This window comes from Rattus rattus, chromosome 9 (assembly GCF_011064425.1).
Source record: "Rattus rattus isolate New Zealand chromosome 9, Rrattus_CSIRO_v1, whole genome shotgun sequence".
In the NCBI taxonomy this organism is placed as follows: domain Eukaryota; kingdom Metazoa; phylum Chordata; class Mammalia; order Rodentia; family Muridae; genus Rattus; species Rattus rattus.
Window position 1 is genome coordinate 96,348,210 of NC_046162.1, and position 71,746 is coordinate 96,419,955.

Below are 71,746 nucleotides of genomic sequence, written 5' to 3' on the forward strand. Positions count from 1 at the left end.
TACTTCCCCCATTCCCCCCTCTCCTTCTTCTCTGAGCTGGTAGGGGTTTCCCTAAGTATCCCCTTACTCCCACACACAAATTAGCATTCAAGGGCTAGGCCCTTCCTCTCCCACTGAGGCCAGGCAAGGCAGCCCACCTAGAACCTGTCCCATGTACAGGCACATGCCTTTCATCCCAGCACTCAGGAAGCAGAGGCAGGCAGATCTCTGTGAGTTCGAGGCCAGCCTGGTTGAGTTCCGGCACAGCTTGAGCTGCACAGAGAAACCATTTCAAAAAAACAAACGAAAAAATAGTTTGCTTGTGTTTTTTTTTTTTTTTTTTTTTTTTTTTTTCGGAGCTGGGGACTGAACCCAGGGGCCTTGTGTTGCCTAGTCAAGCGATTTACCACTGAGCTAAATCCCCAACTTGCTTGTGTTTTTCAATTGTATTTATACTTCATGCACATTTGAGAACAAGTGCCTGAGAAGGCCCGAGGTGTTAGAGCCCCTGGGGCTGGAGTCGCTGGTGGTTTGTCAGCCACTCAACATGGGTGCTGGGAATGGAACTTGGGTCCTCTGCAAGAGCAGTACTTACTCTCAACTGCCGAGCCATCTCTTCTGCCTGGACTAGGCCATTCTTTTTGTTCTGTTTGTCTGTCTGTTTGTTTTTCAAGATGCGGTTTATCTGTGTAGCCCTGGCTGTCCTATAACTAGCTCTATAGACCAGGCTGGCCTTGAACTATGAGCTTTGCCTGCCCTTTCCTCTGAGTACTGGAATTAAAGACATGCATCACCACACCTGGAAATATCTCTGAGTCTTTAAGAACTGGGAATTAGTCATATTAATATTAGAGACCTAACTACCCACCCATGCTCATTCAAGCAACCGTAGATAAACTCAGTGGGACACACACATACACACACACACACACACACACACACACACACACACACACACATTTCTGGTGTGTCTTCAGTCAGCTACAGTATACTTTTATTTAATAAATAAATAAACAAATAAATAAATATTTAAAAAATTATTTTATGTATGTGAGTACACTGTCACTGTTTTCATATACACCAGAAGAGGGCATCAGATCCCATTATAGATGGCTGTGAGCCACCATGTGGCTGCTGGGAATTGAACCTCTGGAATTCAGGACCTCTGGAAAAGCAGTCAGTGCTCTTAACCATTGACCCATCTCTCCAGCCCTAAAGGTGAACTTTCTTTTTTTTTTTTTTTTTTTTTTTTTTTTTGGTTCTTTTTTTCGAGCTGGGGACTGAACCCAGGGCCTTGCGCTTCCCAGGCAAGCGCTCTACCACTGAGCTAAATCCCCAACCCCTAAAGGTGAACTTTCAATTGGGCTGGCTTACAGTCTCTGAGGTTCAGTCCATTATTGTCCTAGTTTGAGGCCTGGCAGCATGCAGGCAGACGTGGTGCTGGAAGAGGGGCTGAGATTTCTATCTATATCTTGATCTGAAGACATCTAGGAGAGGACTATCCTTCAGGAAGCTAGGAAGAGGGTGATAGACTTTCTCTAACAAGGCCACACCTCCTCTAGTCAGATTATAACTCCTAATAGTGCTACTTCCTGTGAGTTTGAGACTCGTCTGGTCTATAAAGTGAGTTCCAGGAAAGCCAGGACTGTTACACAGGGAAACCCTGTCTTGAAAAACCAGAAAATTTACTGGAGTGCCATACCAATGTGGAGGAAGAGGTGGAAATGGTGAAACAGTTTGTCACTTATGTTTAAAATTTCCTACCCACATGGCTGGGAACATAGTTCAATAGAGCATACACTTCATGTATGTAAGACTTCGCAGCACCAAATAAAAGAGAGAGGGAAAGCACCCGGAAAGGTGGCTCAGTGGTATAGAGAGCTTGTTTCTCTTGCAGAAGCCCTGGGTTCAATTCCCAGCACCTACATACCAGCTCACAAGCATCTGTAACTCCAGTTTTAGGGGATCTGATGCCCTCCTTTGGCCTCACTGGTCGTCAGGCACACAAGTAGTGCACAGATACATATGTAGACAAAACACCTATATACATTTAAAAAAAAAAAAAAGACCAGGGCTGGAGTTCAGTGCTTAAAAGCACGCACTGTTCCTCCTGAGGGTCCGGGTTTGACTCCCAGCATTCACACTAGGCAGCTCAGAGCTGACTCTAACCCCGGTCCAGGAGGTTCTCACACCTTGAACCTTTGTGGGTCTTGCATTCATGTGCACATACCACCCCAAAGCACATAATTAAAATAGTAAAATCAAATACAAGACAAAAAGGCACCCATGCACATAAGATTAAATGACTTTAAAAGTTCATGGGTAAGAAGAAAAAAAAAATAAAAAAAAATAAAAAGTTCATGGGTAAGGTAGAGGAAGGTCAACAAACAACAGAAGATCTGAATAGATACCTACATGGTTGGTGGATGGATAGATGGGTGGAAGAAAATTAGGTAAATAACCAATAAATGGTAAATCTGCTGTCAACAAAAGGCTGTAGAGAAGCCCATCAGATGGCTCACCAGGCAAAGTCATTCGCCTTAAAGCCTGATAACCTGAATTCAATTCCTGAAACATATTTAAGAGTAGAACCAGAGGGGTTGGGGATTTAGCTCAGTGGTAGAGCACTTGCCTAGCAAGCGCAAGGCCCTGGGTTTGGTCCCCAGCTCCGGAAAAAAAGAAAAGAAAAGAAAAAAAAGAGTGGAACCAGAGAATTCTACAGAGCTGTCTTCTGATTTCCACATGTGTGCATGGTATACACATTTACACATGTTCATGTGCACACACACACAACTGTAAAGTTTTTAGATATACTGTTAGGTTATTCATGATTGAATCACTTATAATTATTTTTTTTTCTTTTCTTTTTTTCGGAGCTGGGGACCGAACCCAGGGCCTTGCGCTTGCTAGGCAAGCGCTCTACCACTGAGCTAAATCCCCAACCCCACTTATAATTATTATTATTTTCAAAGATTTATTTGTTTTATGCATGTTTTTTAAAAAAAGATTTATGTTAGTGTGTCTTTATGAGACACTCAACATGGGTGCTAGAAACAGAAGAACTCAGGTTCTCTGGAAGAACAGGAAATATTTTCAACCATCTCTCCAGCCCCATGATTTTTTTTTTTTTTTTCAGAGCTGGGGACCGAACCCAGGGCCTTGCACTTGCTAGGCAAGCGCTCTACCACTGAGCTAAATCCCCACCCCGTGTTTTTTTTTAATGTACAACAGTGGCTTTGATTAAGTTTTACTCCGTTTTACACTAGTGTATGAATATTTTTTTCATTTTTTTTTTAAAAAAGATTTTGTAGTTCTAGATAGGTATGGTGATACACAGTTTTAATCCTAAAACCAGGGAGAGGAGTCAGGTGGATTTCCGTGTGTTAGAACCCAGCCTGGTTTACACAGTTCTAGGCAGTTGCCATGTCCTGCATGGCCTTGTGGAAGGGATAGAGTAACATGGTTCCCGCTCCCAGAACACAGCCAGCAGGGCATGGCCTTGGACTAGTGTTGATGGTTACTGGATGTGAGGATTATTTGTATTTAAAAAATATTTTGGGGTTGGGGATTTAGCTCAGTGGTAGAGCGCTTGCCTAGGAAGTGCAAGGCCCTGGGTTCGGTCCCCAGCTCCGAAAAAAAGAACCAAAAAAAAAAAAAATTTTTTTTTACTTCATATTCCTCCAGGACATATTCTCCCTGCCAAGGTTATCAGGGAACGTTATCCCTGCCAAGGTTAATGACTCCATGATAATCAGTCACAGCAGCAATCTTAGAGGTGAGGGTGTGTCTATGTCCTTAGCAAAAATGATAAACACTAAGACCTTAAGGCTGTGGAAAAGAACTCTGAAAACATGAGTTCAAAAATATGTAATTTCTCAACTATGCAAAATATAAGGATGTAATATATGAATTATATGAGGGGCTTCATGAACCTAAAAGAACAGAGGCAGATGCACTGTAAACCAGCTTGTGACAAAGATACAAAGGCAGGCAGATTTTGGAGTTCAAGGTTAGCCTGGGACAGGTCGAGATCAGGCACAGGCATGGTAGGAATGCTTGTGAGATCCCACCCAGCTAGTTTATTTTCTGTGCTTCCAAGGGCAGGCAAATCTCTGAATTCCTTTGCAATTTGTAAAAAAGATTTATGTATTATGTATACAGCATACTGCCTACATGTACACCTGCATGCCAGAAGAGGGCACCAGATCTCATTATAGGTGGTCATGAGCCATCCTATGGTTGCTGGGAATTGAAGTCAGGATCTCTGGAAGAGTAGACAATGTTCTTAATCTCTGAGCCAACTCTCCAGCCCTCATTTGCAATGTTAAAAAGAAAAATGTGCTTGCTGTCTCTTCAGGGGTTGGGGTCAAGGAATGCTGATTCATAGGATAATCAGGAGGGAACCTGGAGCAAAAGACTAAATTGATATGTAAATATAAGACTGGGCTTTACCCTGCTAGAGTAAGAGGTATCCAAAGAGAGCTGTTTGAAGAGCAACTACAGCTCTTCTAGAATGTTTTCTAGCATCTATCTGGAGAGAACTGCTTTGAGAGGTAATACAGCTCTTTCAGAATTTTTTTCTTTTTCTTTTTTTTTTTTTAAGATTTATTTTATGCATATGAGTACACTGTAGCTGTCTTCAGACACACCAGAAGAGGGCATCAGATCTCATTACACATGGTCCTGAGCCTCCATGTGGTTGCTGGGAATTGAACCTCTGGAAGAGCAGTTAGTGCTCTTAACCACTGAGCCGTCTCTCCAGCCCCTCAGAATTTTTTTCTCCGGTTATTTGATTTTGATCGGAAAACCCAAAAATTACTTTTAGAATTTTTCTAACAGGGTTTCTGACTTAGTCTGAAAATCCAAGAGTTTCTTATAACAGCTTTTCTGACTTTGGTCAGAAAACCCAGGAGCTATCCAAAGAGTTTTTAGAATGCTTTCTAACAAGAGAGAGCTGTCTCTAGTAGAGTTGCCACAAGCAGAGATCTCTCTGGAGAGACATCTCGAGCAGAACACAAGCTGTCAGCTTGGACTGACAATCTGACTTGGAGTCCTTTCTTTCCTATGCTCTCAAACATCCCTTCTTTCAGGAACCCTTCTTTAAGCCAAAGCTGGTCCTTGGCAACCAGTTAGGGCTACATGGTGAGATCTGAGATCAAGTGAGGGAATGAGATTGACTATATTCATTGCCAGATATCATAGCACATATTTGTTATCCCAGCACTGCATGTTTGTCAATTTAATAAGTCAGGAACTTGGGGCTGGAGAGATGGCTCAGTGGTTAAGAGTCCTCCCTGGCTGCTCTTCCAGAAGACCAGGGTTCGATTCCCAGCACCCACATGGCAGTTCACACTCTATAACTCCAGTTCCAGAGCATCTAACACCCTCACACAGACATACATGCAGGCAAAATGCCAATGCACATAAAATAAAATTTTAAAAAATTATTAAAAAAATCAGGAACTTCACGACTTGTGTATTCTCCAGTCACACATGAAATAAGATTATATTTGGAATGTAGCTGATTGGTAGCAGTACAGTATGCAAAGACAGTCTAAGAGTGTTTTTTTTTTTTTTTTTTTTTTCCTTCAGAGCTAGGGATTGAACCCAGGGCCTTGTGCTTGCTAGGCAAGCGCTCTACCACTGAGCTAAATCCCCAAACCCCTAAGAGTGCATTTTAAAGACATTTTTTGTTTTTGTTTGGAGACAAGGTTTCTCTGTGTAGCCTTGGTTCCCTTGAAACTTTGTAGACCAGGCTGGCTTTGGACTCTCAGAGATCCTCTTGCCTCTGCATCTAAAGCACAAAGATTAAAGGCATGGTGCCACCACTACCACATTAGGTCATCTTTAAGAGAGATTTTTTCTATGGGGTTGGGGATTTAGCTCAGTGGTAGAGCGCTTGCCTAGCAAGCGCAAGGCCCTGGGTTCGGTCCCCAGCTCCGAAAAAAAAAGAAAAGAAAAAAAAAGAGAGACATTTTTACTATTTTATTATTTGTATTGTATTTTATTACATTTATTTAGGGGAGGGCCAACACATGTAAGGTCTTTGGAGGTCAGAGGATAACTTTGGGTAGTCAGTTCTCTCCTTCCACCAGGCAAGTTCAGAGATTGAATTTAGGCTAGAGGCGGCATGGTTACCAGCTAAGCCATCTCAGTGGCCTCAAAGCATGTGTTTAGACGGCAGTAGACACCCTCTGAGATGAGCCAGGGATGCTGCCACATCAAAGGACAGCCTCAAGGCCTCTCCTCTTGTGTATAACTCAGATGAATGACTCACTTACTTTTTTTTTTTTTTTTTTTTTTTTGTTCTTTTTTTTTTCGGAGCTGGGGACCGAACCCAGGGCCTTGCGCTTCCCTAGGCAAGCGCTCTACCACTGAGCTAAATCCCCAACCCCTCACTTACTTTTCTAATGTTTAATAACTTTATTAAGAAGTTTAATTGATTGCACATAGACAAAAATGTATATAATTAAATTATTTAGGTTTTTTTATGCATATCGAGGTGTTTTTGCCTGCACGTTCCTGCACCCATGCATGCGGTGGCCATGGAGATAAGAAGGGGACATCGGATCCCCTAGAATTGGAGACAGTTATACACTGCCACGTGGGTGCTGGGATTTTTTTTTTTTTTTTCCGGAGCTGGGGACGCCTGCGCTTCCTAGGCAAGCGCTCTACCACTGAGCTAAATCCCCAACCCGGGTGCTGGGATTTAAACCTCGGTTCCTTTGGAAGATCTGCTAGTGGTCTTAACTGCTACGTGGTCTTTCAAGTCCAAATGTACATAATTTGTGAATAGTAAAAATCTGGTGTGTATTATTAACGGAGGAGGGTGTGTGTGGGGTGTGTGTGTGCAGAACTGATCGTCTTGAGGGAGGACACCTGTACAAGGCATTGTATGTTAGACTCTACCTAGGTAGCTTATATCAAAGTCCTGGTGTCTAGTGAGCTTCCAGCCAGTGTCCTGGGAACTGGGGACAATTTTTCTGTAGGGATTCAAGTGCAAAGACAAGAAATAAAGTGCAGCCAAACACTGAAGATTTAGCAGCATTATTTAGCCCTAACTTTTCTTTCTTTTTTTAAAAATATTTTTTGAGTTGGGTATAGTGGGGTGTTGTGATACACAACTTTACTCGCAAGCAGAGGCAGGCAGGTATCTTTGAGTGTGAAGACAGTCTGATCTACAGAGGCAAGTTCCAGGACAGCCAGGACTACACAGAGAAACTGTCCCAAAAAAAAAGAAAAGGTTTCTGGAGGGGAAACCAGGTAAGGGGAAAGCGTTTGAAATGGTTTTTTTTTTTTTTTTTTTTTTTTAAATCTAATAAAAGGAAAAATAAACCCAACAAAAACAGTAAATAGTTTTGAAATTTTATTAGATGTATTTATTTTATGTGAGCAAGTATGCCATATGTGTACTCTGTCCACAGAAGACAGAAGAGGGCGTTGGATCCCCTGGAATCTGAGTTTCTGATGGTTACGAGCCACTGTACGGACCATGGGAACTGAACTTTGGTCCAAGCCTGATGACCTGGGTTCAACCCCTAGAACACACATGGTAGAATGAAACCGATTCCTATAGGTTGTCCCTGGATCCCTCCCCTCTCCGTATAGAAGTAAATTTTTAAAAAAAGATTAAAGTTTTAAAAATCATGTCTATTGGGGTTGGGGATTTAGCTCAGTGGTAGAGCACTTGCCTAGGAAGCGAAAGGCCCTGGGTTCAGTCCCCAGCTCCGAAAAAAAAAATGTCTATTTTATTGTATTGTATTTATCTTTTTTGAGCTAGGGTATCAGTGTGTAACTCTACCTAGCCTGGAACTCAAAGAGATCTATCTGCGCTTCTGCTTCCCCAGTGCTGGGATTAAATATGCTTGCCCACACCCCGCAAAGATTAATTACACTTCTATACTAACAGCAACGTTTCTTTTTCTTTTCTTTTTTTTTTTTTAAGATTTATTCATTTTATGTGAGCACACTGTTGCTCTCTTCAGAAATACAAAAAGAGGCATCAGATCTCATTACTGATGGTTGTGAACCACCATGTGGTTGCTGAGATTTGAACTCAGGACCTCTGGATTAGCAGTCAGTGCTCACTGAACCATTTTTACAGCCTTTTTTTTTTTTTATTATTTATTTAATTTTATTGTATGTGCATTAGTGTAAGGATGTCAGATCTTATAGAACTGTAATTACAGACAGTTGTGAGCTACTGTGTGGGTGTGGGAACTGAATCCGGGTCCTTTGGAAGATCAGCCAGTGCTCTTAACTGTTAAGCTATCTCTCCAGTCCACAACCTCTTCTTTTTCAAAAACAAGGTCTCTGTACATAGCCCCGGAAGTCCTAGAACTCACTATTTAGATTGGGCTGGTCTTGAACTAACAGAAATCCACCTGTCCCTGCTTCTGGAGAGCTGGGATTAAAAGCGTGTGTCTGGGGCTGGAGAGATGGCTCAGTGGTTAAGAGCACTGACTGTGGGTTGGGATTTAGCTCAGTGATAGGCGCTTGCCTGTCAAGCCGAGGCCCTGGGTTGGTCCCCAGCTCCCAAAAAAAAAGGAAAAGAAAAAAGAAAAAAAGAAAAAAAAAGCACTGACTGCTCTTCCAGAGGTCCTGAGGTCAATTCCCAACAACTACATGGTGGCTCACAACCATCTGTAATGGGATCTGATATCCTCTTCTGGTGTGTCTGAAGACAGCTACAGTGTACTCACATATATAAAATAAATTAATAGATCTCAAAAAAAAAAAGTGTATGTCCTCACACAAGCTGAAGCATTCTTCTGCTTCGGCAAAAACTTGCATGCATGTGGGGCATAAACTCTACACATAAGTAATAATTTTTAAAAAATCAAATATTTATGTACTTTTTTTTCCGGCATTGAAAGTTGAATTCAAGGCCTCATATTCTAGGTAAAGTTCCAGTAAGACAGAGTTTCTCAACATAGCCCTGGCTACTCACTCTGTAGCCCAGGCTGGCCTTAAACTTAGAGATCTGCCTGCTTCCTTCTCCCCCCAAGTGATGGGATTAAAGTTATGCTCCACCATTGCTCAGCTCAATGTTCTTTTTTTTTTTTTTGGCTCTTTTTTTTGGAGCTGGGGACCGCAATGTTCTTGAATGTCAATTACGGCTTTTACCTACCCTTCCGAAACCTGGGAAAATACTAACCTCGCCCAGCTTGCTAACGGCTTTATGTAGAACCCACTTCAATCAAGTATCTGGAAATACTGCCAAAATCTTCCATTGTTGAGACAAACTACATTTGATAAACAATCAAATGGAGTGGGGCTGGAGAGATGACTCAGTGGTTAAGAGCACTGACTGCTTTTCCAGAGGTCTTGAGTTCAAATCTCAGCAACCACATGGTGACTCACAACCATCTGTAATGGGATCTGATGCCCTCTTGTGATGTGTCTGAAAATAGCTACAGTGTACTGATATATAACAAATAAATAAATCGTAACAACAACAACAAAAACAGTTAAAGGGAGGGAGGGAAGCTCTTTTAGGTCAACGTAAGGGAAGACTGGAAGCACTTGCATGAGCCAACGCTGCTCACTCCATGCAAACCAGGAAGCAAAGTGAAGGAGAGGAAAAGCCAGAGGTCCTCCTTCCCCTTTTCAACGGTCACCTCTCAGTGACCTAAATCCACGCTAGTTTTTCTGTCAATTTAACACAAGCTAAAGCGTTTCTGAGGAGGAAACCTCCTCGTTTGAGAAAATCCCTCCATAAGAGCTGGTTGTAGGCAGGGCATTTTTTTTTCTTTCTTTTTGTCGGAGCTGGGGACCGAACCCAGGGCCTTGCGGTTGTTAGGCAAGCGCTCTACCATCGAGCTAAATCCCCAACCACGGCAGGGCATTTTTTAAGTTAGTGATTGATGAGGGACTCCAATCCCACTGTGGATGGGGCCACTCAGGGTAGGTGGCCCTAGATACTTTAAGAAAGCAGTTTTAAGGGCTGGAGAGATGGCTCAGTGGTTAAGAGCACTGACTGCTCTTCCAGTCAGTGCTGAGTTCAATTCCCAGCAACCACATGGTGATTCACAATCATCAGTAATGAGATCTGATGCCCTCTTCTGGTGTGTCTGAAGACAGCTACAGTGTACTTATATATAATAAATTAGTCTTTAAAAAAAGAAAGAAAGCAGTTTTAAAACAAAATAAAGGCTTGGCAGTGGAGGCCCACACCTTTAGCCCCTGAAGTCAGAAGGAAGGGGCAGATGGCTCTCTGAGTTCAAGGCCAGACTGATCTACAGATTTACAGATCGAGTTCCAGGACAGCAAGGGTGACTCAGAAAAACCCTGTTTCAGAAACAAACAAATTGAATGAATGAAATGAATGAATGAAAAGGAAGCAGTCTTCAGTGTGGTGGTGGCACACACCTTTCATTTCAGCAAAGGCAGGCAGATCTCTGTAAGTTCAAGACCAGCCTGGTCTACAGAGTGAGTTCCAAGACAGCCAGAGAAACACAGAGAAACCTTACCTCGAAGAACCCAAACGATCAACCAACCAACCAACCAACCAACCAACCAACCAACCAAACAAGTAGTCTGAGCAAGCCAGGAGGAGCAGGCCAGGAAGCAGTACTCTCTAGGGCCTCTGCATCAGCTCCTGCCAGCAGGTTCCGGCTTAGGCTTCTCTCTGTGGAATGTGATTCAGGATATGTAAGCCCTTTTCTTCTTAAGCTGCTTTGTTCCTGGTGTATCATCACAACAATAGTAACCTTAACTAAGACAACCAAGCTTCCTTTTCCTAGGTTCCACTTCCTAGAGAGTCAACAATCTGTCAGTGGTACCTCATGCTGAAAACCAGTTTTTATAAGCACATAAGCCTCAGTTCCAAACTGAGCCCAAATATTCAAGACCAGTTTGTTTAAAATAGCAAGACCCTTTCTTGGGGGAAGCAGGAAAGGGCAGGGTGGTGGTGGAAGTGGTGGAATAAGGACCATAACATATTTAATCATTTTGTAGCATCAAAAAGTATTTGTTGGGGGCTGGAGAGATGGCTCAGTTGTTAAGAGCACTGACTGCTCTTCCAGAGGTCCTGAGTTCAAATCCCATCAACCACATGGTGGCTCACAACCATCTGTAATGAGATCTTATGCCCTCTTCTGGTATTTTTGAAGATAGCCACAGTGTATTCATATATAATAAATAAATAAATCTTTAAAAAAGGTATTTGTTAGCAACTTTATCTAAACCTACCTCATTAAAACCCATGAATTAGACTTTCAAATGAAAAACAGTTGAGCGGGGTCAAGTAATCTGTCCATGTGAGATACAAAGCAGAAAAGAATTGCATCCCAGGTCTGATAAAAAACTTATCTATGTTGGTATCAGGGAATCAGGGTTTCAGGAACTTAGCTTCCAGGAACTGCAGTCAGAGACAACTATTAGGTAACAACATGGACGCCTAGCACAAAAATGGAGTTTCTTTAGCCATCACAGGTGTATGAATAAGATTATTTTTCTTGCTAAAATGAAACAGTGAATATTACCAGTGATTTGCTTTATTTTGAAATTGCAACTATTGGGGGCTGGAGAGATGACTCAGCGGTTAAGAGCACTGACTGCTTTTCCAGAGGTCCTGAGTTCAATTCCTAGCAACCACATGGTGGCTCACAACCATCTGCAATGGGATCTGATGTCCTCTTCTGGTGTGTCTGAAGACAGCTACAGTGTACTTATAACATAAAAGAATAGGGGTTGGGGATTTAGCTCAGTGGTAGAGCGCTTGCCTAGAAAGCACAAGGCCTTGGGTTCGGTCCCTAGCTCAAAAAAAAAAAAAAAAAAAAAAAAAAAAAAAAAAAAAAAAAACTTTAAATTAAAAAAAAAAAAAAAAAAAAAAAAAAGGGGGGTTGGGGATTTAGCTCAGGGGTAGAGGGCTTGCCTAGCAAGCGAAAGGTGCGGGGTTCGGTCCCCAGCTCCGGAAAAAAAAAAAAAAAAAAGAAAGAAAGAAAGAAAGAAATTGCAACTATCATTAGAGAGTAAAATTCCCAGCTGGAGAGATGGCTCAGTGGTTAAGAGCACTGACTGCGGGGTTGGGGATTTAGCTCAGTGGTAGAGCGCTTGCCTATGAAGCGCAAGGCCGTGGGTTGGTCCCCAGCTCGAAAAAAAAAAAAAAAAAAAAAAAAAAAAAAAACTGCTCTTCCAGAGGTCCTGAGTTCAATTCCCAGCAACCACATGGTGACTCACAACCATATATAATGAGATCTGATGCCCTCTTCTGACATGCAGATATATATATATATGCAGAACACTGTGTATATAATAAATAAATAGATCTTTAAAAAAGAGAGAGTAAATTTCCATTCACATAAAGCTACCTAATACTGTTTCTGATTAAGATTTCCATAAAGTTAGAATAGAATGGATCATTACATTGGAAAACTAGATATTTTCAGTAAAATTTCTTGCTGTTTAGAATTTGTTATAATAAAGTAAAGAGTGAAGCCTCGGAGAAGGAAGAGCAGGAAATATAACCTTAGGACATTAGAGTGGGAAGCCGTTAGAGGCCTTACTGGACATCCTCCTTAACTTAGAGATGAGAAAACTGAAAGTCAAAGCTCAGAGTTAAAAGTTTCTGTATTGGGTTGGGGATTTAGCTCAGTGGTAGAGCGCTTGCCTAGCAAGCGCAAGGCCCTGGGTTCAGTCCCCAGCTGTGAAAAAAAGAAGAAAAAAAAAAAGTTTCTGTATTTCTGAAGTTGAAATGGTACCCAACATAAACAGGTAAAGGCACATGGAAAATAAGGTGTTTGAGTTGTGATTTTCATTTTTTTTTTTTTTTTTTTTAAAGATTTATTCATGGGGCTGGGATTTAGCTCAGTGGTAGAGCGCTTACCTAGGAAGCGCAAGGCCCTGGGTTCGGTCCCCAGCTCAAAAAAAAAAGAACCAAAAAAAAAAAAAAAAAAGATTTATTCATTTATATATATACAAGCACACTGTAGCTGTCTTCAGATACACCAGAAGAGGGCATCAGATCTCTTTACAGATGGTTGTGAGCCACCATGTGGTTGCTGGGAATTGAACTCAGGACCTCTGGAAGAGTAATCAGGTGCTCTTAACCGCTGAGCCATCTCTCCAGCCCAGTGATTTTCATTGTTAATTGTAGTCTTGCAACCCTACTTAACTAATCTCATGAACTGTACAAAGAGAAACAGCAAAATTCCAAAAAAGCACATACTAGTGAGTAAAGAGACAATGTTCACTTATTAGTCAGCAGAGGTGAGCCAGGCCTGGAACACCAGCAGTTAGAGGGTGGGGACAAGGACTAATGGTTTCAGAGACAGCCTCAGCTACAGAGTGAGCCATGGGGTACTGGACTGATCTCCCAGCACTCAGGAGGCAGAGGCAGGTAGAGCCCTGTGAGGTCCAGGCCATCCAAGGTCACAATAATGAGAACCTGTTTTACAATAACAACACACACACACACACACACACAAATCAACAAAAGAAGAAGCTGTTCAGGCTGGAGAGATGGCTCAGCGGTTAAGAGCACTGACTGTGCTTCCAGAGGTTCTGAGTTCAATTCCCAGTAACCACGTGGTGGCTCACAACCATCTGTAATGAGATCTGATGCCTTTTTCTGGTATTTGAAGGTAGTGACAGTGTACCCACATACACGAAATAAATTTAAAAGAAAAAGGAAAAAAAAGAAAGAAAAAGAAAAAAGGAAGGGGGGAGGAAGAGTTAAATCTTTTTCAGAATTGTTTGACATTTTTACTTTTTTTTCAGACAGGGGCTAACTATACAACTCTGGCTTTACTAAAACTCACTGTGAAGACCAAGCTGGCCTCAAATTCACAGAGCTGTGCCTGCCTCTGTGCTGATTGAAGGAAGATAAGCTGCCACACCTGGTTTAACATTTTCATTTTATGACAGTACTTAAAATGTTACTTCTTGGGGTTGGGGATTTAGCTCAGTGGTAGAGCGCTTGCCTAGCAAGCACAAGGCCCTGGGTTTGGTCCTCAGCTCTGGAAAAAAAAAAAATGTTACTTCTTATACTTATGTAGTACTAAATGGCTGAAAGTTGTTTAGGGCCTTTTCAGAAATGATTGAAATTCTGTACAGGGCTTTGAACCCTAGCACCCAAATCAAGGACCTCCGTCAAAATGATCCAATGCCCCACTTTGGGGTCCTTTTAAAAATTTATTTATTTTTTGTTTGTTTGTTTGTTTTTTAAATAACACGACGTTTTAAAAAAAGATTTATTTATTTTATTTATATGAGTACACACTGTCTCTGTCAAGAGACAGGTTCCTGGCATAGCCAATAATCAAGGTACCACAGTGGTGCAGTGCCACAGCCCCTGAGGCAGCCACACCAACTGAGGCAGCCCTAGGACCTGGCTGTCAGTATGCCATAAAACAACACTGGTCTGGAACTCCCATCTGGCCACTCGGAGAGGGGAGCGGCTGCGTGAAGGCTTTGGATGGGGCCTCTGGTCTACTCAGGTAGATGCAGGCCAAATTAGACTCTTGCCTGGTTCCGAGTTGATGAGAAGTGGAGACACTAGTAGTACCTTAGAGTTCTGTCTCCTTTCCACGTGCACTCCAGCTACCCTGCGGTCTCTGTTTGGCCCACAGGCTTTCCCTGCTCTAGGACAGAATTTCCATCTTTGGTCTATGTTGCGATGCACACCTTTAGTCCCAGCACTCAGGAGATAAAGGCAGGCGGATGCTTATGAATCTGCGGCCAGCCTGGTCTACAGAGTGATTTTCAGCAGACTTACATAGTGAGACCTCTGTCTCATAGACAATAAAAAGGACAGAAACTATGTGCATGATTTACGTAGTGTTAGGCATCAACTGCAGGGCTTGGTGAATGCTAAACGAGAACTTTACTAACTGTGTTACAACCCCAGCCCTTGAAATAATTACTGACAGAACAAGATGTTTTTCTTTTTTTGGGGGGTGGAGCGTGGGGGAGGGGGTGGTTTGTAGCCCTGGCTGTCCTGGAATTCACTCGGTAGACCAGCCTGGCCTTGAACTCAGAGGTCAGTCTGCTTCTGCCTTCAAAGGCATGCACCACTACTGTCAGGTGATATTTTTTTCAGTATGTAATATTTGAAAAGATAATATATTTTTTCTTTTTAAAAAAAAAAATTGTGTGGGGCTGGAGAGATGGCTCAGTGGTTAAGAGCACTGACTGCGGGGTTGGGATTTAGCTCAGTGGTAGAGCGCTTGCCTAGGAAGCACAAAGGCCCTGGGTTCGGTCCCAAAAAAAAAAAAAAAAAGAACCAAAAAGGGGTTGGGGGTTTAGCTCAGTGGGAGAGCCGTTGCCTAGGAAGCGCAAGGCCCTGGGTTCGGCCCCCAGCTCCAAAAAAAAAAACAAAAAAAAAAAAAAAAAAAAAAGCACTGACTGCTCTTTCAGAGGTCCTGAGTTCAAATCCCAGCAACCACATGGTGGCTCACAACCATCTGTAATGAGATCTGATGCCCTCTTCTGGTGTGTCTGAAGACAGCTACAGTGTACTTACATAAATAAATAAATAAATAAATAAATAAATAAATAAATAAATAAGTAAATAAATAAATCTTTAAAAAAAAAAATGTGTGGGGTTGGGGGTTTAGCTCAGTGGTAGAACTCTTGCCTAAAAAAAAAAAAAAACAAAAAAAAAAAAAAAAAAAAAAAAAAAATAAAAAAAAAAAAAAAAAAATTGTGTGCCCTATGGGTGTTTTGTGTGTATGTCTGTGTACCACATGTGTGTCTGGTGCCTCAGAGACCATAGGAGGAGACCATAAGATACTCTAGAAGTGGAGTTAGAGTTGTGAGCTCCTAGGTGGGTGTTGGAATGGAATCCCTGGCACTTTATAAGAGACTATTCTCTCAACCAATCACCCACCTCTCCAGTCCCAACATTTTTTTTTTTTTTTGTAATGAGAGCCATCTTAAACCTGACATTTAATGTTTTTGACATTTTGCAAATTGACTTGGAAGTATAACCTCAGGTCATACATGGTGGTCCATGCTTTTCATTATAGCACTAAGAAGGCTGAGACATGATTAGTACAACTTTGAGGACAGCCTGGGGTACATAGTAAGACCCTGTCAAAAAGGATGGGGAAAGGTTGGGGATTTAGCTCAGTGGTAGAGCGCTTGCCTAGGAAGCGCAAGACCCTGGGTTGGTCCCCAGCTCCGAAAAAAAAAAAAAAAAAAAAGTAAAAAGGATGGGGAAAAATACGAAAGCAGAAAAACAAAAACAGGGCTGGAGAGATGGCTCAGGGGATAAAAGCACTGACTGCTCTTCTAGAGGTCCTGAGTTCAATTCCCAGCAACCTCATGTAATGGGATCTGATGCCCTCTTCTGGTGTGTCTGAAGACAGTGACAATGTACTCACATATATAAAATAAATAAATCTGAAACAAAACAAAAACAAACTGACAAACAGCAAAATGACAAAATGGAAGTCACAATATTATCTATAGGCATGACTGCATACAAAAAGTAATGCAGATGGAGATGGAAAAATAAAAACAATAAAATCTATTTAACTTACACATTTTCAAATATTTATTGAACAGTGTTTTTTTAAAAGATTTATTTCCTTATTTAATGCAATGTGAGTACACTGTATTTCAGACAGGGTTTCCTCTAAGTAGACTTGGCTGTTCTGGAACTAGCTCTGTAGACCTTGAATTCATAGAATGATCTACCTGCCTCTACCTCTCAAGCACTGAGATTAAAGCCAAGAATCACTAGTGTCTAACTCTTTCCTTTTTCCTTTTTTTTTTTTTTAAATTATATATAAGTACACTGTAGCTGTCTTCAGACACACCAGAAAAAGGCATCAGATCTCACTGCAGATGGTTGTGAGCCACCATGTGGTTGCTGGGATTTGAACTCAGGACCTCTGGAAAAGCAGTCAGTGCTCTTAACCACTGAGCCATCTCTAGAGCCCTTCTTTGGTTTTTCAAGGCAGGGTTTCTCTGTGTAGTCTCGGCTGTCTGTGAGAGAAGGGAGACTAACATAACATACCTATTGTCAAATAAATTCATAATAAAAATGTTGTATATACCTTCCCAAAACATACTTACTCACCATGAGATATTATTCAGTCAAAAAAGGAAAGACCTTTTTATTCATGTCATGTAATATGAATACATATTAAGGTATTATGGTAGCACACACTTTAAATACCAAAATGTGGGAGGTAGAAGGATCAAAAGTCCAAGGTCATCCTTGACTACAAAGTGAGTTGGAGGTTAGTTTAGGGTAAAAGAGATTGTGACTCAAAAAAAAAAAAAAAAAAGAAGAATCAAAACAACAATAAACGCCAAGCAAACAGAAATGCATAATTGAAACAGGGCTGGAAAGATGATTCAGTGGCTAAGACTACTTGTTGCTCTTGCAGAAGACCCAAGTTTAGTTCCCAGCCCCACATACTGAATCACAACCATTCTTAATGCCACATGTAAGAGACCTAACTAGCTCTTCTGACTTTAGCAGGCACCACGCATACACATGGTGCACATACACACATCATGCCGGCCAAAAACAAAAAACAAAACACAAAAACCCACACATACAAAATACACCTAATTATGTGTACTACCTGTGTGTGGTGCCCTTGGACTTCAGAAGAGGGATTGGATCCCCTGGAACTAGAGTTATGGATGATTATGAGCTGTATGGGAGTATTCAGAATTGAACTCTGGTCCTTGGCAAGAGCAGAACATGCTCTTTTTTTTTTTTTTTTTCCTTTTTTCGGAGCTGGGGACTGAACCCAGGGCCTTGCGCTTGCTAGGCAAGCGCTCTACCACTGAGCCAAATCCCCAACCCCCAGAACATGCTCTTTAACAGTTGATCTAACCCTCCACCCTCAAGGGCTTTACCAGTTAAAAGGCAATGGGGTTTCAAGAGTAATAGGTTCTAGAGGTGCACTAGAGATGGTTGTAGAAGAATGGGAATGCCGTAATACCCCTCAACTATGTACTCAAAATGGTTAAGTGGGAACTGGGTATGATGGTGCCGGCCCGCAATGACAGTATTTTTGAGGGAGAGGAAGGGGCACAGCAACAATTTGTAGTCTGCCTGGGCTACATAGTGAATGGTAACAGGCCAGTCAGCAATACACAGTAAGATCCTGTCTCAAAACCAACCAACCAACCAAACAAACCAAGACAACAAAACAAAATAAATACAAAAGATGGTAAACTTTACATTTAAAATTTCCCTTGTATTACATAGATGTGTATGCATTATATGTATAATTTAAATGAATTATAAAGCAAGCATTCATGTAATAACACATTGGCTGGGTGTGCTGGTGTGTAGGACTTTAATCCATGAGGCAGAAGCAGGGGGAACCTCTTAGTTGGCCAGACACTTCTACGAAGGTAGTTCCAAGTCAATCAGGGTTACATAGATTCTGTTTCAAAACCAGTCCAATCCAAAACACACAAACAAAACTCCCAGTCAACACCCACCCCCAATATACTAAGAGGGTGCCTTGTGTCTGTCCTCATCACAACCTTCTTCCTTCCTTTTTTTTTTTTTTTTCGGAGCTGGGGACCGAACCCAGGGCCTTGCGCTCGCTAGGCAAGCGCTCTACCGCTGAGCTAAATCCCCAACCCCACCTTCTTCCTTCCTATCATAACAGGTTGAATTAACAGCATAAAATGCAAATATGCCTTTAAATTTCAATGTTTTCTTTCAATTTAAAGCAAAAAAAAATGTAAAAAAAACAAAACAAAACAAAACTTAAAGAACTTTTAAAGATTTTCTTTCTCCTTTCCTTCACTTTTGAAAGTCTTATCCTAAAACCTATTTTGGTTTCATAGTTGACCTCACCTGCAGTGTTTAATTAAAAAAACAAAACAACAAAAAACTTCAGTGTAGATTTTTCATTCCTTTCTCTCTCTCTTGCCTTCAACTACAAAGAAACAATGATTTAAGCCCTTTGTGCCCTTTTAGAAAATTACACAGATACCCTATTGTGGAACCCTATAATCCCTCCGTGGAAAGGAAGAGATTAGCATATGAATACAAAGCAAAATGAATCCAGAATACAAAACGATCTATCGAGTTGTGAGGCTCTTGTATTCTTAAAAATGTATTTATTTCCTCTTTTTTTGTATTGCCCCTTTCGTGGTTTAAGGGTTAAGGAAATTGAGACCCCCCCCCGCCTCCCTCCCCCTCGACTACCCGGAAAAGAATTACACACACACACACACACACACCCCAACACATTCTAGGAGGTGCAAAACCAACAGATGGCTCCTAGCGCCAGTAGAATCCTCAGTGGAATCTGCTACACTCGACATCAGCTTGCTCGCTGTGAGGAGTGTAGAAAGTGCTGTTCGCTAACTGCGTGGTGAAGGAGAGAAAGCGATAGAAGAGAGAGCCATAATGCTGACGTTGAAGGCCCGGCCCTGTGAGGTTGCATAGGGTAAGTGGCGTTGGCCAGGCGGCGGTGGCGAAGGGGAAGGGAAGAGGATTTGGGCTAGGGGCGGGGCTTGACGCGCAGCGTGGCTCCTGATTGCTGGAGCGCGGCTGCCAATCTCGCAGATCCGCTCGCTTAACCAGTGCGCTGGCGAGACGCGCTCAGATATACTGAGCGAGCGCGGAGAAGCAGTCTCAGATCCTGACGGTGCAGCAGCCCGCAGCCTCAGCCAGGGAGTCCCAGTCGCTTTCAATGGAGGAGAAGCCCGGCCAGCCACAGCCTCAGCACCATCACAGCCACCACCATCCGCACCATCACCCCCAGCAGCAGCAACAGCAGTCGCACCACCACCACCATTATTATTTCTACAACCACAGCCACAACCACCACCACCACCACCATCACCAGCAGCCTCACCAATACCTGCAGCATGGAGCCGAGGGCAGCCCCAAGGCCCAGCCCAAGCCGCTGAAACATGAGCAGAAACACACCCTCCAGCAGCACCAGGAAACGCCGAAGAAGAAAACAGGTCTGAGAGGGAGGGCGGTGGGGGAAGGGGACTGGGTTGGGGGGAAGGGATGGGGGTGGGGCTAGATGTGAAAAGCGCGGACCCGGTCGGGGTGTGCGTCCCGCCGGGCCGGGGATGCCCCCTTCTATTCTTCCCGGGCGCGGGCCGCGAGGTGGGGATTGCAGCGCCCTCTCCTTCCCTTTAGCATGGGAGAGGCCCAGTCAGGCCAGCGTGACCTTCCTCAGCCCCCGCCCCGGCCGGAGGCAGACCTGTACGGTCGGCCTTGGAAGTCCAGCCTTATTTTTCCCTCTAGTGCGGCCCTGGAGTTGCCTGAATGTGGGGGCCCTAAGAAGGGGTGAAACTCATCTGCCCTAAAAAAAAAAAAAAATCCCTTGAGGTGTCTGTAATCCAGGCCTAGTGAATTCCGGTTCGGGTGGTGTCGCGAGACCCGCTTGCAGGCGGCGAGGAGCGGGGCTGAGGGCTGAGTTGAGGAAGCGTCCTCCCTCACCCGCCACCCCAAGCCCACCTGTGGCCTTGGGGTTTGCTGTCCTGGGGGGGGTAGGCCGGGACCCCATCGTCCCTCGGGTCATTTCTACCCCTAAATGCCCATCTTGGGCTCTGGACCCCGCTGTCTGTCCGCGAGGCTCCTCCAGAGGCCGGCGCCCCTGGCCCGCTCGCCTCGGAGCCGGCGAGGCTGGAATGTTCTCTTCTCCTCGCGGGGCCGCTTCCTGTCCGCCATGTTGGAAGCCGATTCCTGTCACCGACTCCGGCCGGCTGAGGAGCGGAGGGGGAAGGGTGCGGAAGGCCACACGGCACGCTGGCACCGCTGCCCCGGGACCCTGTGCAGCCCTCTTCGGGTCCCCCGCACTGCGGGCGGCCGCCGCCCGCCGCCCCTCCCCCCCGCCCCGCTCCGGGTTGTGTAACCCGGTGGCGGCCGCGCGGCCCCGGGCGGGTCCCTGGGGTGAGGGGCGGGGGCGGTTGGGGTGGGGGAGGGAAGCGGCCACGAGGGGAGCGGCCTGCACCGTGGACCCGCGCGCCGACGGCCGCGTTTCCCGCTCCCGGGTGCGGCGGGAGGCGCGGGCGGCCGGGAGGGAGCGGGCCTCGAAGAGGAGCTAGAGGGGGAAGGAGGCCCGGGCGGCGGCCGCAGCGTTCCGCCGGCCTGCGAGGGGCGAGGGGATTCATTTTGGGTAGAGGCGGTGCCTGAGGCCTGGTGGGGTACACAGCGGGAACCAAGCTCCCGGGTCACGAGTTTCTCTGCCACAGGAATCTCATCTCCTGCCAGGTTCGCTCACGACTCCGCCTCAGAGGCTTTTTCACTTAGGCCTTTTTCTTTATAGCAGCGCATTTCCTACCCAAGGAGGGTGGGGGGGCCCGGCAACCTCTCAAACCTTACTCCATTCGTTTTTCCACTCAACACCTACTAAACTTGTGAGCTGGGTTAGTGACTTTGTAGGAGGGATTAATCAGATGTTCGATTGGATGTACACACGGGCAGTTTTGGGTTCCCTGTTTCTTAACGATGAACTGGAAGGAAGTGACTTGTCCATGCGGTTGTCACTAATCCCTTACCATGGACAAGACCTTTTTGGTTAAAATGAGAGGTGTTTTTGGTGCATTTTAAAGCCGACTTCTATCCCCAAACTGAATGTTATTTAACATATTAAACGTGGAGTCTTGAAATATTTAAAAAATAAGCATCAAAGTTTATATATAAGCACATTAAAGTGCTTTTTTTTTTTAACTGAAAAGGGAATGCTTAGAAAAATGTTAAACTTAGCCTATCATATAATACAAGTAGTTACTGGTGAAAAACTTAGTGTAGACCGTAAGTTATTTGAAGACACCTGGATGGATATCAGATTTTCTTTTATAAGGTGGTAGGGACTGATGATAGAGCAGAAATGTTTAATTGTAAGGATTTACAGCAGCCTAGAAACTTAGGAATTATGTAACTGCATTGGTTTTGGTTTTTCAGAAGGTGAGAAAGTGTCAAGGTTGCCAAATGGAACTGTTCAAAGATTTAGAATTTATCTTTTACAAGGTTTGTGTATTCCCCATCGGATTCCTCACTCCATAGAGATGAAGACCTTGAACCATTCATTGAAGGTGGCCGACCTCAAAATGTCTTAAATTGGGATGAAGAATATTAGTTGGGCTGAGTGGCTTTTCCATGTGTAGTTTGGTCATTTTATACAGTGCTAAGAAATCTAGAAAATGTTAGGTACATAATGTAATGGGTTTTTATGAACCATTACTCCCAAACTTAAGTGAAACTGGTTTTCTGTATCCAGAAGTAAGGGCATAGGAGACCAAACATGTTGAGTAATTGCAATGTCAAATCCAAAAGCTAGATTTATTGGGACTCAAGTTTTACTGAGTCCATTTGAAGTGGAGTTATCATGGCAGCCCCAAATAGTAAAGACACAGGAATTCTTTGCTTTCTGTTATAACTACTATCTTCACATTTTTCTTAAATATCTAAGCTTTAAAAGATGCTTTTTAGACTTTCTGCATACCAAGGCCACAGGGAGACAACTATGTATTTATTCAGAAGTGAGATTTATTTATTTTTGTCATTAACACTTTTTTTTTTTTTTTCTTTTTTTTCGGAGCTGGGGACCGAACCCAGGGCCTTGCGCTTCCTAGGCAAGCGCTCTACCGCTGAGCTAAATCCCCAACCCCGTCATTAACACTTTTAAAAGCTGCCTAGTAGGTTGCATTTTGTAAACTTAGAATTGAACCTAGGACCCTTGGTGTATAGCAGGTAGGAGCTATATACCACTGAGCTACATTTTAATTTGTAATTCTGGTGCCTCATTCTCCTAGGAAGCTGGAATTAATGTGGGCCACCATTTGCTACCTGAGCTTTTTTCCCCCATGATTTATTTCTGGTATTTAAGTTACTAGTAAACAAACTTAGGTAGAATTGTTGCAGTTTACTTAAAATTTTGTGTTGTGGTTCAACTTTTTTGGACTTCAGTTTTTATCATTGCATGTAACATTGCCCACCTTTAGTTTAAATATATAAAATTATGATTAATGAGTCAGAAGAAACAGATATTGCTTAGCTTATTAAATGGTAAAGTAGTTCTCTTGGCTGCCTTTGGTTCAGGCAAATCTATTGGTTTGGGTCTCTCCCCCCTAATTTTTTTTTGTTTGAGACAAAATTGCAGGGGTACATATCACTAGACCTGGCTTAACATTCTGCATTTTTTTTTTTTAAAAAGAAAACATTATCTGCCAAGCAACCAGAGCTTCCAGGGACTAAGCCACTACCTAAAGAATATACATGGACTGACCCTGGACTCTGACCTCATAGGTAGCAATGAATATCCTAGTAAGAGCACCAGTGGAAGGGGAAGCCCTGGGTCCTGCTAAGACTGAACCCCCAGTGAACTAGACAGTTGGGGGGGAGGCGGCAATAGGGGAGGGTGGGGAGGGAACACCCATAAGGAAGGGGAGGGGGGGGGATGTTTGCCCGAAACCGGAAAGGGAATAACACTCGAAATGTATATAAGAAATATTCAAGTTAATAATAAAAAAAAAAAAAAAAAAAAAAAAAAAAAAAAAAACATTATCGAATACAGAACTACATATACTGTTTTTGTCTTATAGTTAGCCTCTCTCTGAGGAAAAAAAAAAAATAACACTTGAGACAGGGTCTTTGCCCTGGCTGGCTTCAAACTCAGATTTTCTTCAGTGCTAGGATCGAAAGCATGTCCCACCACCTCAGCTCCGTGAAATTTTTTTATTTGTGACCTGGAGATAGAGCTTATTGGTAGAAGACCTTCCTAGTATGACAAGATCTTGAGCTCAGCTCAAAGCAACACAGGAAGTTTGATTGATTGGCTATCATAGTTTTTAGAAAATGAAAAATGGTAATACAATGCTGGAAATAAGGAATTTAGTTTTCCTAAGTAAGGGTTGTACCTTGAACTTGATACATGCCATTGTGTATTTCTAATGCAGGACAGTGGCTGTGTACACCTTTACTCCCAGTATTGGGAGGCAGAGGCAGGCAAATCTCAGAGTGAGTTCTAGGATGGCTAGGGCTACACAGAAATCCCATGTCAGAAAGCAAAAGTATTGTCTGTAGTTTGCTTTTGTTCAACTACATTTTCTTATTTTCTGGAAGTTCATACAGAAGAAAATATATTTGTTGTTTGATTGAGGATTTCCCAAAGATCTTAAAACGATTGATAGCTAGTCCCCATTAGTGAGCAGGAAGTTGTGATTGACCCAGTAAATCACTTCTAGTAAGAATTAACTGTAAATTGGGCAGTGGTTGCTCATGCCTTTAGTCCCAGCATTGGGAGGCAGAGGCAGGTGGATCTCTGAGCTCAGTGACAGTGATTTCCAGAACAGTCAGGATTACACAGAAAAACTTGATTTCAAAAAACAGACAAAACCTTAGCTGCATGGAGTGAAGTCTATATTCAAAAACTTGCCTGCTTTGGAATTTTAGTTGCATTTCATTGTAGTTTTGTGAGCGTGAAAGTGTTGCAGGGGGGTAGAAAACTGGGTTGTAGACAGATTTCTAGTTCTGCTACTCTGACCTGGATGTTAACTTTTTCTCTCCTGGTCCTTTAATTCAAATAGACGCCAAAAGTAAGGGAAAGTAAGAGAATGAGTCTTAATAAAAGAGTTAAAAATGTTTTACATATTTTTGTTTCATGTGTTATGGTATACTCTTATGTGGAGTTATATTTGGAAGTCCACAGGCCTTATGGCTTTGTCTGATAGACATTGGCAACTACTCACTCACAGCCCTCAATTTCCTCTTTGGGAGAAGGGAGGGAGGGGCAGTAAGTAGTACTGGGTAGGGATTGAATTCAGTGGTCATGCAAGGGAGGCAAAGGCCAAAGCCTTATTTTTATTTTCCTTTTACAATTGTATCTGAAGTAGCACTGGTTTGTTTAAATAGTGTGTGTTTGGGACAAGGTTCTATCCTTGTCCCACCCACCCAGGGTGGCTTCAAACATGCAACAATCATTTTGCTTCACTTGTTATAACAACCTCATTGCTGTAATACATAAGGTTTGTTCTGTTTAGATAGTTTGGAGTAATATTATGGCTTGCTGCTTGAAAGGTCCTGATCTTTCTAGTTGATTTTGGCTACTGGCCCAGTAGATGGACCTCATGTGAGTTGTGTCCTAGGTCTGCCTCCGACTGGCAATGAACTCTGTGTCATAAAATTTGTAAAATGGGCTGACAAGAGACGAGATACAAACCCTACATACAGCTTACTTGGTATTTGGGGTTCAATAAAGTTGTTCAGTATTGCTGTGATTTAAATGTATGTGTTTTGTTTGTTTTTGTTTTCCTTCTATAGGCTATGGTGAAATAAATGGTAATGCTGGAGAAAGAGAAATATCTTTAAAGAACCTCAGTTCTGATGAAGCTACCAACCCTATTTCCAGGGTCCTCAATGGCAACCAGCAAGTTGTAGACACGAGCCTGAAGCAGACTGTAAAGACCAGCACCTTTGGAAAAGCAGGAATTAAAACCAAGAATTTTATTCAGAAAAACAGTATGGACAAAAAGAATGGGAAGTCTTATGAAAATAAATCTGGAGAGACCCAGGCTGTAGATAAGACCGACACTATAGCAATTCCAAATGGTGTTATAACAAATAATTCAGGCTATATTACTAATGGTTATATGAGCAAAGGAGCAGATAATGATGGGAGTGGATCTGAGAGTGGATATACCACTCCTAAAAAAAGGAAAGCTAGGCGCAACAGTGCCAAGGGTTGTGAAAACCTTAATTTAGTGCAGGACAAAATAATGCAAGAGACTAGTGTCCCAGCATTAAAACAGGGACTTGAAACTTTAAAGCCTGACTACAGTGAACAAAAGGGAACTCGAGTAGATGGTTCGAAGCCTATTTGGAAATACGAAACTGGACCTGGAGGAACAAGTCGTGGAAAACCTGCTATGGGTGACATAATTCGTAAAAGTTCAGATATTAAACCTGGTCTGAGTAGCAAAAAGTTTGATGATCGGCCTAAAGGAAAGCATGCCTCAGCTGCTGCCTCCAAAGAGGACTCGTGGACCTTGTTTAAACCACCCCCAGTTTTTCCAGTGGACAATAGCAGTGCAAAAATAGTTCCTAAAATAAGTTATGCAAGCAAAGTTAAGGAAAACCTCAACAAAACTGTACAGAACTCCTCTGTGTCACCATCTTCATCTTCATCATCATCATCTACTGGGGAAACTCAGACCCAATCCTCAAGTCGGTTATCCCAGGTCCCCATGTCAGCTCTGAAATCTGTTACTTCTGCCAGTTTTTCTAATGGGCCTGTTTTAGCAGGAACTGATGGAAGTGTGTATCCATCTGCGGGTCAGCCACTGCTAACTACTGCTGCTAATACTTTAACACCCATCTCTACTGGGACTGATTCAGTTCTTCAGGACATGAGTCTGAGTTCAGCAGCTGTTGAACAAATTAAGTCTAGCCTTTTTATCTACCCTTCAAATATGCAAACAGTGCTGTTAAGTGCACAAGTAGATCTGCCCTCTCAGACAGATCAGCAAAACCTGGGAGATATATTTCAGAATCAGTGGGGTTTATCGTTTATAAATGAACCCAGTGCTGGCCCAGAGACTGTTATTGGAAAGTCATCAGATCATAAAGTGATGGAAGTGACATTTCAAGGAGAATATCCTGCCACTTTGGTTTCACAGGGTGCTGAAATAATTCCCTCAGGAACTGAGCATCCTGTGTTTCCCAAGGCTTATGAGCTGGAAAAACGGACTAGTCCTCAAGTTCTGGGTAACATTCTAAAACCTGGGACTACTGAGAGTGGAGCCTTATCCTTGGAACCCAGTCATATAGGTGACCTGCAAAAAGCAGACACCAGTAGTCAAGGTGCTTTAGTGTTTCTCTCAAAGGACTACGAAATAGAAAATCAAAATCCTCTGGCCTCTCCTACGAACACTTTGTTAGGCTCCGCCAAAGAACAGAGATACCAGAGAGGCCTAGAAAGGAATGATAGCTGGGGTTCTTTTGACCTGAGGGCTGCTATTGTATATCACACTAAAGGTAACTCTTACTTGTTTCTTTTCAAAGATTCAATGGGCTGATAACTCCTCCCCTCTCTGTGTGTGTGTGTGTGTGTGTGTGTGTGTGTGTGTGTGTGTGTGTGTGTGTGTGTGTGTGTGTGTGTGTGTGTGTGTGTGTGTAGACACACGATATTTGATACTCTATATTGTGAATACCTGGGTAAGAATTAGTATCATCAGTTAATTTGAGATTTTTGGAAATCATATTAAAGGAATTAGAGGAATGTAATTTTCCAACATAAAATGATCAAGAAAGGCATAATTGGTCACATAATTAAATAGAGGGGTTTCATGTTGCTTTAAAGATAATCTTTTTTTTTTTTTTTCTTTTTTCTTTTTTTCGGAGCTGGGGACCGAACCCAGGGCCTTGCGCTTGCTAGGCAAGCCCTCTACCACTGAGCTAAATCCCCAACCCTGATAATCTTATTTTATATAGGGTCTCACAGGTTGTTTTGTTTTTTTTTTTTAATTATTTTTTTTTAATTTTTTATTTATATGAATACACTGTCGCTGTCTTCAGACATACCAGAAAGAGGGCACCGGATCCCATTACAGATGGTTGTGAGCCACCATGTGGTTGCTGGGAATTGAACTCAGAACCTCTGGAGGAGCAGTCAGTGCTCTTACCACTGAGCCATTCTTTCCAGCCCCACAGCTTTTTTTTTTTTTAAGTGATAGAGCCCAAGGTTTTATAAGCCAAATCTGCTTGAAATTCTGATCCTCTACAGGTGCTGCTGGGATTGCCTGTGTATGCCACCAAATTTGGCCACCCTCTCTTGTTTCTTTTTTCTTTTTTTTTTTTAGATTTATTCATTTATTTATATAAGTACACTGTAGCTGTCTTCAGATATACCAGAAGAGGGAATCGGATCTCTTTACAGATGGTTGTGGGCCACCATGTGGTTGCTGGGAATTGAACTCATGACCTCTGGAAGAGCAGTCGGGTGCTCTTAACCACTGAGCCATCTCTCCAGCCCTCTCTTGTTTCTTAAAGTGTATACTCTATTAGCAAAGCATTTCATGGTTTTAATTGCTTATAATGAATTGGGCAGTAGTGTTCCTCCAAGTTTTGTTCCCTAACTACTAAGGCTTGAGCCTTGCTCTTAAATACATGCCAGGCAGGGAATTAAGAACTTTTCTGACATACCATGCAATGGTGGTGCAATCTATCAGCACTTGGGAGGCAGAGGCAGGATTTCTGAGTTGAGGACAATATGGTCTACAGAGAAAGTTGTAGGATAGCTAGGGTTACACAGAGAAAAGCCTGTCTTAAAAAAAAAAATCACAAACCCATAACCCCCACCTAAAGTAATCCTAACTCGACCAACAGAATTTTTTGGGACTTGTAGAGATAGCTTTTAGTAGGCAAAGGCACCAGCTTCCAAGCCTTAGACCTGAGTTGAGTTGAGTTCCAATTCCTGGTTCCCAGAGGTGGTCCTCTGACATTCAATTTGCCATTGCAGATCCCTCACCTGGATAATTAAAGAAAAATGAAAACTTGCTGAATGCATAACTTTGAGGGGAGGAATTCTGTATAAACCTGTCTATCCAGGAACTGAGTTTGTAGACCAAGCTGGCCTAGAACTCAGACCCACCTGCCTCTGCCTATTGAGTGCTGGGATTGAAGGCCATCCTCCACGACACTAAAAGAAAACAATTTTTGTTTGCATCCTTTATGTCATTTCTACTCCTTGGGTATAAACATCTATTGCCTACTGCACATGCTAATTTGTTTTTAGAAACTATGTAGTCTTCCCTATCCTGGAACTACCTGTGCTGACTAGGCTGGCCTTGAACTCAAATACATGTCTATCTCTGCTTTCTTAGTGCTAGGATTAAAGGTGTATGCTACTTTTAAATTAAATACTGGTTTATTTTGGAGTGACTTTTCATCTGTAGGAAAGAGAGCCCATCAGATTATAGGGATGAAGAATTTTTTTTTCTCTAGAATAAACTTGCCTTATAGAATAACAAAGTTGTTTGTGACTTAAGATTTATTTATTATATATAAGTACACTGTAGCTGTCCTCAGACAGACACATCAGAAGAGAGCATCTGACCTCATTACAGACGGTTGTGAGCCACCATGTGCTTGCTGGGATTTGAACTCAGGACCTCTGAAAGAATAGTCCGTGCTTTTAACCACTGCCATCTTCCCAGCCTGACTTTTTTTTTTTTTTTAATTAAAAACTTATTTATTATATACACTGTAGCTGACTTCAGACACACCAGAAGAGGGCATAAGATCTCATTACAGATGGTTGTGAGCCACCACGTGGTTGCTGGGATTTGAACTCAGGACCTCTGGAAGAGCAGTCAGTGCTCTTAACCACTGATCCATCTCTCTAGCCCCCGACTTTCTTTTTTATGTGTTTACATTTTTGGTCTGCTTTTCTGTTCCCACCACACCAGTGCCTGTAGTTACAGATGGCTATGAGCCACCATGCAGGTGCTGGGAACCAAACTTGGAAGATCACAAGTATTCTTAACCACTGACACAAACTTTTGGGTGCTAAGGAGATATTGGGTATTCTGGAGGTGAAATTACAGGCAGTTGCAAACTGTTCAATGTTGATTCTGGGAATCTAATTTGGGTTCCACTGCAAGAGTAGAAGGTGCACCTAACTGCTGAGCCATACTAAGAGGTTAGCCTTTTATAAATTAAAAAAAAGGGGTTGGGGATTTAGCTCAGTGGTAGGGCGCTTGCCTAGGAAGGGCAAGGCCCTGGGTTCGGTCCCCAGCTACAAAAAAAAAAACCAAAAAAAAAAAAAAAAAAGATACTTTCATACACAGTACTGTGACAGTATTTTCACATCACTCTCCTTTGGGGACTCATAATGCTGTGTCCCCAATTCACAACCTCTTTATTATTTTTACTCATATATACTTAGACACACATGAGAATGTAGCATGCTTAAATCTTAAATGTTTAGGGATGGCTGTTTGGGATCGGGGTACTTTCCTAGCAAAGACTTAATTCTTCTCACAGTCCATTAATTTCCTGAAGCACTTCATCTAAGGGTAGGACCTTGGGACTTCTCCCAGTAGTTTGCCTTTCTTGATCTGTAAACTGAAAGACATGTACTTTTATATACATGTACTTTTTATTTATTTTTTATGTATTTTGTTTCCTCCTTTTAAAAAAAAATAGGGAGTTAGGTGTTATGATACACTTTTTTTTTCTTTTTTTCGGAGCTGGGGACCAAACCCAGGGCCTTGATGATACACTCTTAATTCCAGAAAGAAGACTGATTTGAATTCCAGGCCAACTTTGTCAACATAGCCATTTAAGGACAGCTAGGGCTACAAGGTATAACTTGTAGAAGATAGGGGGTGAGAAAGGGGTGGCTGAGGTTGACTTAAGTTTCTTCAAAGTTTTTGTTTAAAAGCATATACTACCATAGCTACTGGTTTTAGGAGTCTTGACAGGTAGATTATTTTGACTCTTCTCCAGGTCTCCTTGGAAATAAAAGTTTAGAGGCTGAAAGTAGAGCAGAAGAGAAATGCTTATTAGGTTCTTAAGGTGTGTTTAATTATATATGCTAAATTCTGTGAGGAGAGTTGGGTGGTTTTGGTGTCATTTTCTGTGTCATCTGCTCTCTAGGGCCTATTACAGAAAATCACAGTGTCTTGTAGTTTGTGATAATTAGGAAGAAGACGTTGAGATGATCTTGTTTCCGAAGGTGGTTAGTTGGTGGCTTTTTGTGTAGATTTTTGTTTCTTAGAGCCAGGGAGATTTCATATTGCTTAGACTAGACCTACAAAAAAATTCCTTTTTTTTATTGCTGGAGTTCATTTTGAGAGTATCTCACTGTTGACCAAGGCTGGTGTCACAGATCCATGTGTCTCTTGTCTCCCAACTCTAGGATTAAAGGATTGTTAAGACCTGAGTCATCATTCTAGCTGATGTTTTTTCTTTCTTAAAAAGGAGTGGGGTCTCTTTCTGTAGCTTTGGCTTTTGTTGTCCTGGTTGGCTTCAGAGATTGGCCTGCCTCTGCCTCCTGAGTGAGGATTGTATGTGACCTTTATATGTGTCACTTCTCCCAGCTTTGTGTTGTTTTTGTTTTCCCCTTGAGAGACAGGGTTTCTTCTCTGTGTAGCCTTAGCTGTCCAGACACCCAAGAGATAACCTCTGCTGAGATTAAAGGTGTGTTCCACAACCTCTTTTTTTTCCTCTTTCTAGTGTAGAAGTGATACAGATAAACTAAATACCATTTTGCATGGTTGCAGTTACTACAATGAATTTAGTAAAGTAGTACATCAATTTGAATTTTGCAATTTTGAGCATTAATAAGTGACCAAACAGGTATTGTTTTGCCTAATAAAACAGAACTGAGCAGCTAATCAGATAATCGTTCATTTTGGTTCCAGGAGGGCAGGTTCTTTGAATTACTACTTGATATTGGTTGGTTCATCAGTGGTTCATTGACTTACTGATTTTTTGTATTTGTATTTGTTTTGAATCAGTATTTTGAAAATAGGGAGTTACAATAGTTGTGAACTGTTTTTTGTGGGATCTGATAACCAAAGTTCACCCCTTTGGAAGAGCAGCAAGTATTAAGTCTTGGTTTTTTTTGTTTTTTTTTTTTGGTTTTTGTTTTTACTTCAAAAGGAGAATCATTTGAGCTTAACTGGACTATCAAGAGTACCTGTTTATATAATTAAGGGTTCTGGTCTTTTCAGTGTTGAGTAGTAATTTACTAAGTTTAAGTTAGGCTTAGAATTGGAAGTTCTGTGCATTTCTTCTAGCTTCAAAAATAGGCCATTCACAATATAATTTAGTAATAGGTAGAAGGGTGTGTCATTTCAGTAGGGAGGGTGCATATTTTAGGTTTTATTGATAACTTACGGAACTGCTGATTTTACTTTTTTTTTTTTTTTAAGTTTTTTTTTTTTCCTTTTTTTTTTTTTACAGGTTTTTAGGTATTTTTCCAAATTTCATTAAATTGTTTTTGGGAGTTAAAAGAAGGTTGTTTTCTTGTGTTGCCGGTTTTTTTTTTTTTTTCCCCTTTACTTTTTTTTTTTTTTTTTTTTTGGAGCTGGGGATGAACCCAGGGCCTTGCGCTCGCTAGGCTAGGCCACCTCTACTGAGCTAAATCCCAACCCCCTGATTTTTTTTTAATATAAGAAGCTCATTGCAATTAAAGATAAAATGACAGATTAAAGCATTAAGGGTCACACAGGATTTATAGTCCAGTTGGCATTTTTCTCTTCATATGTGTATATTGTGCCATGGACTTTGTTCAAGAAATGACTATTAGCCTGGTGTGCTGTGACATAATTTTAGCATTTTAGCAGCCTGATTTACATATCAAGTTCCAGGACAGCTAGAGCCATGTAAAGAGACCCCCTCTCAAAAAAGAATAAAAAGGGGTTGGGGATTTAGCTCAGTGGTAGAGCACTTGCCTAGGAAGGGCAAGGCCCTGGGTTCGGTCCCCAGCTCCGAAAAAAAGAAAAAAAAAAAAAAAGAAAGAAAAAAAATCATTGAATGACTATTAAACTGAAAACCCAGCTTGGTAGGTGTAAGCCTGCAATCCTAGCTTTCAGAGGAGAAGCAAGATCAGGAGTTTAATTAGACTTCAAGAATATTTTCAGGGTTGGGTATTTAGCTCAGTGGTAGAGCGCTTGCCTAGCAAGCACAAGGCCCTGGGTTCGTTCCCCAGCTCCAAAAAAAAGGAAAAAGAAAAGAAAGAATATTTTCAGATATATATATAAGATCTATTGAAGAAGGTAGAAAAATAAGACTTGGTTGGGTATAGAACTTAGTGGTAGAATGTTTGCTTAGTGTGCATGGATAATAAGCTCTTCCATTTCCTCACACCACAAATTTTATCTTTGTGTACCATGATAGAGCAGTGTCAATTAACAAGCGAAGAGTAGGTCCTTTTTCTTTATGCATACTAAAGTAATGATAATGTCTCTTGGAGTTTTGTTTTTGAGACAAGATAGGCTAGCCTAAAGAACCAACTGCTTCTTTTTCATGCATCACAATCCCTGCCCCAGCTCATTTCTCCTTAACTTAAAAAAATTCTGAGGCTTTAGTTACCATGTTTTAATATTACAGTAGAGTTGAATCAACCTGTTTCTTCTCTTCTGGGGATTAAAATCAGGACCATAACCATGTTAGGAAGGTATAGCCTTCATTTCTTTTTAAAACTGGGAATGTGTGTGTTGTATTTCTCCATTCTTCTATATCTGTAATGGACACTTGTTTTACTACTTCTACATTTTAGCTATTATGATACCACCCTGAGCATGGATATAGAAATAGCTTTTCAAGACTGTGTTCCATTCTTATGTTTTTGAGAAATATTGTACTGTTTTTCACAGCAGTTTTACATTGTACTACTAAGAGTACACAAGGGTTTGGATAGCTTCACAACTTGGTAAGCTCAATTTCTGTTTAAAGATTTATTTATTTATTTATTTTATGTATATGAGTACACTTCAGACACACCGGAAGAGGGCATCAGATCTCATTACAGATGGTTGTGAGCCACCATGTGGTTGCTGGGAATTAAACTCAGGACCTCTGGAAGAGCAGTCAGTGCTCTTAACCACTGAGCCATCTCTCCAGCCCTCAGTTTCTGCCCCCGGAGCTGGGGACCGAACCCAGGGCCTTGCGCTTCCTAGGCAAGCGCTCTACCACTGAGCTAAATCCCCAAACCCTCAGTTTCTGTTTAATAGTAGCCACCACATTGGTTATGACAGGTGGGTAGTATCTTATAATTTATACTTTTTAAAAAAATTATCCTTATGTGATAAATTGTTTGCCTACATCTGTATGTCATATGTGTGCCTGGTACTCAATGCAGGCCAGAAGAGACACTGGGAGACTGGAGTTACACAAAGTTCTGAGACACCATATGAGTGCAGGGAATTGAATCTAGGTCCTCTTGAAAAGTAGCCAGTGTTCTTAACTGTGAAGCTATCTTCCCTGTCCAGTTTATTTATACTTTTCTGATGATTGATAATTTAACATCTTTTCATTTGTTTATTAACCATTTGTGTGCCTTTGCAAAAAAAGTCTTAGTATTTGACACTCCAGCCACTACCCCTTTTGGGGACAGCCTACTCATTATTAGCTCTGGCTGTCTTGAAACTCACTATGTAGACTAGGAGATCCATTTGTCTCTGCCTTCAAAACCCCTGGGATTATAAAGGCCTATGTAATGCCTGGCTTTTTGTTTTTTAGTTGTTTAGTGGTTATTTCTATATTCTGGATATGTTTTTAAAGTCAAGTTTGTAAAGGAGATTGGAGTTGCCTATTTGGTCAAAAAGCTAACTTTAAAATTGAGTTGCTCTTGCACTCAAACATTAAAAATGCTAGTATTTTGCAATATTAAAAAATAGACTATGTGTAGTAATTCGGGCCTTTACCAGTATTTTGGAAACAACAGTTTCAGGAGTTCACAGTCTGAGCTTTGTGAAACCTTGCTTCAAAAACCAATGTAGGGTTTTTGAAGTTCTATCTGTGGGACCCACGTGGTAGATGGAGAGGACCTACTCCTGTGGGTCCCTTGCGATCTTTTTGTACAAGTTGCATATATATACCCACATACAAAATAAACAGTGCATTAAGACAACAGTCATAGAAATTTGGGCCTTTTGACACAGGTCTTGGGATCCCAGCTACTGCTGAGGCTGAGTCAAAATAATTCCAAATTTAAGATGAAAAAATTTTGAGGCTAGTCTAAGTAACATGGAATAGAACCAACCATCTGCTCCTCAGAGCATCCACATGTGTCTTAACACCAGTACCAGCATGGATAGGATCTAATGCCTTTTCTGTTTTCCTCAGATACTAGGTACACAGCTATACAAAATAAAAATCTTACAAAAAGGTAAAAAGAGGGAGAACTGGGTATAGATAATAATTCAGCAAAAGAACAGTTGACTTCTGTCATGAGGGGTGAGTATTCAAAGTCCAGTGCCACAAAAAGTTGAGATGAAAGAGTTTACACTCAGTTACAGTAAAAGTGAGATAGCTTTGAAAGGTATCCTTTAGCTAAAATCAGTTAAGAATGACATTTTGACATTTATCATGGAAGGATGAACCTAGTAGGAATAGGTCCCAGGTGTCAGGCTCAGGTCTATAGGCTCAGGCAGCAAGTTTCTGAATTCCCCCACAAGCTGGGGACCCAACCCAGGGCTTCTACCACTGAGCTAAATCCCCAACCCCCTGAATTTTCTTAAAAGTCCAGTGATTAAATATTTTAGTGTATTAGAAATTGCAGTGAAAAATACAATGTTAAAATGATAGCAGTATTAGTGGGTTTAAGATCTGTGTGCCAGCTAGTTTAGAGTGTCTGATTTTTTAATCACCCAAAACCAATGTCTTTTCTGTAGATGGAGAAGCTACTAGTATAAAAATATATTTCAGACAAACTGAGTGCAGTTTATAGCAGGTTATTAGCATAGATAGTTTGGTTCTCTGGTTTTAGTTTTGGCCTTTCGAAAAATTCTCCTCTCTGATACATACACATTTGGTGTAGTTCTAGTTGTTTTCTTCAATTAGAAACTTTGATTTAGAAGGTCTAAAATCTATCCTCAGCTTTATCCACTCCCCCGACACAATTTCTTTACTGCGAAGGAGTATAGCACTAATTTGAAAGTGTAGTTCTTCATTTTCTCTTGAAGTACCTACCGTAGACTAAAGTACTTGGCTTATTTATGAGAGAGAACTACTTATCAGGAAGAAGCTTTTCTTTGTAGAGGCTAAGAATATATTTCAGTTGGTAGAATTACTTAGCACCACATAATCAAAGTATTAGTGATATAGGCATATAACTGCATTTAGGAAGTAGAAGAACTGAATCCTATACATAGAGTATGAGGCCAGCTTGCAATACAAGAGACCTCTTCTTCAAATACCCATAGGTGAAGGAAAAAAGCACAAGCATGTAATACAAGATTCTAAATGTCAGGAGGCTACAAATAAATGGAGAATTTTAGTAGAGATAAGATGATTTCCAGTATAGAAGAATAAATACAACAGCCTGTATTATGGAACATTTAAACTGGATTTTGATGGATGGAATCTTGCTTGTTTGTTTGCAGAAAGGGTCTTGCTATGTTTGTTGCCTTGGTCTTTAGACCAGGCTGGCCTAAAACTCAGAGATCCACCTGCCTGCCTCCTGAGTGCCACCACACCTGATGGTCTTTTAAAAAGTTTTGTTTATGTATATGTATACTTGTGCATATAGGGATCTATGGAGGCCATAAGAGGTATCAGATCCAGTGGAACTAGACTTACAGTTGTGAGCTGCTATGTGGGTGCTGGGAATTGAATTTGGGACCTCTGGAAGAGCAGCCAGTGCCAAGCCATTCAATCCGTCCGTGTTTTTATTTTTTTTTTTAAAGATTTATTCATTTATTATATATAAGTACACTGTAGCTGTCTTCAGACACACCAGAAGAGGGCATTGGATCTCTTTACAGAGATCACAACAGATGGTTGTGAGCCACCATGTGGTTGCTGGGAATTGAACTCAGGACCTCTGGAAGAGTAGTCGGGTGCTCTTAACCACTGAGCCATCTTTTGAGCCCTTGTTTTTATTTTTTAATGTGAATGTGATTGTTGAATTTTGTGTGGATTTGGGAAATTACCAATTCCAGACCAGCAGTTAGTTACATTATAACTCAGACTTGCAAGAACTGGAGCCAGGTCAAAATTAGGCAGACAAAAATGCAGGGCCTGGTATGGTAGTAGGTAGTACAGGCCTGTATGTACTTCAATCTGTTTGAGAGGCTAAGGCAGTGGATTACAAACTCAAGGGTCACCTAGGTAATTCATTCAGAATATGTCTGGATACAAATAAAAGGAGGAATATATATATATATATATCTTGCCTAATATACAAAAGATTCATGTTTAATCCCCAATGCAGAAAAAAGAAAAGAATAAGAACAATGGGGGAAAATACATGTATAGGGACAATAAAAGGCTTTAAAGTAAAGTGGTCAGATTTCTAATGATAAACTATAAAAATTCACTATAATTGTAGAATATGATTATCGGCCTGCTTGATGATAAATGCCTGTAATCCCACCACTTGGGAGATAGGGGCAGAGGTTCAAAGTCGTCTTGTAGTCCAAGCTACATGTCTCAACATCGAATGAGAGAATGGATAGAGAATGGCTTCCATCTAATAGCTATGAACACAGATAAGGCCCACTCAGATTTTGGCTTCTAAATAAATAGTACGCTTGCCATTAAGAGAAAAGAATGAAGACTCCCTAGAGAAATGACTAAGAAGGTGACTGTCTCTTATTCAGAAAAAAGAGCACTGCTCAAAGGATAATGGTTATGCCGAAAGCCACAGGTAGAGAGATGGCTTTTGTAGCATGCAATTGATGGCACCCTTGTCTGAGGTCTTGAAGACCTGCAGGCATACATATAATTAAAAATTAAATAAATTTTGAAAGCAAGCTATGGAGTACTCAACTGTTAAATTCCTGACACTCCAAATTACTTTGTACTTGTTTGATGCATGCAGAAGCAGGAGTTGGAGCCAGTCTGGTCTACAGAGACCAGTAAGTACTGCCAGAGGCTACACAGAGAAACCCTGTCTCAAAAACTAAAGATAAGGGTTGGGGATTTAGCTCAGTGGTAGAGCGCTTGCTAGGGCCCTGGGTTCGGTCGCCAGCTCGGGGTGGGGGGGGGGGGGATGAAAAAGTTAAAAGAGAGGGAGAAAGAGGGGGAGAGAAGGAACAGATGAATATCCTAGTGAAATAGACTTTTCTGGGCTGTAGAGATGGCTTTATCAGTTAATAGCACTGACTGCTCTTCCAGAGGTTCAGTTCTCTGCAACCTCATGGTGCCTCACAACCATCTATAATGGAATCCAAATGCCCTCTTCTGGAGTGAGTTAAAAAGTACTCAAATACATTAAATAGTTAAGTAAATCTTTTTTAAAATGACAGCTCATTGTTGACTTAGAACCATGTTCAGCTAGATGAATTAATATGGCACTAATTTGTAGGTAGTAGGCTTTATTTTTCTGGTAACTAAGTAGAAAGAAGATACTCGCCTTTAATCCTAGCTCTTGGGAGGCAGAGTTAGATGGATCTCTTGTTTGAATCCTGCCTGTTCTACAGAGTTTAGAACAGTCTGGGTTACACAAAGGACCCCCAAAAAAAAAAAAAAAAAAAAGCACACCATAAACACTAAAAATATCCCAGGTAGAGAAATGCAAAGGTCTTCCTCTTGTATTTATAAAGTAAATTATCAATCTATTCAAAATAAACGTGAAAATAACCTTTGGGGATCTGCAGACTTTGGAAGTTGGGTATAAGGTTACAGTTGTTTTATAAAATTGACAAGGAAGACTGGTGTAGTGGCTTAAATTTGTAGTGTCAGCTCTTGGGAGACTGAGAGGGTTGTCTGAAGTTCAGAGGTGTATAACATGACATGTTAGTGACATCCTGGGGTTTAGAGGTAAACCCTGTCTACAGATAAACATGGCTTTACTACTGACACTCAGGAAGCAAAGGCTGTCTTGAGTTCGAGGCTAGTTTGAATGTGTCAACTTAGAGGCCCCTCAGAGCTACATAGTGAAACACTGCCTCAGTACTTAATTTAAAAATAAATTTCATTAAAAAGAAACTTAGCATTTTTTGAGTGTGTTTATGCATGCCTCTATTGGGAGACTAGTTCAAGGCTACCCTGGTCTATAAAGTCCGGAAAACCTAGGGCTACACAAAGAAGAAATTTCTCATTTTTGTGCTCTAACAAGTCCTATATAAACAAACTATATGTAGTAAATAGTAAGTGGAGTGGTTAGAAGGTCCAGTTCTAGAGTGCAAATTAACTTTTTTGGTATGGGCATTATTAGAAAAGTACTATTCTGTTTTTCATTCCTTTTTCCCAATAGTTTTCATCTCTATTTTTAGGGACTAACTCTTAGGGTTTTATATTATAAGTATTATAAGCTATGTATGGTCTTACTCATTTAAATGTCCACTGTAAAGCTTTATGTAGTGGGGTAATAGGTGAGAAATAACATTTAATATGTGCAGACTTTCGCATATCTTTGCTATTTGTAAACACAGAATCTTGTCATTTTCACATAATTGGCTTTTAGTGTGTGTGCATGTGTGTGGAGCTCAATGAGCAGCCAGCATTCTTCTACCATGAAGGTCTTAGAAATTAAACTTGACATTAGGCTTGGTAGGAGGCAATCCTGCCAGCCCATTTTTTTTTTTTTTTAAATAGTAAGCATGTACATAGCCTAGATGCTGCTTAAAAGTTATTTCAAACTTTTAGTCCCTTGTGTTGCATACTATTATCAGTCAGCTCTACCTTTATCCCAGCAGTAGTCAGTCTAGGTCTTTCAGATGTAAGGGAGTAAAGCATAGCAATATTATAAGGAATAAAAGCAGAGTTTTGTACAGCGTTCATTAAAATAATTTTTTTCTCTTACAGAAATGGAATCTATATGGAATTTGCAGAAGCAAGGTAAGAATGGTTTGCTACTTGAAATGTTAATACTAATAAAAAATAGTGACATTTGTTTTAGTGAGAATAATTGGAATTCTGACCTATACGAATGAACAGGCTTTATATTTTGTATTAAATTAACAACTTGTCAAAAGAAAAGATAGTTGCCGTACCAAGACTGCTAAAGAATGACCTGTAATCCTATCTCTTTGAAAGCCAGAGCTTGAAATTTAAGGCTATCATGGGCTATAGTTTTGCAGGGAAAATGGAAACTCTGCCTTTCAAAATAGTTTAGTTTTGGGGTTTTCTTTTCTAAAAAGGTTTTGTGTAGATCTGGGTGGCCTTGAATTTACATAAATCCAAGTGCTTCTGCCTTCCAAGTGCCGGGGTTAGGCATGTGCTACTATGGCTGTAGAGGCGTGAAGGGTTTTATTTTATACTTAGTGGTAGAGCTCATGGTTAATACACAAAAGGCCTTGGGTATGATCCCCAGTACAGCCCAAGTGCCTTCCTGTGTCTTCCAAATACAAATGTTTTTGAGGAAATCAATATAAATGTCTAACCATTCTGCCTGTTTGTATAGTAAACAAAAGGATACCCTAAGGACTAAAATATTTTCCTATTTTAGGATAATATACAGAAACATCTAGACTGTATGTTCTCTGGAATGGTGTTTGGAAATAAGAATAGCAGATTCACTTTTCCTCCCATAACCCAAGATTGAAAAAGTAGGACTGGGTATACAATTTACATGTTGTCTTTGATTGCTCTCAAGTTCCTAATTACATAAACCTGTTCGGTTTGTATAGTGGAATATGTATGTGTATGTTTTCAAGGCTGACCATTTGGTACTAGATAAACAATTGCGTGCTTTTCTGGGGAAGACTTTGTCAGTTCTCATGTGTTATTTCATTGCCTGTAGTTCTCTGTGTTGCATTGAAGTACCTGGACTTGCTCATTCACTTCAGTATGTTTATTGTCTTCCTTGTTTATTTAGCTCATATCTATGCAGTCATGTTGGTGAGACTTACTGTGTATAGCTTCTGACATTACTAGGAGAGGATTTCTCTAATGGTCTTTGTGTGTTACAAAGAAGTTTCTTTTATGTGGGGGAGAGCTACACTTCACTTGTCCATATAGGAACAAATATAGAGTATAGTTAGGGTTATGCTGGATTAGTAAAGTGGTGATTTTATACACACACACACACACACACACACACACACACACACACCCAAGATCCATGATTTTACTAGCCATAGGTATTTGGATAGGTTTCCAGTACCAGGAATGATTTCCCTTTTGTTGAGTGGGTCTTAAGTCTCATTACAGACTTGTTAGTTATGTCAAGGTATGTGTGCCACTGTTACATCCTTAAGGTTATCATTGCTAGTTGTTGTGGTTTGTAGGTTGATAGCCAAGGATCAAGTTTTTTGTTTAGTACAGCCAGGGCTTAAAGATAATTAGCAAACACTTAAGAATTGCTTCTTTATACATTTCAAATCAAAGAGACTACAAAATGAGTTCTGCAAACTTGATCCACCAAATTGAGAAATGCAACATTGTAAAATGGTTAGTGACTGTAAGAGCATTGTCTTCATGGCAGGTTGTCTTTGGAGTTCTAGAAACGATATTTTTGTATTGTCTTGTTAAGTGAGCCAGGTCAATTCTTTGTGTGTTTTTTTTTTTTTTTTTTTTTTTGTTTTTTTTTTTTTTTTTTTTTTTTTTTTTTTTTTTTTTTTTTTTTGGTTCTTGGGGCAGAACCTAGGGCCTTGTGTTTGCTAGGCAAGCGCTCTACCACTGAGCTAAATCCCCAACCCCTTCTTTGTGGTTTTGATTTGCTTTTTCTTGAGACAGGTTTCTCTGTAGTTGTGGCTGTCCTGGAATTCCATCAATAGACCAGGTTGGCCTGCCTCAGTTGGGATTTAAAGTGTGAGCTACCACTATCTGGTTTAAGCTAGGTTAATAATTCTTTTTTTTTTTTTTTTTTTTTTTCTGGAGCTGGGGACCAACCCAGGGCCTTGCGCTTCCTAGGCAAGCGCTCTACCACTGAGCTAAATCCCCAACCCCTAGGTTAATTCTTAAACTGGGATAGCTTGAGAACTTAAGTGTTGTTGTTGGATCTCTTCCTTTCTGTTAAGTAATGATTGGAAGGTTTGCATGCTCATCTTGAGGGATGGAAGAATCTAAGACCTTATGCATATGAGGAAATTACTCTTTTATCTTTGTGTAGGTTTTGGCTGTCTTGAAACTTACTATGTAGACCAAGCTGTTATTGAACTCAGAGATCCACCTGCCTCTGCCTCCCAAAGTGTTGGAATTAAACATGTGCTCCTCCACCACCTGGCTTCCTGGTTTTCCTGTTTACTAAAGCATACTAACTTTTTAAAGTTAATAGCCAACCTGGACTATATATTGCAACAACCCCAGCACTTCTTGGAAATAATGTAGAACAAAAAATACTGTCTCTACTGATACTGTGTTTAGTGTCACACACCTTTAATCCCGGTAGAGACGGGCTGTTTTCTGAGATCAAGGCTAGCGAGGCTATAATCCTCATCATCTTTACTGGTTAGATACTTTTTAGCAGGTAAAGGTGCCTACTGCAAAACTTGAAAATGAGAATTTAACTTCCAAAACCCATATCAATCAAGGTGGTCAGAAGAGAATTCTCCAAAAAGTTGTTGTCCCTTGCCCTTTGTATGTGCCATGTCTGTCATACGCATGAACATAGCCAAACATAAGTAAATATAAATGTAAATATAAAATAAAATTGTAATTATCTCCAGAAGGGAGCACAAACTATGACTGGACAAAGTTTGCCTTTTATATTCTAGGCATGTGCTCTGTATCTTGGGTCCTACATTTATGTTTGCTGAAGATAGAGATAATATTGTGGGGAATAAAGAGTAATTGAGTGATTAGGAGTAAGCTAGTTATTGTGTGATGTTGTTGATTATTACCATGAAATATTTGGTGTTAGATTTTATTTGAGCCAGCCATTCCTTGCCAACCATCCCACTGTAGTTAAAATAAATTTAGACTTTAGGCTAGGGCGTGAGAACACATGTAGCACCTGGCACAGGAGTTCAGTCAAGGTCAGCTACCATAGCAAGTTTTGAGTCCAGCCTGGATCAGAACTTTAAAAAAAAGAAAAAATTCCTTACTAAACAAAATAAGCCCAAGAATTTCTCTATTAAATTGTTTTATGACTTGAGCTTCTTTCTCCTTGCTTTTATATTTGCTACTTTTGTAATCAAGTGAATTGTAAGGAAAACTCCTTTTGAAATGAACTTAAACATGGTTAGTCTCTAGAGGTTGAAGCCCTTACTGGGTGTTAGAGGACATTATTGTTGGGAATTTATTGGGAATGCTGAATGGCCACATTTTGGGTTGAGAAACTAGATCACACTTGGATAATACCAAAAAGAAAATGGCTTTTAAATTTATTTTAATCAGAAGTGTCTTCAATTTAAATGATTGCTTGGGATTTGTTTCTGGGCTAATTGAAGGATTTGTTTTGAATTTGTTTAATTAGTTTACTTTTTCACTTTGCCTCTAGATCCCAAAAGGATAATCACTTACAATGAAGCCATGGATAGTCCAGATCAATGAAGGACCAGACTGCCTATTTGTAACCTTTGTGCAGCATTAGAGCCACCGTTCATGTGGGACACAAGGCTTTCATGCTCCTAGATCTTCAACGCAGCAGAGGAACCATAAGTAGAATCACAGGATAATATATACAAATATATATATATACATATATATATATATAGTTATTTAAAAAAAGGCAACTGAGAGTAATTAGACTTCTTAAGGAATCAAATTTATTTCAAGAGACTACACATGGTTATTTAATCTCCGGTACCGAATAGTCTTTTTCTTTATTATTTTGTTAGTTTTTGTTTTTAAGTGTGAATGCAAGTGATTAATGAATACAGACTTAACAAGCGTGGTTCTAAAGTTCCTGCTGTCATCTACTTGGGCAACAAATGACCCACTGGAAAGGCAAATCCACTTATTTCTAGGTATCTGTACCTTGTTCTGTGACTAAAGTGATACACTAATCACGGGGAACCCAGAATGATTCAACATTTTCCCCTACTCCGCCCTTGATCTTTTAGTTTTATTTTGAGCCCTGCGAGAATGCTGGATAAATGCCTTGAAGTTTGCAGGGGTGTTTTTTGTTGTTTGTTTTTTGTTTTGTTTTGTTTTGTTTTTTAATCCAATGATTTGCATGTCTTGCCAAGAGTTGTGCAGCCTCTGGGGTGTTGGGGAAATAGTTCCTTTCCTTTTATTTTTTGTGGGGTGGGGACAGGGGGAGGGCATTGAAGTTTTACAATCCTGGAATAGTTTGTGGGTACATAGTTAACTTACTTTGGTTACATGTTTGACTTTTAACAGCTGAAGAATCTAAGAGTGTCATTCAAGGAAAAGTTGCAGAACGAGTAATTGGCTGATAATTACCCATTGTAATTGTGTAACTGGGAGCAAAAATATATTCTGCTTTTCTGCTGTAGGTGCTCAGACTTGCTCTCTGTCACTAACACTAAGTGCGTACTCTTCTTGTTTTTCATCAACCATTTAAGAGAAACTTATGTACCTTTCTGTAAATTCTTTTAATTTCAGTTTCTCAGCAAAATCTAAAAAGGAAAAAAAATTCATGAAAACCGTCTTTTTTTAGCCAGTGAGGAGGTAATAAACACTGCTTATATATGTAGAAGGTGTGTTTTCAGGCAAATTCTACTTCTCAGCTTACATATTTCTAATTATATCTTAATATATTTTATCATTAGAGCAAGATTGGGCTTGGGTTTTTTGTTTGTTTGTTTGTTTGGGTTTTGTTTTTGTTTTTTAATAATGTGAAATTCTGAAAATTTGGGGCAGAAAGAGGCATTAGCCCTGTCTTATCATCGCATTACCATCCTGTTGTGCTGCGGCTTGTGTATAGCATGCTAAAACGTGTGTGTGTGTGTGTGTGTGTGTGTGTGTGTGTGTGTGTGTGTGTGAGTGAGTGGAGAGTGTGAGAAAGTAGATGTGTGTGAGAGAGAGAGAGAGAGAGAACGAGAACTAAGGGTCCAATTTAAGACTGGGTGAGTTAGTGGCATAATTACAAGTTCTGGCCTGATGTAGCATCATATCACACACAACAGAGAAATTAATGTATCCATGTATGTCAAATGCAAGTTAAACTAGCAGGGCATTTACAGAGTTGCAGTCGTCTAACAAAGGCAAACTGGATCCCCTGGACACTTTGAGGGGGTTGGGGGTGGGGACAAAGTAGTTACTTTTTATTCTTGTTTTATAAGAAATGTCCAGTTTTGAGTGATTGTAGTATGGATGGATTTTCTGGTTTTGTTAATTATTTCAGGTTTTTAACAAATGTTCATGAAAGAACCTATTTGATTTACTGCAGAGAAAAATACTTTTTAGTCTGGATTTCTGCCCTACTTAGATTTTTTTTTTTTTAAAGTATAAGCATGGATTGCCAATTCCACTTGATGTAAACAAAACTTTTTATACATAATATATAATAACTTATTGTATCAGTCCAGGTTCAGAAACTTGTGGTAGGCCAGTTTCAGATAGTTTCATTTCACCTGTAAACTGTATCACTTTTACTGATATTGTAATTTTCAAATGTATAATATGTTTACAGATGTGCCCTGCATTTAGTAGCTTTGTTCCTATTTTGATTTTTTTTTTCTTTTCCTTTTTTTTTTTTGGTTGAGTCTCCTGCCTGCCTGCCAAAAGCTAGGATGCTTCAGGCCCCTGTACATCAGTGAGGCATCCTTGAGCTTTAAAGCACTGAGCAAACTGGAAAATGCAACACGCCACATACTGAACTGAAAAGTCTGTGTTTTGTGTTCCTTTTTTTTTTTAATTTTTAAAAAATTTTCAAAAAAAGTTAAAAAAATTTTGATTAAAGAAAAACGAGGCTCCAGTTTGTTTTATAGGTTTTAAAGTTCTGCCGTGTGTTTAATTGCCTTGTGTGACCACTTGTCGCCTTAGGGCTGAATCCTTACCCCACTTTTTTTAAGTGTCCGTTTTGCTTGCCTGGAATTTTAAAGTTGGTCTGTTGCACAAATCACAAAAACAAAAGAACAAAAAAATACTTCCTAGGTTTATGGCATACAAGGTTGAATGAACATACTTAAAATGAAAAAAAAAAAATCCAGTTTCCTGAATTGGGATTTTAACTTAGAAGTAATACTTAGTACCTTTAAAGGCCTTCACTTTCATAATTCTTTTCCATAACTTTCAGGCTGCTGTGCAGAGAAGCTAAAGAGAATGTACCCTTTCTCTGTCCAAGGGTTGAGAATCTCACTTCCTCTAAATGAGACAATGCAACATTTCACTTTGATTTCTCCACTGAAATTTTCTTGATAATGTGGTTAGAGGTATATATATATATATACACATATATAGTAGTTAGAAATGTCTCTTAAACTTTCTGGGATCCCTAATGGTCCATCATATTAACTGTCAGTATTTTTTGGACATTGGGTTAATGGACTTAATTGCCTCAGTACAAGCAGGACTTTGGGACAGATATCTTTTGTGCTGTTTGATACTTGTCTCAATCTTTCTCCTTAGGTCCTCACACAATTCCTTACAGAGCACTTATTAAAAAAATGTCTTACGAGTTCATCTGTTTTCTGATTTTTTTTGTGTGTGTAAGCTTCTAAAGAAACATCAGCTGTGATTAATTTAGCACATTTAAATAACAGTATGTTGTTGGTATAAAGAATTTTCCTTCAACTCAGAGTATTAGTACTGTAGCATAAACCAAATACAGTCTAGAGGGGATTTTTAACATCCCTCCATTTAAAAGACTGAAAAAGATGTGTGTGTGTGGATGTATGTATGTTGGGGTGCTTGTATGTTGGGGAAAGATGAAGATACTAAGAATTAGTAAATGAATGTGTAAGACATTATATTAGTATTCAGAGAATGAAACTCGTATTTATTTTGTGCCATTTGTTTTCATTACACGGAATAAAGTCGGGTGGTTTAAATCCTTCAAGGGTAGTACTAGAAAAATGGCACTAAGGATGAAATCATGGCCTATTTTTTTAATAGCTAAGAAACTAATTATGGGTGATGATTTCCTTTTCAGTTTGTCTTGATTGTAGTTTTTATGTCACCACTCAATTTTGTGTAAAAGTCTTGAATAATCTTCCTTCCCCACAAAAGACAGGGTGTATTTATCTTTTCTCTATTCGTCCTCACTTCAACAGCCTGAAGTTAATTGCATAGTGTTTCTGCTAACCTTAGTAATGAACCTTCACATCAATAAAGTTTTTATGGTGTCTATGTAGCCTGCCCTCTGCTTCCTAGGAGGGGATAGCCAATATCTTAAAAATTTGGTAGTGACACCTTTTTTCCCCTGTCCTCCATCTGCTTTCCTAGTTACCACTCTGAATCTGCAAAAGAAAAATAAAAACCAGTGCTGTAATTTTTTTTCAAGTGACAGTTTTTAGAGAAAATAAGGTAAATCTTGAACTGATAGGCAGTTGTTTCTTCACAAAATAGGACACATCAACAGTAGTTGCACACTTGGCTGTTAGATTTGTTGCCAGCCTTCACCAAAAGCATTCTTTTTTGGGGGGGGGGGTTGAGGTTAAAGACATGTGATATGAACTTGCACCAGACGGGCACATGCAAGGAAATTGAAGACCTGGCGCAGTTTAAAAACCTGTCTGAATGTAGTGATGGTGATGATGAGGTTTCTCTCAAGTTACTTAGTGTGCTAATTGCTAAGGATTTTATACCACTTGACCATATTTTCAAATATTACAATTCCTTTTATATATTAACCAGTCGAACTAGTATAGTGTAGTGGACCAGATATGTGGAGAATTATTTCTGTAAGACCTGTTGATGTATGCCTGCCAGAGTGGTTTTTGATAGGACTGTATTAGAAAAGGATGGGATTTACTTCCCCAGTCTCCTAGAAGAAAGCACAGGACGAGTAAAAGCATAAGTAGCTGCTTAAAGATGGCCAGAAGAACATAAGGCCTGAACGCCATTACTGATTTCCCTTCAAAAGTATTGATATATTTCTGTGTTGAGGAAGGTGGGCTTCTGCTGTGGGTATCTTAAAATGCTTATGAACACCTAGATATAGATATGTGAGTTGCAAGACCATTCTGTAGGTATAAAAAATGATTAATTATCAACTCCACTCAAGGACTGATCTACTCACCGAGTTTTAAGAGAGATCTTGAGGCAATTATTAGATGCCAGCAGTAGTGAGTTTTACGTTCTCCGTAAGATGCCCAGCAAAGCAGCAGTAGTGTATTATACTATTGTATTATGAGGACTCAGATATGGACTGAAACTCAAAAGACACCCTAAGCTGTAGTAGGGTTGCTGGTTCAAACATTTCCTATTTAGAAAATTTTGTTCTGTCCAGACTTCTGAAGCCATTTTTTAACATGTAGGTCTCTGTTTGAATTTTTGTTTTGTTGGGGAGGGGGAAGATAACAGGTTTCACAGTGTAGTCCTGGGTAGCCTGAAGCTTGCTCTATATACTAGGCTGGCCTCAAACTCAGATCTGCCTGCCTCTGCCTCCAGAGTGCTGGGGTTGCCACTAAACCTGGCAATGTATTTTAACAGCCTTATTTGAAATAGTTAAAAGTGTTTCCCCTAGTTGAATTTTGCTTTCATTGTAGTCATTTTAATCTACAGACCAAACAACTTAGATCAACATTACAATAGCTTTCTATATAGACCCCTTTCCTCAGGTGCTAAACAAAGGCTCCAAAATGAATACTGCTTTAGTAACATCTCTTATTCCTAAAATGCATATTTCTTTTACTAATTGTAAAGATTTGGTGTTAACAAAATGGTTTTAATATGTAAATATGAACGAATACCTTAAGTTCTTCTTGTCTATTAAGTCTGTTTGCATTTATCTTTTGTAGATAATTTTTCACAATCTTTAATACATTTCATTAGGTATTGCATCTTTAGAATGAAAACAACTGTTTTGTCTTAGATTACGCCTGCTGCTGCTGCTGCTGCTGCTGCTGCTGCTGCTATGGGAAACTGAAAATCAAGAATGTGATGCACTTTTTAACATTACTATATACCATAGGTTGCTTTAATACCTTTTTTTGGTAGCACAGCCACTAACAAAAGTGAACAGAGTTTATTATTCTCTTCAGGAGTGAGTCAGTAAAGTAGTCTGTAGTTTGTGTTGACTTATGAAGGGGACAGTAACTTAGGAAATAAATTTTTGGTTAATATTATATTTTGGCCTTAAAGTGTCTTCTACTACTGAAAATAGTTATAGCTTTGTTTCTATTATTCCCTCTGCTTCAAAAAGACTTGGGAAGAATTAGAGGAAATCATTTCATTTGTTTTTAGTTCTCAGTAAGCTGCGTTTTGTTTTGTTTTTTGTTTGTTACAATTTTATCAGAGAAGTAATGTTGCCCTGCACCTATCATATTTAATTTAGTTAACAAGCTCCCAACTATTCTGCTTCTCTAGTATATGTTCAAAGGTAAAATATAAGAATGCTACTTGACAAAGTAAAATATCTTCGCAAGCACATACTCAAACATGAAGGAGAAAAAACCCAAAAAGTATAGAGGAAGGACACCAAATGAGGTGGAGGAATATGAGAATGATGTGTGGTCCAAAGCTATCTGGTTATATTTTGATGTTGCCAATATTACAGAGCCAAAATTTTAATTTGCTTACTTAATATATTTGTTGGCCAGAGATCTATTTTTATATCAGTGTGCCTTGCATGTATATTAACTTTGGAAAGGCCATGTATTAATGCCTGAAATGTTGATGGTTCTTACCACCTCACTGATTTTTATGCAGTTGAAATGTTCATTCTATTGCCCAACTCTGGTGCTCTCTGTTTAAAGTTATAGATCTTGTCAAACTGGAACTCTTTTATAAACTGGGGAAGTGACTTGCTTTTTTTTCACTTATTTTTTTCCCTCCGTTTTTAGTCAGTTAGTGGCTGCTCTGTAGTGGGAAATAGTAAAAAAGGTTCTTCACTACCTACCCCCACCCTCAACACCACCTTCAAGTAATGTGATAGTACCGTTTCTTTGTGTGCTTTGAAAAAAGTTTCAGCTTGCTGTCTCCTTTAGTGTTATAAAAGGTATTATTAAAAGCATTGTTTGCAAAAAATACAGGAAATGATGGCTGTCCACGTTAATTTGGGATTCTTTGTGAGCTTTATTCCAAGTTACTCGCTCATTCCAACAGATTTTATTGTTGAAGCACCTTGCTTAGGGATTTTAAATATTCATGTCTACAACACTTGTCTCAAAATAATAAACTGTGCAATTCTTGTCATTAAAAAACAAAAAACAAAGACAGATCTGAACTCTCCCTAATGTGACTTGTTAGTTTCTGTATTTCCTGCCAGTGTAAATGTGAAAAGCTTTGCTTGCATTACGTTTTAGAAATGCATTTTGCACACTCAGTTTGCCGAAGCTCCGTGAAAGGTTAGATTTAAGTAGATGAATAAAGCTATGCACATGTTCTGAAAGTTTAATCTGTGTGTCATTACCAAAAGTAATCTGTCATTTTGCTGTTCGTAGCTTTACCATCTTTGGAAACATGGTTCAAAGTTATAATTCTGGGCTAGCTCATCAGTGGAACTAAAGGGAGGAAAACTGGCAACCACTGAATAAAGTTCAGCTGAAGTGAGAGCTTAACCTGTATCTGTTAAAGGGCTTTTCTTCAAACAGGGCAGTTGTATCAGCTTTATAAACCATTGGATCCAATGCTCTTCTCAGTGAAATTTTGAATATTTATGAAAAAGAAATGGAAAGTCATTCAAACTAAAATGAAGGAAAGACCTTTGCCATATGAAGCTCGGACAATTTTATGTCTTAAAGCTGGTTTAAAGGTAGGGTAGCTTTTTATTAACTTTTATTGCTTTAACATGAATTTGATTAACTGGATAGTTTGAAATTAAAGTCATTCAGTTTAAAAGTCAAAACACAATTGTTTTAAAGGTATTTTTAAAAGCCCAAGCTGATGTGAGTGAGTTGAGAAGTTGGGCATGTTTGGTTAATTCACTGCAGTTGCATGTACTGAGTAGTTTCACTTACATGAAGTGTGCACTTACAAGGTTGTATAGATGTGCTGGCCAGATGTTGTCATTCATCTTATAACAGATAACTTTGGTGATTTCCTTAGGACATTCATAGATGAGTTAAGTAGAAGACATTACCAATGGTGTTTTCCCCCAGGCTCCCAGATATAAGATATATTTCATTTTATAGTTTTGTCTATCTAAAAGAGGGTTACTTCTCTTTCATCTTGTTGACTTTGAAAAGACAGCAAAAATTCTGTTTGTTCATAGTGATGATTATAACAAAACCTAGTAGAGTTTCAAAATGTGGTCAGTGATGCATAATCTTAAAAACAAAGGCAGTAGCAAACAGCTTGGATGGATTTTGAATATCTATTAGTAGTTGATTACATCTGTAATCCTGGCAACCAGAAGGCTCAAGCAAGAGGATTGTGAGTTCAGAGCCAGATTGGCCTGCATGGCAACAACATAGTAAATGTATTGGAGAACTAAAGTGTGCAGACATTTATTCATGAACTGGGTTGCCTTTTAATTTTGGAAAAGGATAATTAGTACATTACAGTTATGTTAGAAGATGTTGGCCCTTTCCTGCTGAAATTTTTTTCAATACCTGTTTTGCCCAGTTTAAAAAATAATAAAAGTAGGTCTTTTCTAGATAGAAGAACAGTGACCAGAAATTTACTGTTTTTGCTAAATAACTAACTGCTTAGGTATTTACTAAAGCTGTTGCTGATGTTATGAATTCCAAGGAAGTGTCAGTTACATGATCTTCCTTTATTAATGTCTTACTTAATGTTCAGTGTTTTAAAAATACAAAATTACACTCTACAACCATACTCAGATTTACTTATTTTATCAGAAAAACTTGAGATTTGTAGATCAAATAAGACAATAAGTGTACATTGTTGAATAAAAAAAATTTAAAAGTTTTTGAGGTGTTTGTGTTATTTTTGTGTGTACTTTAAATTTTAAATTCCTTTCTGAAAATTTAGGTAGGATTTGTGGCTTTTGACTATTTTCCAAATGTTATTTGTTGCAAAGAGCTTCAGTCTTAAAGATAACTGATTATTGTCTCTTTTCTTGAGACAGGGTCTCATACTATAACTCTGGTTGTCTTGGAACTCACTGTATATAGACCAGGCTGGCCTCAATCAAACTCAGATCTACCTGCATCTGCCTCCCCCCATTGCTGGGATTAAAAGTTTATATGCCATGTTCTTTTTTTTTTTTTTTTTTTTTTTTCCTTTTCCTTTTTTTCGGAGCTGGGGACCGAACCCAGGGCCTTGCGCTTGCTAGGCAAGCGCTCTACCACTGAGCTAAATCCCCAGCCCCCTCTTTTCTACTCTTATTAAACCTCTCCAAGGTGGGGGGGAGGCATGTTTATGTTACCACTGCTAGGTGGTTTGGGTTTTTATTTTCACCACTTGTCTTTTAAAATAGCCACAAGGGCTGTGTAGGTGGCTCAGCAGTTAAGAGCACTGACTGTTCTGTAGGTCCTGAGTTCAACTCCCAGAATCCACATGGTGGCTCATCTAATAGGATCCGAAACCCTCTGTTGGTGTCTCTGAAGAGAGTGGCATTGTACTCACATAAAATAATCTTTTTTAGAGATTTATTTACTATATGTAAGTACACTGTCACTGTCTTCAGACACACCAGAAAAAGGCATCAGAATTCATTACAGATGGTTATGAGCCACCATGTGGTTGCTGGGATTTGAACTTAGGGCTTCTGGAAGAGCAGTCAGTGTTCTTAACCATTGAGCCATCTCTCCAGCCCCAAAATAACCTTAAAAAAAAAAATGAAGCCCCCTCTCCCCCAAATAGCCACAAAAGAGATTTGTACAAAGTATTTGAATCAGTCTCTAAGGCACTTTTTTTTTTAAATGACATTTATTGTGGATTTTAGCGCTAACATTTGGATGCAGTGTCTGGGCAGAACATAAAATTCTAGAATGCTTAGTAAGTTTTCATGCTTGAGGAATTTTGAATCTTTGACTCTACTATTGTTGTATTCGGCGAATTGATTGGATCTGAGAAGTCTGAGCATGAGTTCCCCACTCTCTCCAGTGTTTGTAGTCTCCTCCGTGATGGTCACATTCCAAGATATACTGATAACCACGATATCCAGGATACTGGTAGCAAACCCAACTAGAAAAGTCGAAGTACATTACATTATTAAATCTGGTAAGAACGTAAACCCCAGAACCAGAGTCCTCTCAATGTCATGTCATTAGTAGGTCCCAACTGATAAATGATTAGCCTTATGAAAAAATGAAGGGGACTGGAGAGATGGCTCAGTGATTTAGAGCACTATCTGCTCTTCCAGAGGCCCTGAGTTCAATACCCAACAACCACATCACAATCATCTATAATGTGATTCAGTGCCCTCTTCTGGTATATCTAAAGAGGTTACAGCGTACTTAATATGTAAAATAAATAGAAAAGAAATAGAGGTGTCAGAGTAACCGCTTCTACAGATATCCAGTTGAGAAAGATAAAGTGGTAGCTGGAGCAAAGCATTTCAGATCAGTATCAGTTTGCCAGTGTATGGCATCTAGTAAACCATGACCCCCGATGTCTTAATATTTACAATCTTTGAAATGTGCTTCAACCTTATTTTGTACTTACGCTCCACACTGTATCTTCATGGAACCCACTTCATTGTTGAACCAACCCATGGCTTGCAAGGAAGGGTAGTCATCACAGATCTCCCACTGGCGTCCAATAAAGTTCTCTTTCTCAAAGATGGTGATCTTAGACTCTTTATGATTCTATAATCCAGAAGTTTAAAGACCTTAGTAGTATAGTTATTCTAGCTTAACAAGTTAGTATTAAACTCATTTTCTGGCATAACGTCATTGTTGGATTAACAGGGATTTATAAGAGAAAATTCAGCTGGGCAGTTCATGCTACACACCTTTAATCCCAAGCAGAGATAGTTAGAACTTTTGAGTTGGAGGTAGAGAACTAAACCTAAGAATCATTAGAACATATTTGATAAGTTTCTAGCCCAGGCAAGTGTCACTCCCAAAATCAGAACCATTTTCAACTCTTAAAGATCTAATGGTTGGTTGGTTTCTGCATAAACATTTTTACTCAAAAGTTGCTGGGTACCCTAGACTGTCATGGGGCCACCATGTTGGAGGAGGAACATGGTGATTTAGTACTGAAGAAGGTAGTTCCTGCACACCTTATTCCTGAAGTAAAATATTTGTGGAGAACTGGCTGTGAGCTGCCTTATATGTTCTTAGACCTTGATATCTGCCACTATTCCTTTTGTTTGCCTTGCTCTACCTCACCGCAGCTCCAGATTCAGTCTACTCAAACCATGAGCTAGCCCTTTAAGTCAGGTACTCTTTTTTTTTTTTTTTTTTTTTTGGTTTTTTTTTTTGGAGCTGGGGATCGAACCCAGGGCCTTGCGCTTGCTAGGCAAGCGCTCTACCTCTGAGCTAAATCCCCAACCCCAAGTCAGGTACTCTTGTCAACAATGAGTAAATGGCAATACAAATAAGGTTTTTCAAAATTAGAAAAACAAGACCAAGTTTGGCCAGTTCAGTCCTAAATGAGAGCTTAGTGGAAAACTGGACTTTATTAAGGAACTGAAAGGAATGATGAATTGTTCCCTAAGTTTCGGGAAGAAATTACTTATTTTAAATGTGGACAAATAGTGTAAAAAATATTTTGTAATGGTTAAGCAGTTTATATGATCTCGGAAACAGAAATAGATGCTTCTCTATTTGCAAATAGTATAATTCACAAAAAAAAATTACATCATTTTAAAAGATAGAGTTAAGTTTTAAGACTTAATTTAGAATGCAACCTAATTGTTGAACAATACCTGATCTTAAAATTTTACATATGAATGTAGCGAAGTGATATTGGAAGACCTTCCTATACAGTACTTAGTGAAGTTGTACTTAAACATTAACCTGGTTCTTCAGTGGAACCTAAACACACTCCAATTTAGATGGCATAAATTTACTTTCTAGTACATGTAAGTAGTTTCTCACTCATCCTTTAACTAACAATTTGATCTTGAGTATGTGCTTCTTGCCCCAGTAAGAAGAGCCTCTTTTTTTAGCATAAGGGGGAATATCAAGTGGTAGATTGGAAAGGCATCCTTCATTCTTTACTTTCATCCTAGTACATTTAACACAAATACCAGTCTGACCTCATCCTTACCCCACCCCAATGCAAGAGAAGTGGAAATTTCAGACTCACAGCAGAACAGATGGGTCGGAAGGACATGAGACGCTCAATATGATAGGCATTGCTCCCACTCCAGGCATCCCATCGAGGGTATTCTCCTCTCTCCAGGATGAACTGTTGCCCACAGAAGCTGGTGTGCTCATAACCAATCCAGCTGCCAAAAATAAGTAGTGGTTGTTCATGGTGTTCAAAACCTATATGGCCTTAGGGAGAAGGCCTCTTTTGAGTACTTATAGTGGGATAAAATACCAGGACTATCACTAGTGAACACTCATGAACAGGTTTTGAAATATATTTTGAACATAACCACTGAAGATAGAGGGCCCCTAGTAATGTGTATTAACAAAGCTCTATTCCCATTTTAGTGATACTCCCCCCCCCATCTGAAGTTTCAGATTGATGATCCAGTGACCATTTCTATGGCTCCAGAGCTTATAAGTCTCTTCCTAAGAGCAATAACATGATGGGACTGGGTATCTGTACTTGTTTCTTTTCTTTTTAAGATCTATTATGTGTGCAGTTTTCTGCCTGTATGTATCTTTGCATACCAGAAGAGGGCATCGTATCTCATTATAGGTGGTTATGAGTCATGTGGTTGCTGGGAACTGAATTAAGGACGTCTGGAAGAGCAGCCTGCACTCTTAACGTCTGAACCACCTCTCCAGTTCCTCTCTTTGTTTATTAGTTTGAAGGTTCTTCCTCTTGCTGTTCATACTTCACCTTGTTAGTGGAGCATCCTAAATTAACAACCTAGTCTTTTTTTTTTTTTTTAATTATTTATTTATAGATGTTTGTGAGCCACCATGTGGTTGCTGGGAATTGAACTCAGGACCTCTGGAAAAGCAGTCAGTGCTCTTAACCACTGAGCCATCTCTCCAGCCCCCAACCTAGTCTTATTTATTGAAGCTATTTGCCTATTCTAAAGGGCTGAAGAGCTCCATTTTGGTACAGAGCAGCTTGTGGAAGCTTGATCACATGCAAAGCCACATCTGCATAGGCCAGTGAGAGAGTACTAGTGTGGGTTTACACCTGGGTCAGCCTGCCAAAAATCAGAAGACAAAAGCCAAAGGTTCTCACCAACATTGACTATCAGGAAATTTCTGGAACACTGAAAACTAATAATGCCTCTGTAACCTTGAGGTTTTGTTTCTTTTTTAAAATTTTATTTATATGAGTGCATTGTCTCTGTCTTCAGACACACCAGATGTTTTTATAAGATTTATTTATAGATGTTTGTGAGCCACCATGTGGTTGCTGGGAATTGAACTCAAACCTCTGGAAAAGCAGTCAGTGCTCTTAATCACTAAGCCATCTCTCCAGCCCCATTGTTTCTTTTAGTAGAGCAGTGGTGGTTCACATCTTTAACCCCAGCACTTTGGGGGCAGAAGCAGGAGGATCTATGTGTTTGAGGCCAGCCTGGTCTTTGGAGAGAGTTCTGGGACAGCCAGGGTTACACAAAGAAATCCTTTCCCTATTTTATGCGGGCAAGAAAAACAAGTAACCTATAGACTTCAAAAGCATACATACAATTACTGTCCTGCCTCATTGCAGGTCTGGGGTGTGAACATCACCCCTAGCTTTGAGTTACTTAATTGGGCTTGTAGTGATCTTTAGAAAAATAAAACACCTCTCTCTAAAAAATGATTGGCATCTGGGGAGCATCTTCCTAGATCCTTACTCAAATGGTACCATGTCTAAAGAGATCTATCTGAAAAGGTCCTGAAGCTCTGTTGGTACTCATACTCACGCGCCACACTCCACCTTAAGTGACCGGACATTATCAAAACTACGTTCAGAGACATTTGGGCAGGAGCTGGTGAACTCCATCCTCTTGCCCTGGAAGTTCTCCTGATCATAGATGGTTATCTGAATGGGATTGAATGAGACAAAGAAGAGAACCAGGTACAGCAGTAAGAATAGGGGTATAAGTTAAGACCATCTGTTTATCCTGTGATTTCATCACTAGCTATAACCCAGGCTACCCGATAAGGTCTCTTCCAGTGTAGTCAGGGCAAAAAGGGGTTCAAGTTGATACCAGTGCTCAGTGAACATTAACATGTTCAGGCTAAGTTTATGATGGAAATGGTGTTCCAGGGACAACACAGAATTCAATTCATAGATCAAGGCCTTGTGAACTCTGATTTCACCAACTGTCCTGTTCCTATGTGACCCAGAGGTCAGGATTTTGGGACTTCTGGAAGCACCTTATGGATTTTTTTTTTTATATTTTTTTTATTATTATTAACTTGAGTATTTCTTATATATATTTCGAGTGTTATTCCCTTTCCCGGTTTCCGGGCAAACATCCCCCTCCCCCGGATTTTTTTTTTTTTATTTGCTTCTAAGGCATTAAGGGAGGATTGTGATGAATTTTTCATCCTTTCAACTAGAACCTGGTTCCTGATCTGACAAGCTCCCCAAACTGTGAACTTGGGTCAGAGTTGACAACTGAGGAAAGGATTAAGTGTTAGGGGAGTAGTGACAGACCTGGGATCTGCCACTTCAGCTCATAACCAAATCCAACATCAGATTGAGAAGAGGGGCCTGCATCCCATGACTTTTGGGAGACCTAATGGCAAGCTAGAATTGGCCTAGGAAACAAGCATCATCATCTATCCATCATGGACCTCCAGAGTCACCCATCAGGAAAACTGCCTTTCAACAGTGTCTAGGTGTCAGATTGACCCTTCCTCCTACAGAACTGGTTTGGTTTGGTTTGTTTTTTTTTTTTTTTTTTTTTTTTTGGTTTTGGGACGGGCACTATTTCAGGAATAAGTACAGCCTGGAAGCTACTGTGTGCCAGTACCTCAGCCCTGCCCTGTTGGATCCTTTCATTTTTTATGTGGTTGGCCCAGCTTACCTTCCATGGCCCCATGGACCCTGGCATAGGGTTGGTCTGAGCCATCTTTGTGGTTGGAATGGTTTCTGGAAGAGAGGATACATACCAGTGATGTGACTAAGATAGATCTCTTTAGCCATATCACAGGAGTAATGAGGAAAGAGGCTTACAGTCCCAGATTTTTGGTTGAGATCCTGCCTCTGGGGCTACTACCAAAACCTCAGGTTTTCTATCAACAAACCTTTTACACACAGTCACTATAAAGATTAGAAAAGTGGGGGGGGGGGGGATGTTTGCCCGGAAACGGGGAAAGGGAATAACATTCGAAATGTATAAAAAAAATACTCAAGTTAATAATAAAAAAAAAAAAAAAAAAAAAGATTAGAAAAGTAGGGGTTGGGGATTTAACTCAGTGGTAGAGCGCTTGCCTACCATGCACAAAGCCCTGGGTTCGGTCCTCAGCTCCGAAAAAAAGAAAAAAAGGAAAAGAAAAGTAATACAGATAAAGATCTGTGAAAGCATATGGTACTCTTGATAAATATCCCTTCTGTCCTCTTGCTTGCCTGCATCTCCCTGGCAACTGTCTAGACTCCGTGTCTCTAGTCATTCAGTCAGCGGGGTCAGAATTTTCCACCTCACCTGTCACTGATGAAAATGCAGCCTGTACTCCAACCCTTTGTGTCTTCCCAGGACCCAAACTGACCAATTTTGCATGTCCATGCCGCCATCTCCTCTCTCATAGACCTAGATTTTTGGCCTTGCTTCCTCAAGACCCTTCTGCCTTTTCCAGCCTGCAGAGTTTGACTTCTCCCTCACTTTTCAGCACGCATCATAGTACTCATCTATATCACTACTGAATGTACACTGGGTCAGCATCTCCATAGCAGGGCTGGACATTCCTGTGTGACTGATACAGGCTCATGCTAAAGCTGTGGTGAGATGGGGCAGAGAGTAATTTGAAATTAATGCCTGCTATTTGAAATAGTAGGTAGGAGGATTGCAAATTCAAGACCTAGTTGGATCACTTAGACTCTGTCTCAAATTAATAAGTAAGGGCTGTGAGTTCCAGGCTCACTAGGGCTACAGAGTGAAACTTAGTATCAAAAAAGGAGGGGGAGGTGTGGTTGGGAATATAGCTCAGTGCTAGAGTGCTTGCTCAACATGGGTGTGAACCCTCAGATTCAATTCCTAGTACTGTGTAGATCTCTGTGAGTTCAAGGCCAGTCTGGTATACAGAATGACTTTCAGGCTACCAGGGCTACACAGGGAAACTCTGTCTTGAAAAGCCAAAGGCTTACTCGATGTCAGACCCTGCATTGCTTGAATAATATATCTAGTCAGCACAAGTCAAATACCATCACTACCCCATTTTATGAATGAGGATCAACGGCGATAGAAGTTAAGCACTGGGGTTGGGGATTTAGCTCAGCGGTAGAGCGCTTGCCTAGCAAGTACAAGGCCCTGGGTTCAGTCCCCAGCTCCGAAAAAAAAAAGAAGAAGTTAAGCACTTATCATTAGCGGTCCAATGAGGAGAAGGGTGAGGGAAGGAAAGGGAGAAAGAAGACTGGCAGATGCATATCAGGTTTGTAGACCCAGAATCAACATGGAGGATTCTACTCTGGCATCCAGCCCAGGAGCGAATGCATGAAAATTTTGGTATTTCTATGTGGAGCCTCCAAATAAGCAGCATCTCTTCCTTGCTACACCCATCCTGTGTCCAATAACCTGCTGATGCCCAGTCTTGATTTCTAAGAATGTAGTTATTGCAAAAGCAACTACTAAAGCTGTCCCCCACTTTCTTTTTCTCCCACAGGTTCTAACCTCTAGGCAGGATACAACTGGTTCTTCCTCTGCATCTGTCTGTCAAGGAAAGGAAAAATAAAGGCACTGTCAAGGCCTTACTCACCCAGCTCCCGCTGCACAGTCTGGGTCTCCATCTGGTGCAGCTTCCTCTCCGGATCCCCTCTTTATAGTCCTGCAGAGGATGGCCAGCAGCTCTGTCAGCACTCTCTTTCCCCTCTCTCTTTGTTTCTCCTGATCCCCAGAGCTTTAGTGGCTCAGCCTACTGGGGGAGGTGTCCCTCAGAGCTTTGTTTAGGGTTCCAGAAGTGCAGAGGCCCTTCTGTTGGGCAGGGCTGGCTGCCTAGGGAGATCTTCTCAGAGCGGCTGGGAACTAAGGACAGAAGTGTTCTATAGTGAATGCTTGGCCCTATCCTGTTTGACAATCTTGAAAGATTCTATAAAACACATCAGAATCATCGAAATGGACCATATGTATGTGTACACACACACACACAGAGAAAGAGAGAGAGAGAGAGAGGGAGAGAGAGAGAGAGAGAGAGAGAGAGAGAGACAGACAGACAGACAGACAGACAGACAGACAGAAAGACAGAGACAGACAGAGACAGAGAAAAACCAAGAGTTTTGGGGCAAGCCTTTGATCCCAGCACTTTGATCCCAGGAGGCAGAGGCAGTTGAATCTCTATGATTTCAGGGCCAGCTTGGTCTATATATTAAGTTCCTTAACAGCCCAGGCTATATAGTGAGACTCTGTTTCAAAAACAACAAAACAAAACACCTAAAATAAATAAGTGAAAGTATTTTTATAAAACTGAGCCTTTTTGAGAAAACATAAATCTTCTCAAAGCTCCTTACTCTATTATTCTATACACAGCTGGATAGGAACGAAGTTCAATTACAGTCGACATGTAGACCCGAATCTCACTTTGTATTATTAAATTAAATATTCACTTTAATACTGTAGTTTACTTTTAAGATTTTGGGGCCTGGAGAGATGGCTCAGTCGTTAAGAGCACTGACTGCTCTTCCAGAGGTCCTGAGTTCAATTCCCAGAAACCACATGGTGGCTCACAACCATCTGTAATGGAATCCGATGCCCTCTTCTGGTGTGTCTGCGGACAGCTACAGTGTACTTATATGTAATAAATGAATAAATCTTTAAAAAAGGGGGGGGCTAATAACCTGAACGATTTTTTTGTTATCACTTTGTGTGTATGTGTATTTAGTGTGTGTGTGTGTGTGTCCCTGCACGTGCACGCAAGCGTGCGCGTGGTCAGAGAACATCTTGTTGGTGAGAGTCAGTTCTCTCCTTCTACCACGTGTGTTCCAAGGATTAAATTCTGTTGCGGGGCTTAGAGGGAGCACCTTTACCAGCACAGCTGAGCCGTTTGCTCCCCTCTGCACACACACACCTTTTCTTAGTCCTTTTCTCCCTTCCAGACCGACATTTCTTTGGTCAACTATTTCTTCTTTCATTTCCTCATCCCTGGACTGGTTTAGATGGCCTCACCTTGTAGAAATTTCTTTAGAAACTAGAAATTTTGGGATCCAAAAGAGGGAATTGAGTCACTTGATTTAGGACAAAATTTTTCACAGTATATCTTTCTGTAATCTTTGAACTTTAAGCAACAAGATTACATTTATATATATATATATATATATATATATATATATATTTTATTTTTTTGGTTCTTTTTTTTTTTTTTTTTTTTTGAGCTGGGGACGAACCCAGGGCCTTTGCTTCCTAGGCAAGCGCTCTACCACTGAGCTAAATCCCCAACCCCTTATATTTTTATATTAGCCAGGCAGTGATGACCTTTAATTCCAGGCAGAGTTTAGGCCTGTGGGTTCATGGCCAGCTTGATCTACAGAGTGAGTTCCAGGACAGCCAGGGCTACACAGAGAAAGCCTGTTTTGAAAAACTATATACGTGAAAACAGTTATTTTTGAAAAATAAATATGACATAATTATCTGCATCTACTATTTAGCTTGGCAAGTCCATTTTGAGAAAATGAATGTGTCCCGTGACTCTGGAAGAGTGACAATTCACTGCGTGGCACCCCACTGTGCACAGCCTCTCATCCAGCCTGCACTGCCTAGGGCTCTTTTTCACTCTCAGGATCTTTGGGGAGAGTTTTATATTCGAATGAGTTGTTGATTCAATAAAGACTGACTTGGTTAATTTTTCATTTTAGAGAGGAAATGGAAACACAAAATCATTGCATGGGAGACTGTGTGTGTTTCAGTGAGTGTGCAAACCATCGGCATAAGTCCACTGAGAATTCCGAGGCTGCCACCCCACCCCCACCCCCAACCCCACCCCACCCACACCACACACATTTTTTCTTTTATCACCTCATGTCACAGAAACTTGAGGATTGTGAGGTCTCCTGTGATAATTACCAAGTTTTCAAAAAGGGTTTGAAGAGCTGTGGCTTCTTTTATGATAATGGGAATCAATCCCAGGGCCTGTGTATGTTAATACTGTATATCCAGCTCTCTCTCTCGTCCTGAGCCATGTCTCTTCACAAAGATGAGGACCATTCCTCCTTCCTTGTTATCTGAGACTCTGCTTTGCCTGTCCTACATGGATCTTACCTCCAGGGCAGCCGGGAAACCCCAGCTCCCAGTCCCATCTCTTTTCAGGGAGTTTAGGGCCAGGGCTACCCAAGGAGTAGAAAGGAACCAGTATGTGATCTCTTCCCAGACTGAGTTTCACAATTTCCTGTTCATCCTTCATCCTTAGTAACTGCAGCACAGAGCACACTGACCATGAGTCTGGCATTTTATTCCTGATCCTCTCAGGATAGCCTCATGAAATGGGTCAATGCTGCAATTATTTTACAGATGAGTAAACTGAGTAACTGGAAGGCTAGATTCTAAGCCAAGAAATCTAGTGGGATTCAACCCATGTCTATTTGACTGCAACAAGCATGCTGTTTCCTCTCTGGCCTGGTGCCTGGCATTGGATGATCACTGCTGGCCCACCTACAGCTGTCAGACAAGGCAGTTGATGTGATCAAGGCAGTGTTAGATACTCAGAACTCAGCAAAGAGTAACTGTCTTATTGTGTCAAATAAGATTCCATCTTATGCTAGGGTCTCATAGAGACAAGAAGAAATAGGAACAGACTCTAGGGAAAAAAAGTCAGATAAATGTTTTCTTTGAATTGGAAAAGACCATAGTTATTCAGTTTTCCAGTAATTTTCTTTATTATTTGTGCATTCTATCAGCACCCTGCCTATGTGCTTGTGCAAGTGCATGTATGTGAGTGTGTGTGCGTGTGCATGCAACCTGGGGCTGGTTGGTGTTCAACCATATTTTATGGGTGACTTGTCCCTCTGGCCTTGCCTCTGGGCCCAGGGGTAGGGGAGTCAGGCCATGGGGCCAGGGAAGCCCTTGGACTCAGCACATTGTGGAAAGGACAATGGGGCTGGCCAGGCAGCTGAGCAGCACTTCTGTTGGACACAGCAGGAAAGGTACAAAGCAAAGGGCCCTGTCAGCATTCAGTCAGCTCCTGTCTCCCCCACAAGGGCCTGCTCGGGGGACATTTTCTCCCTGGTCCCATTCTATGTCTTTAAACAGGAAGGAGATCTGGGGCCTGGATAATTTTGAAAAGGGCAAGAAGGCCAAGCAGTAGCAGAGAACTTGGGAGCCATCTCAAATTTCTGCTTCCTCTGCTCCAGGCATGGATAGATATGTGCACTGGCCAGAGAACAAACTCCAAGGCTGGTTTCTTCCATTTGAGACAGGCTTGCAAGCATTTTAGTCCAGTGCAGCCTCATGGGATTTTCAGTTCTGCAGACCAACCACTTTCCTTCCAATAGAACCCATAAAACTGATACAAGAATGGGTGTCTAGGTAGAATGTGTCCTGTTGATGACATAGCCCACTCCCTACTCCCGACAAGCAGTGGTAGATTGCTTCTTCCTTAGGGCTGCTCAACTGGAAGAGAAAAACACTGGACACCAGTTTAACTTAAACTTCAGATCAGCATTAGAATAAAGAGATCACAAACTTACCATCTTTTCAAAATCACATCTATTTAATATGTGTGTGTGTGAGTATGTATGTGTATGTTTGTATGTATGTATGCGTATGTATGTCTGTGTATATGTGTGTGTGCCTGTGTATATGTGTATATGTGCATATGTGGGTGCGAAGTGCATGTGTGTGTATGTGTATATGTGTGTGTGCGTGTGAGTGTATGTGTATGTGAGTATGCATGTGTGTGTATGTCTGTGTGTATGTCTGTGTATGTGTGTATATGTGTGTGTATGTGTGTGTATGCGCATATGCCTGTATGTATGTCTGTGTGTGTGTATGTGTATGTATGTCTGTGTATATGTGTGTGCGTGTGTGTGCATGTGTGTGTATATGTGTGTATGTCTATGTGTGTGCATGTGTGTGTGTATGTCTGGGTATGTGTGTATGTGTATATATGTATGTGCGTGTGTATATGTGTATATGTGCGTATGTGAGTGTGAAGTGCATGTGTGTGTGTGAATGTATATGTGTGTATGTGTGTATATGTGTGTGTATGTGTGTATGTGTGTGTGTGCATGTGTGTATGTCTGTGTGTGTGTGTCTATGTGTGTGTGTGTGTGTGTGTGTGTGTGTGTGTGTGTGTGGGCAGGAATGTCCCCATGGAAGTCAGAAGAGGTATTGGATCCCTGGAATTCAAGTTACAGATGGTTGTGTTTGCTGGGAACCAAACCCAGGTGTTCTACAAGAGCAGTGAGCACTCTTAATCACTGAACTATCTCTTCAGCCCCAGAGAGTCATTTTACCTGAGGCACACATGCATGCAGGTACCAGTAGAAGCCAGAAGAGAGCATCAGATTCCCTAGAGCTGCAGTTACAGGCAGTTGTGAGCCAGCTGACATGGATGCTGAACACAGGACTCAGGTCCTCTACAAGAGCAGTATGTGCTTTTTTGAACACCCATGTTTTCGGTCTTGTTGTTGCTTTTATTTTGTCTTGGGGATTTTCTTCTTTGAGACAGGGATAAGTATGGAAGAATGTACCACTGACTCCTTTTATTTAATATTCATTCATTCATTCATTCATTCATAGACAGGGTTTTATGTCACTGTCCATCATACTTGGACTCAAGTAGCTGAGATAGGAGTGTTGATCATGAGTTTGAGGCCAGCCTGGGCTACATGTATAGTGAGATTCTAACTCAAAGAAACAACAAAAAATTTGTAAAATTATTATGTGTCCATTAAGAGAGAAAAATATATATATATTTAATGTCTAATTTTAGCCAAGCATGGCTATACACATTTCAACACTGGGGGAAGTAGAGGCAAGAGGATCAGGAGATTGAGGCCAGCCTAGGTTATGTGACACCATGTCTCAAAACCAAAAACAAACAAAATACCTACTTCTTTACTGGTTCTGTTTTCAGCACCTTCCTTAAGTACATTTACTAGAATTTTCTACATGCTCACACCCTGTCTTCCCAGAGACAAAAGTTTCTTATATTGCTGCATAGCCGATGCCCAGAAATTCACACCCTGCAACACACACACACACACACACACACACACACACACACACACACCCCACATACACATTTTTTTTTTTTTTTTTTTTTGGAGCTGGGGCCCGAACCCAGCGCCTTGCCCCTCCGACGCCAGCGCCCTACCCCTGATCTAAATCCCCACCCCCCCCACACACACATTTTAAAAAAGATTCATTTATTATATATAAGTACACTGTAGCTGTCTTTAGACACACCAGAAGAGGATATCAGATCTCATTACAGATGGCTGTGAGCTACCATGTGGTTGCTGGGAATTGAACTCAGGACCTCTGGAAGAGCAGTCAGTGCTCTTAACTGATGAGCCATCTCTCCAGTCTTACACTTTTATTTTTTTTAAAGATTAATTTGATGGACTGAAGAAATGGCTCAGCAAAGTTGAGTTCCCAGCACTCATGTTGGGCAGCTCACAATCACCTTAAACTCTTATCTCTGTGGGATTTCACATCTTCTTTGTCTTCCACAAAAACCAGGCTCATGTGTGGCACACAGACATACATGCAGGCAAAACATTCATACACATAAAAAGAAGTATGCTGGGGTTGGGGATTTAGCTCAGTGGTAGAGCGCTTGCCTAGCAAGCACAAGGTCCTGGGTTTGGTCCCCAGCTCCGAAAAAAGGAAAAAAAAAAAAAGAAAAAGAAAAAAAAGAAGTAGGGGTTGGGGATTTAGCTCAGTGGTAGAGTGCTTGCCTAGCAAGCGTTTAAGGCCCTGGGTTGTCCCCAGCTCGAAAAAAAAAAAAGAAAAAAAAAAAAAGAAGAAGAAGTATGCTGAAGAAAAAGGATTCATTTTATGGTGTGCACCAAGACACTATTTTTATTATGTGTGAGTGGATGTGTCTATGTCTGGGTATATTCACATGAGCAGGTGTCCAAGGAGGTCAGAGGCACTGGATCCCCCTGGAGCTAGAGTAACAGGCGGCTATGAATTGCTCTACATGGTTCTAGGAAAGAGCCTTAAGTGCTCCTTACTATTGAACAATCTCTCCAGCCCTCACATGCCTTTTTTATAAGGACACCAGCCATTGTATTTACTATCATCCTTGATTCTGGGTAAGCTCAACTTAATTTCCATTACTTTATCTTCAAAGATACCATTTCCAAGTCTGGTCATATTTGAGGTCCAAGACAGACGTGCATTTTAGGCACACACTATTCAGCTGAGGACAGTCTTCAGGTTCAGAGATGAGCAGTTAACTCCCCACTGTATCCAACAGAGATGATTCCCAACAATGTTCTTAACTTCATATAGCCACTATTGTCACTAACTTCAACCTGTTTGTCTTCTGATGGCTCTTTCTCAGAAATGGGCCTGTGATATCCACATTGAACCTCTTCTGGGACCTCTTGATTGAGACTCACAGAGGCAGTGATTGATGTAAAAGCAAGAGGAATTTTATTGTTCCAACATGTTGGGGCCACCCCACTTCAAAAAGGATATGGCCCTGAGCAGACTCTAAGAGGGAGTTATATACCTTTGATAAGGGCAGAATTCAAACAATTGGGGCAGAATTTACACAATGGTAACTAGGCAAGATACTATGAGCATTTGGTGGAGTGAAACAACTCGAATCAACTCAGTGTACCATTCTGGACTTTCCAAGGAGGGTTGGTTGGGAGTCACAGGTAGCTTTTTCTGATAGTTGGCTTGCAGTGTTCTAGACACTAAATAAGCTCTACTCTCTGGATGGGAGGGGTCTTTGTGCTTGGAGGTTTGTGGTGGAATTTTCCCACTGGCCTTAGATTGACCCCAACTCTGGCTCCTTCAGTACCACTCAAGCCAAATATCCAGGAGCCCTACTTGTAGGAGTTGGTTAAGACAGAGTCTGAACAAAAGATGGGGCCTTAAAGTTGGTTTCATGTACTGCAAGCTGGGCTCTAACTCCTAATGTAGCCAGTGATGACTTTGAATTTCTGAACCTCCTGTGAAATGGGAACTTAAGGTTCTTTGGAAAGTCAGTGGGATGGTGTTTTGCTGGGGCAAACACATGAACTATTTAGCTGAAGTGGACACAGGTGAAAGACTAAGGTCATGAAAGAATGTTTAGCTGAAGCAGACACAGGATAGAGGATGTTCTGCTAAAGCAAGTATGTGAAAGAACATGTGATGAAGAATTCTTTGCCTCACATTGTGTAGTTGAGCTGCATTTTTCAGGACTCCATAGAAACTCTGCCATAAAAACTTCTGGTGGTGTGCTGCAGTTGCTTGGACTCGGGCTGACTGGTAGAGTAAGATGAGCATGTAAGTGCAGCTGAGACAGACATACATCCTAAGGCAAGACATGTTGTGAAGCAAAACCCATGGAGGACACGTGATGTTTGGAAGATATAAATAGGACTTGAGGGACAATATTGGGGGTTGATCTTGGCTTGCTTATAGAGCTAGCTATACAATGCTTGTAGGTCTCGAGTGTTCACTGATCTTCACTTCGCTGAGAGAAGCACCTTTCCTGGTGTCCCTCCAGTCTCTCTGGCTGACTCATGCCAAGGCTGAGGCCTGGCTGTCTTTGCTGTCTTTGCTGCTGATTCATGTTTTCAATCCTGACTCTACTGAACTGGACTGTTGTCATACCAGTGAATTGTTTGCCAGTATGTTGAGCTGGGGTTGAGCTGCCACTGTGAACTAATGAACTGAATTGCTGATTTCCAGGCAATACAGATAGGAGTTGCTCCAAAGAACCTTTCTAAACAGGTCCACTTTCCCCATATCCTTTCTTTACCACTGACTCTGGTGGGTAGTAGGCTAGAAGGGAGGTTAAAACATCTAAGAACCATCATTAAAAATAAGTGTTTGAAAAAAATTACAGTCACACTCCTGTCTCACTTATCACGTGCTGGATGATTAGTCACAAATGGCCATGTCTTGCTAGGACCACTCTTTTTCTCATCTCTGTACCCAATCTTTGGCTCAATCTTCCAAATTCCCCTCTCCAAAGTCCTGTGTGTTCTCACTTCTCCAGTCCCATTATATTAGTGCCTTATATAATGAGGAACTTAATTTAGGTCTTCTAATAGAAAATAACATAGGAGGGTAAGTTTGGACTCTAGCCCTCCAGTGATGTTTCTAAGATTTAGACTTTTTCCATCCTGTTCTACTGATATCAACGTTGACTTCATTCTAAGACTGGGTGTTTTCTATAGCAACTGGGGCTGTGTGCTTCTTTGTTCATAGCCACTTTGTGTGTGTGTGTGTGTGTGTGTGTGTGTGTGTGTGTGTGTGTGTGTGTGTGTTTCTAGAGAGGCGATGCAGAGAGACAGACATAGAGATACAGGGAGGATCCTGTGGCTTTCTAAAGATCAAGGATTAACTTTCTTAGGAGCCCCTACAATCCCTACTCCATGCCTTACAGGCAGAGATTAGCAAAGGTTACAGATATGCAACTGTACATCAGCAAATCTCTTTCTTTGAATATACACCCCTCCACACATACACATACGCATGTTTGCACTTTGAAATCCATCCATTTTAACACTTTAAAAAAAGATTTATTTACTTATTTATTTCATGTATGTGAGTATACTGTCACTGTCCTCAGACACACCAGAAGAGTGCATTGGATCCCCATTACAGATGGTTGTAAGCCACCATGTGGTTGTTGGGAATTGAAATGAGGACCTCTGGAAGAGCAGTCAATGCTCTTAACCTCTAAGCCATCTCTCCAACCCTTAACATGTTTTTATGGCTTAGAATTTAGCCCAAGATAGTATAAATATACTTACTAAGTATACTTTTGGTAGTATACATTAACTGCAATGCATAATATTGCTTTGTATCTCCTACTTGTAATTATGTTTCTTGACTCATAGTCTTGCTGTGTGTGTGTGTGTGTGTGTGTGTGTGTGTGTGTGTGTGTGTGTGTGTGTAGCTCTGTGGCTGACCCAGGACCTGGAACATGATAGACAAGCACTCTATTCTTGAGTGACACCCTGACCTCTATTCCTGTGTTCTGAATCATGTATGTGTTGTGTGTGTTCCTATGAAACGTGGGTGCTAGGGATTTGAACTTAGGTCCTTATGTTCACAAGGCAAGTACTCTATTGACTGAGCTATCTCCCCATTTCCATATGTTGTTCTTTTTCAAACACATATAAAGTGGAAACTTTAGGGTTCTTTGGAAAGTCAGTTGTATGGGATGGTGTTTCGCTGAGGCAAACGTGAAGGAATGTTTTCCTGCAGCAGACACAAGTGAAAGGTTGTTTTGCTAAAGCAGGCATATGATAGAATGTTTTCCTGAAGCGGACACAGGTGAAAGGTCAATACAGACTTGAGAAGGAACATTTCACTGAGTCAAACACAGGTGAAAGGATGTTCTGATAAAGCAAGCACGTAAACGGACATGTGCGTGATAAAAGATTCTTCATTAACTAAAGGACATGCATGTATTGGTCCACCTTATATTGCACAGTTCAGTTCCATTTTTTTTTTCCACAGAGAAAAACCAAAAAACTTCTGATGGTATATTCTGGTTTCTTGACGATTCTTCAGACTCAGGCGGATTGGCAGAGTGATGTCAGCTGATACAGATTCATAGGTGGAGGCAAGACCAGTGGAGGACAGGTGACGTTTGGAGGGAGTGTAAATAGGACTCAACAGACTGTGAGAAGGGCTTGTTTGTAGAGCTAGCTGTGCAGTGCTTGTTGGTCTTGAGTCTTTGCTGATCTTTGATTTGCCGAGAGAGGCACAGCTGAGAACTTCTTTTGGCATTCCTGGTGATCCTGGTTCCCCCTGCTGACTCATGCTGATTCAGCTGCAGCCTGGCTGTTCCTGCTAGGTTATGCCACTGCTTCTGCTATCCCGACATTACCGAACTAAACCGCTGGTATAGCCATGAAGTGTTTTTGAGTGGATAGAGCTGCCACTGCTGACCTGCAAACTAAACCACTAATTTCCTGACAACAAAGATGGGATTTGCTCCAAAGAATCATTTCTAAACAGGTCCACTTCCCCTGTATCTTTTTTTTTTTTCACTACCTCCGGTGGGTGGTAGGCTAGCAGGGAGGTTAGAGCTTAATCATTAAAAGTAGGTTACACACATTAAAGTTATACACATATTCCTACATGACATCTCAGTATTATCATACAGATTCAATTCCTTCCTTTATGCAATTTGACCATTTTAAATGGTCTGTCTATCATGCACCAGTCTATCTGTCATCCCTCTATCCGTGCATACTCTATTATTCTGAAGTACTAGGACAAACCCAGGGTCTTACACATGTTAAATAAACATTCTACTGTTGGTCCTCAGAATTTATTTTAAATTCATTTTCATTCAGAAACATCTTTTGTGCTTGTCCTACTGACTGTAGCAGCCATGTTATGAATTTTCTCATTCATTGTATGTCTCACTCTGTCATGATATTTGTGTCTTTTTGTGAGGGAAAAATCTCAACAGGTAGTTTAGGCTGCCTTCAGCCTTGCAGGAATTCCCCAGCCTCAGCATTCTGAGCGCTGAAATCACAGGTTGGAACTACCAGGATCAAATGGCATTTGCTTCTTTACTTATTTGTTTCTTTAACAAGTCGGGTCGTGTTCATCTCTAGGTTTGGGGGAAATTTCAGTCAAGCCTATTTTGGGCTTCTGTATTTTACCATTTGACTTCTCTGTCTCACAGCTGAAGAGCTTTGACTAACTCCTTGCCCAATCATCCTCAGCGGGTCTACTGTGGGCTCAGGTAAATCTTGACACTGACACAAGGCTAGAGCCTGACTTTTCATCCCACAGATCCACAGATGGGCAGACACCTTGCTCTTCTTTTTTTTTTTTTTTCCTAGAGCTGAGGACTGAACCCAGGGCCTTGGGCTTGCTAGGCAGGCACTCTACCACTGAGCTAAATCCCCAACCACCTTGCTCTTCTGCTCTGTTCCACAGCCCAGTGGGACAGTGTTTCTGGAATCAGCCTTATCTTCAGGGCACTCCTTCTGTGGTTGACTTCGAGCAGAGTATCTGGATCCAGCTCCTGGCTCTGAGATCACATCTTGCTTCCCTAGAATCATTACGGTCCTGATTCTGATACTCTAAGGGACTCTGGGCTTCAGCCGATGATAAGAGAATCCTGGGCATTGCCCTACCCTATCGTTTGGCTTTGTGGTGGTTGTTTGAGATAGGGTCTCCCAGTTTATTTAGTTGAACTTGAACTCATGATTCTCCTACCTCTGTATCCTAGATGTTGAGATTACAGGTGTGTACCACCACAACCACTTCCCACCGAGAAATTTTAGATCCCTTTTTAAATTTTAAATATAAGCACAAAATCGCACAAAATATGAACAAATAATCTGACAAGATTTTATGAAATACACTGAGATCAGCTCATGGCGCTTACCCCTGCATCCCTGCTGAGACCTCCCCAGGTGCCTCCAGTCTCTCCACATAAAGCCAGCTCCTATTCCATTCTGGCACTGGAGATTTTTCTTAGCTGTTTGTATTCTGCATGTGTGTCACAAGCACATTGGCTCTTCCTTCCTGTACTCCTTTTCTCACAGCTGTATGTTTAAGCTCTGCCACATTGTTGCGTGAAGCTGGTACTTTGTATCCTCTCGTTGCTGGGTGGTACCACAGCCTATAAAAGCCTTATTCCAGAGCTGCCACTGGTTCTCAGCCTGCTGGGGACCCTTGAAAACAGTTCTTCCTGTGTTAGGAGCCACAACCATAAAGTTATTCTGCTGCTACTTCATGACTGTAATTTTTCTACTGTTGTAAATGTTTGGCATGCAGGATCTCTGATATGCAACCACCATAAAAGGGCCCTTTGATCCCCAAGGGGATCGACCCACAGGTTGAGAAGTGCTAACTTAGGCACTTCCTTACTTTGTAGCTATCATTCACAGAATTGCCCTTTCTCTTTCAGGTTCACATGGGGATTATACAGCTGTTTGGGAGATAAAAGGGGAAGGAGTGGCTGG

At 40.7% G+C, this 71,746-nt stretch overlaps 2 protein-coding genes across 2 annotated transcripts; one reads left to right on the plus strand and one right to left on the minus strand.

Annotated features, from left to right (window-relative positions):
• The first annotated feature begins 19,510 nt into the window (after positions 1-19,510).
• Nufip2 (nuclear FMR1 interacting protein 2) lies at positions 19,511-44,276 on the plus strand. The gene is made up of 4 exons (XM_032914116.1): positions 19,511-19,881; positions 25,193-26,905; positions 39,353-39,385; positions 42,930-44,276. The coding sequence occupies exons 1-4, from the start codon at positions 19,605-19,607 to the stop codon at positions 42,980-42,982; spliced, it is 2,076 nt and encodes a 691-aa protein (XP_032770007.1). The 5' UTR covers positions 19,511-19,604; the 3' UTR covers positions 42,983-44,276.
• Positions 44,277-52,313: 8,037 nt separating this feature from the next.
• On the minus strand, positions 52,314-57,574 carry Cryba1 (crystallin beta A1). The gene is made up of 5 exons (XM_032914117.1): positions 57,516-57,574; positions 56,403-56,521; positions 54,668-54,809; positions 53,075-53,217; positions 52,314-52,594 (listed from the first exon to the last, which is right to left on the minus strand). Exons 1-5 carry the CDS (start codon positions 57,558-57,560, stop codon positions 52,447-52,449), a joined length of 597 nt encoding a protein of 198 aa, XP_032770008.1. The 5' UTR covers positions 57,561-57,574; the 3' UTR covers positions 52,314-52,446.
• Positions 57,575-71,746: the final 14,172 nt, after the last annotated feature.

Excerpts from the sequence above, each read along its gene's own strand:
- Nufip2 (XM_032914116.1), top strand. The coding sequence starts at position 19,605 with ATGGAGGAGAAGCCCGGCCAGCCACAGCCTCAGCACCATCACAGCCAC. Across the intron at positions 19,882-25,192 it reads AACGCCGAAGAAGAAAACAG|GCTATGGTGAAATAAATGGT; the intron begins GTCTGAGAGGGA and ends TTCCTTCTATAG. Across the intron at positions 39,386-42,929 it reads ATGGAATTTGCAGAAGCAAG|ATCCCAAAAGGATAATCACT; the intron begins GTAAGAATGGTT and ends CTTTGCCTCTAG.
- Cryba1 (XM_032914117.1), bottom strand. The coding sequence starts at position 57,560 with ATGGCTCAGACCAACCCTATGCCAGGGTCCATGGGGCCATGGAAG. Across the intron at positions 54,810-56,402 it reads CTTAAGGTGGAGTGTGGCGC|CTGGATTGGTTATGAGCACA; the intron begins GTGAGTATGAGT and ends TATTTTTGGCAG. Across the intron at positions 52,595-53,074 it reads ATGAAGATACAGTGTGGAGC|TTGGGTTTGCTACCAGTATC; the intron begins GTAAGTACAAAA and ends CGACTTTTCTAG.